At 39.6% G+C, this 72,089-nt stretch overlaps 4 protein-coding genes across 4 annotated transcripts; 3 read left to right on the top strand and 1 right to left on the bottom strand.

Annotated features, from left to right (window-relative positions):
• Positions 1–20,751: 20,751 nt before the first annotated feature.
• LOC110880861 lies at positions 20,752–21,231 on the bottom strand. The gene has a single exon (XM_022129300.1). The coding sequence runs from the start codon at positions 21,229–21,231 to the stop codon at positions 20,752–20,754; it is 480 nt and encodes a 159-aa protein (XP_021984992.1).
• A 16,937-nt stretch (positions 21,232–38,168) lies between these two features.
• LOC110884294 (pentatricopeptide repeat-containing protein At2g31400, chloroplastic) lies at positions 38,169–43,606 on the top strand. The gene is made up of 4 exons (XM_022132000.2): positions 38,169–40,139; positions 40,343–40,559; positions 40,784–40,968; positions 43,211–43,606. Exons 1-4 carry the CDS (start codon positions 38,263–38,265, stop codon positions 43,455–43,457), a joined length of 2,526 nt encoding a protein of 841 aa, XP_021987692.1. The 5' UTR covers positions 38,169–38,262; the 3' UTR covers positions 43,458–43,606.
• An 11,685-nt stretch (positions 43,607–55,291) lies between these two features.
• Positions 55,292–55,717, top strand: LOC110880860 (transcription factor UPBEAT1). The gene has a single exon (XM_022129299.1). The coding sequence runs from the start codon at positions 55,292–55,294 to the stop codon at positions 55,715–55,717; it is 426 nt and encodes a 141-aa protein (XP_021984991.1).
• A 1,539-nt stretch (positions 55,718–57,256) lies between these two features.
• LOC110880822 lies at positions 57,257–58,090 on the top strand. The gene has a single exon (XM_022129265.1). It carries the CDS (start codon positions 57,257–57,259, stop codon positions 58,088–58,090), a length of 834 nt encoding a protein of 277 aa, XP_021984957.1.
• Positions 58,091–72,089: the final 13,999 nt, after the last annotated feature.

Genomic DNA, 72,089 nt, shown 5'->3' with positions numbered 1-72,089 from the left:
AAGATCCATCTTTGTCACTTGCGATCACTCCGCATCTACAAAAATAATTAAAACAAACCGAAGTAGATTCTGTTCTACAAAAACACTTATTTTCCAAAATAATGCAATATATATAGTATAAATGCCTAAAATGCAAATAAATATGCATGCTAAAATGTGGTAAAATATGCATGCTAAAATGTGGTAAAATATGCCTAAAAATGCAACTAACAAATCTCCCCAAGCTTAAACCTTTCCTTGTCCTCAAGGAAGTCAAGAATAAGAATAAACCGAGAAGTAAACACGAAAAATAATACACATATGCATGCTTTATAAATATACATATATATATATATATGTATATATATATTTCAACCCGCTTCTTTTATTCCGGAAAATAAACTTGTAAGGAGATCATATCTAACAATATCAACTCCTATTACATTCATTCGAACCGGGAAATACTTACACGTGTAACCGCGATTGTTGATATTTTGTGTCCCTTTAAACTCAAACCCGCTTAATCACGACGAAATGCTTTCTGCTTAATAATATACAAATTTACCAACATGGTTTAATCGTCCCCACGCCCAACACCTATGGCAACATCTACCCAACCTCACGACTTTTTGAAGATATCCAAAACCACACTTGATGCGACCATGCACCTAAATCATGACACGATAGTTATTATCTTTTCTTTCGTTTTTCAAGGGGTCGGGACTTTTCTCCCTAATTTGCTCAAATATTTTTTTTTTATTTCAACTTCTTTTTTTTCAAATTTTTGGCATACATTGTGCTCTTTTACCCCTTCCTTTTTTTCTCTTTTTTTTTCTTTTTTTTTTACAAACTATAATAACCTATGAGGTCAATTTTTCACCTCTTTATTATTTTTTTCAATGAAATTACAGAGGTGTCATGATATGGGGAACATGGTGTGTGATAGAGGATATGCAACTCAACCGATTTTTGGTCGGGATCAATTTTTGACCACAAGCATCAAGATGGGAAACTAAACACATATATAATTAAGGTTATTGCATACAATATTGGCATTCCTAAGTTAGGGTCGAGCCTATCAACACATCCCGAATTATTTATGTTTTCTTCCCCAAAGTTACCATTTCATGCATAAGCTTTGACATGCTAGAAATCATATCATTTCTCACTTTTCTCAAATCATTTTCAACGGAACAAAAACGGTTTTTTTTTAATGCATGTATATACACCCTAAATGCAATGAACATGAAAAAAATGCAACTATTTACAAACTAGATAATGCATGCTAAACACCACGAGCATGGCTCGTGATATCGTGGTATGTTAAGATTTCCCAATTTACAAGGGACGTTAATAGAGGCTCCAAGGTCCAGCATGACTCGTGGTATGTTAAGATTTCCCAATTTACAAGGAACCGTGAAAACACCTGGATCCTTGCACTTTTGTGGTAGTCTTTTTTGTAAAACGGCCGATATGTTTTCACCTACCTTGACAGTTTCATTACCTTTTAGCTTTTTCTTTGATGTGCAAAGTTCCTTTAAGAATTTTGCATATCGTGGAACCTGTTTAATAGCATCAAGAAGGGGAATGTTTACCTCTACCTTCCGAAAGGTCTCCATGATTTCCTGTTCCTCTCTTTGCTTTTGTGTGCTTCTCAGTCTTGAGGGGAATGGAGGAGGAGTGGTGAACTTTATGACAACTCGTATTTCGAAACTATCTTTGTGTAACGCTATGTGATTATGTGAACTATTATGATTAATGAATGTATGTTATGTATGCGTCATTATGTATTCGAACCCAACCGCACAGCATAAACCCGATCGCACAAGCTCATTCGGGCCTTATTCTTATTACACGGATCAATGGGCAGCCCAAATGAGGGTTCGACCCACTACCCTTAAACGAAAACAAACACCCATCATTGGGATTGTTCTCTCATAACTTGCAAAGCACTTTACACTCAAACCCTAGTGCTCTTTCTCTCCCTCACGAACCCGACGGCAGCCAAACATCCTCTCCATCGAAGATCCTTCCTTGTTTCGGATCAAACCTTGTTCCTTCTCTAACCGGTTACTATTTCATGTTATGTGTTTTGTTCGGGTGATGTATTGTTATGTTGTTGGTATGTGATCGGCTATATATGTATGTGTTTTATCCGAATCCGAATGGTTTGATCTTAGTGTTCATGAAATCGGCTTGCTTATGTGTATTAGAAATTTGTACATGTTAATCGGATTTCACACTATAGAACTAGATTCGAATGCTTGTTAATCGGCTGCATGAAACCGGATTGTTATATGGTCGAGTTTAAAGTATCATGAGATGATTGAAACCCTTAGATGAGTATGTTTAGGTGTTTTGAATTATTGTTCATGATTATCGATTATCTAGGGTTCATGAGAATTCATTTGAATATGCTCGGTTTGATCGATTTTATGTTAAACGAATAGTTGGAAACTTGTTAACTGATAAATGATAAATTTGGAAACCATTGAATGATTGTAACTGACTGCATGAAATCCGGACATTTAAAACCAATCGCACAAGATCAGATCATGCAAGATCTGATCTGAACGCACAAGACTAGGCCTGATCGCACAAGGCCACTCGCACAACACGATCGCACAACAGGAATGCAAGTAGATAAGCACAGCGTACAACCAGGTTATGCATGATCGCACAACATATTGTGGATCGCACAAGCTGGCGCCGATCGCACAATATGTTGGGCTACACACACACACGAGTAAACTGTTGACCTTACTGGGCCGGACAGCCCAAGATCCCTATCGCACAAGTTTAATTGGATCGCACAAGTCCGTCCGGACCGCACAAGATCCCTAATTGTTGTTATTTGGGTCGAGTAGGCTGTTGGACTGCTTATCTAATTGGGCCGGGTTTATGAGGGATCGCACAACATGTTGTGGATCGCACAACATGTTGGGCTGGTATTATTGGGTTTCTTTGATAAATCGCACAAGTTGAAGTTGTTACATAACTATTATGTGTTTGCCATGATATATTCACGTTCGTAACCTGTAACTTATGTGTGAGCATACGTGCATTATTTGAACCTAGACCTGACTTGTATGGTAAACCTGTTAGGACGTGGTTGACCACTCTTAGTTCAAGTAACTTTTCGTGTAGTCTGCTGAGCAAACCAAGGTGAGTTCACACCCTTACCAAGGCATGGGATTCCCGGTTGGTAGGGAATGGGATTGAAGGAAAAAGGATTGACGAATTATTTGGATTTATATTGTTACTATACTATCTACCATCATCCTCGGTTGCGAAGGACCCTTACGTAAAACCTACGTAATACTTGTGCTTACCACTGTCCTCAGGATTCGAGGGACACTTACGTAAAACCTACGTAAACCCATACCTACTACTGTCCTAGGGTTATGAAGGACACTTACGTAAAACCTACGTAAACCCCCGCGTACCACTATCCTCGGGATAAGAAGGACACTTACGTAAAACCTACGTAAACCTTGTACGTACTACTGTTCTCGGGTTAAGAAGAACACTTATGGTTACAAATAGTCTAGTGTATATACAAATGTGGGAAGCCCCCACCAATAGAACATACTATCGGCCTAGTAGAGCCACATGTTACGAAATGAACTTACTATTACGAACTTACTTATTGTGAACTCGCTCAACTAGTTGTTGACTCTCGGTTACATGCCTTGCAGGACCATAGGTACTCATGGAGCTTGCACGGGAGGCGCGATCGTTGTGGGCACATGGACTGTTGAGTTCCATGTTAAACATTTACTTTATGAGAACATGATACTTATGTTGGAATTTTACTTTAATGCTTCCGCTACACAATTGATTATGTTTGGTTTTGAAAACACCTTTCGTATTGATGAATGACATTTACTATTTACACTTATGTTCACTATGATTGGTGGCTTAATCCCGGTCATGTCACGCCTCCAAGCGGTGGTACTCCGCGGGTGGATTTTGGGGGTGTGACAGATTGGTATCAGAGCCATTGGTTATAGAGAACTCGGTTTTAATAAGGGAAAAACGTTTTTATTAAAACCAGACTATAACCAGAACAGTGCTCAACGATCCACAACGACGCCTCGCTCCACGTGCAAGACTCAACATGCTAGGTAATATGGTACATGTTTTATTGCCTACCTGCTAGATTACATAGAATTTGCTCAGGGTATGCTTAAATACACATAACACTATTGCTTGAGAACACTTGTGTGCTTACTCTTTTCTGTTATCGCATTCTTCGCGAACCCCTCTCTCATTATTGTTACCTTTGCTATGAAGATCATGTCTGGACGTGTTAACATGACTCAAGCCCAGTTGACGGCTCTCATCAACGAACAAGTTGCTGCGGCACTTGCAGCCGCACATGCAGGAGGTATATCCTGCAGTCATAACTCACACTAGGATCTTTAGATCCTACACTCCTAAACCAACTCTTGTGTTTAACTTTGTCCTATTCGTACACAATAGGTCAACCCGCACAGCAACCTGTTTGCACTTTCAAGAACTTCATGGACTGTCGTCCTAGCACGTTTAGTGGTACTGAAGGAGCGGTTGGACTCCTCCATTGGTTTGAAAAGCTCGAGTCGGTATTTGAAATGTGTGAATGCCCTGAGGCTCACAGGGTGAAGTACGCCACTGGTACTCTGGAAGGAATTGCGCTAACTTGGTGGAACGCGCAAGTTCAGATTTTAGGGCTGGCAGCTGCTAACGCCACCCCTTGGAATGATTTTAAGGAGCTCATCAAACGAGAATACTGCACACGTGATGACATCTACAACTTGGAGGTGGAGCTATATCATCTATAAATGACGGGGTCGGAAATTGAAGCCTATACTAAACGGTCAAACGAGCTGGCCATCTTGTGTCCAACTATGGTGGACCCTCCAATCAAGCGCATTGAGTTGTATCTCAAGGGTCTAGCGCCAGAAATCCAAAGCCATGTGACATCGGCTAACCTTGATAATATCCAGGATATTCAACGTCTTGCTCATCGCCTCACGGATCAGGCAGTGGATCAGGACAGGCTGCCTAAGCGCATCAGTGTTACTACTACCGCTACCACTTCAGCTACTCCTGCTACTCCCAATGACAACAAGAGAAAATGGGAGGGGGATTCCAGCAAAGGTTCAGCTACGGTTCAGTCTCAGGTTCAGCAGCAAAAGACTGACCACTACCAGAGCCCTAGTTAGCAGTCTTCTGGTAGTCGCGGGCAGAGAGTTTATCGAGGAAATCACCCAAGGTGCAACAATTGTAACAGACACCACAGCGGCCAGTGCAACAAGGGACGCTGTAAGAGGTGTCTCAAGATGGGTCATGAGGCCATGGATTGTAGGAGCCCACGACCTGCGAATCAGAACCAACAACAACCACGAGCTCCCCAAAACCAGCAGAATCAGCAACAGGGCAACAAAGGATGTTTTCATTGTGGCGCGGAAGGTCACTTCAAGAGACACTGCCCCCAGCTAAACCGAAACCAGAACAACAACAACAACAATCAAGGCAACGGAAACAACAACGGAGGAATCAACAATGATGGGAACAACGACGTTAGGGGTCGTGCATTTGTGCTAGGGCAGGGTGATGCCAGGAATGATCCCAACGTAGTCATGGGTAAGTTTTTTCTCGACGACTTTTATGTTACTGTTTTGTTTGATTCGGGTGCGGATACGAGTTATATGTCTTTGAAAGTTAGCCAAATGTTAAAACGTGCACCAACTCCCTTAAACGCCAAACATGTTGTAGAATTAGCTAATGGTAAGAGTCTAGAGGCCACACACATAGTTCAGGGTTGTAATCTTATCCTCGCTGGTCAGACTTTCTCTATCGACCTCATTCCCATAGTTCTGGGTAGTTTCGACATCGTCGTTGGTATGGACTGGTTATCCCAACATCACGCGGAGATCTTGCGCAAAGAGACGATTGTCCGTATCCCTCGTTCTGGTCAAGAACCTCTCCAAGTTCAAGGCGACAAGAGTGGTGCAGTGGTTGGCATCATCTCCTTTCTAAAGGCTCAGAAGTGTTTGCGTAAGGGCCACACTGCCATTCTGGCACTTATTACTGATGCATCAACGAAAGAGAAAAGAATAGAGGATCTCCCAATTGTACGCGATTTCCCTCAAGTGTTTCCTGAAGATTTACCTGGGCTACCGCCTCATCGCCAGGTCGAATTCCAGATTGAACTAGCTCCTGGAGCAGCACCCATAGCTCGCGCACCGTATCGCTTAGCTCCAACTGAGCTGGAGGAACTGTCTAAGCAACTACAAGAACTCTTGGATAAGGGTATCATTCGTCCTAGCTCTTTGCCCTGGGGAGCTCTAGTGTTATTCGTGAAAAAGAAGGACGGTACCTTCCGCATGTGCATCGATTACCGTGAACTGAACAAGGTAACAGTGAAGAACCGTTATCCTCTTCCACGTATTGATGATTTATTCGACCAGTTGCAAGGGTCGTGCTACTACTCCAAGATAGACCTGAGGTCAGGTTACCATCAGCTGAGAGTCCGGGATGAGGACGTCTCCAAAACAGCATTCAAAACTCGCTACGGCCACTACGAGTTTCTTGTCATGCCTTTCGGATTGACAAACGCACCGGCAGTCTTCATGGATCTTATGAACAGGGTGTGTAAACCCTACCTAGACAAGTTTGTCATTGTCTTCATCGACGACATCCTGATCTATTCCAAGAGTCAGGAGGAGCACGAGCAGCACCTACGACTTATTTTGAAGCTCCTACGAACAGAACAATTGTACGGCAAGTTTTCGAAATGCGACTTCTGGCTTCGTGAAGTCCACTTTCTAGCCATGTGGTAAACAAAGATGGGATCCATGTTGATCCATCCAAGGTAGATTCGATCAGGAACTGGCTTGCACCACGTACACCAACGGAAATACGCCAATTCTTGGGTTTGGCGGGTTATTACAGACGATTCATAAAAGATTTCTCAAAGATTGCACAGCCGCTTACATTACTGACACAGAAGGGTGTCACCTACCGTTGGGGCAACACACAGGAAGCTGCTTTTCAGCACTTAAAGGATAGACTTTGCAGTGCACCTATCCTCTCTTTGCCAGAGGGCATGGACGATTTTGTGGTTTATTATGACGCATCGATACAGGGGCTTGGTTGTGTATTGATGCAACGGGATAAAGTTATTGCTTACGCTTCGCGCCAACTTAAGGTTCACGAACGGAACAACACGATGCATGATTTAGAGCTGGGAGCTGTTGTTTTCGCGCTCAAGATATGGCGACACTACCTGTACGGTACCAAGTGCGCTATCTACACCGATCACAGGAGTCTCGAGCATATCTTCAAGCAGAAGGAATTGAACATGCGTCAACGTCGATGGGTTGAACTACTTAACGATTACGAATGCGCCATCAAGTACCATCCAGGCAAAGCCAACGTTGTGGCTGACGCTCTCAGTCGAAAGGACACTCTACCTAGACACGTGCGAGCACTACAGCTTACTATTCAGTCTGGTCTTCCTGCACAGATACGAGATGCTCAGGTAGAAGCATTGAAACCAGAAAACGTAAGGGTTGAAGCCTTACGTGGCTCAAGGCAACGATTAGAACAGAAGGAAGACGGCGCCTACTATGTAACGGGGCGTATTTGGGTCCCACTATATGGCGGTTTACGAGAACTTGTGATGGATGAAGCGCACAAGTCTCGCTACTCGGTACATCCAGGTTCGGATAAAATGTACCATGATCTCAGGACTACGTATTGGTGGCCTAGCATGAAGGCCAACATTGCAACTTACGTTGGCAAGTGTCTGACTTGTGCGAGAGTCAAGGCGGAATATCAGAAACCATCAGGCCTACTTCAGCAACCCAAGATACCACAGTGGAAATGGGAGGAAATTTCCATGGATTTCGTTACTCGCCTGCCTAGATCCCAGCGTGGGAATGATACTATTTGGGTGATCGTCGATCGACTCACAAAGTCTGCTCATTTCTTGGCAATCAAAGAAACGGACAAGTTCTCCACATTAGCAGACATCTACTTGAAGGAAGTGGTCTCGAGGTACGGGGTGCCCACCTCTATCATCTCGGATCGCGATGCACGATTTACTTCAGAACTGTGGCAAGCAATGCACAAATCTTTTGGCTCTCGGTTAGACATGAGCATACCTTATCACCCTCAGACGGATGGGCAGTCTGAGCGCACTATCCAGACTCTAGAAGACATGCTTCGGGCGTGTGTTATCGATTTCGGCAGTAGCTGGGAAAAGCATCTCCCTTTAGTGGAGTTCTCGTACAATAACAGTTACCACACCAGCATCCAAGCTGCTCCATTCGAGGCATTGTACGGACGTAAATGCCGGTCACCTCTCTGTTGGGCAGAGGTGGGGGATAGTCAAATCACAGGTCCAGAAATGGTAGTTGATGCTACTGAACGGATTGCACATATACGGCAACGCATGGCGGCGGCACGTGACCGTCAGAAAAGTTACGCTGATAAGCGCAGGAAACCACTCGAGTTCCAAGTTGGGATCAAGTGCTACTCAAAGTCTCACCCTGGAAGGGTGTGGTTCGTTTTGGCAAACGAGGCAAGCTCAATCCGCGGTATGTCGGACTGTTCGAAATCATAGAAAGAATAGGCAAAGTGGCCTACAAACTAAACTTACCAGCAGAACTCGGTGCAGTTCACAACGTCTTTCACGTGTCGAATCTGAAGAAGTGTCTGTCAGATGAAACCCTCATAGTTCCTTTGAAGGAGCTCACTATCGACGAACAGTTACATTTCGTCGAGGAACCAGTTGAAATCACGGACCGGGATGTTAAGGTCCTGAAGAACACGAGAATCCCTCTTGTTCGAGTTCGTTGGAACTCCCGTCATGGCCCAGAGTTCACCTGGGAACGTGAAGATCAGATGAAAGAAAAGTATCCCCAGTTATTCGCGAACAGTACAACCACTACTGAGGCTGAAGCTACCACGGAATTTCGGGATGAAATTCCAGATCAACGGGGGGAGGATGTGACACCCCAGGAAAACCAGGAAAACCATGCAACTTAACTAGCTTCCTCAGTGAGTACGTACCAAATTTCGGGACAAAATTTCTTTTAAGTTGGGGATAATGTGATAACTCGTATTTCGAAACTATCTTTGTGTAACGCTATGTGATTATGTGAACTATTATGATTAATGAATGTATGTTATGTATGCGTTATTATGTATTCGAACCCAACCGCACAACATAAACCCGATCACACAAGCCCATTCGGGCCTTATTCTTATTACACGGATCAATGGGCAGCCCAAATGAGGGTTCGGCCCACTACCCTTAAACGAAAACAAACACCCATCATTGGGATTGTTCTCTCATAACTTGCAAAGCAGTTTGCACCCAAACCCTAGTGCTCTCTCTCTCCCCCTCACGAACCCGACGGCAGCCAAACATCCTCTCCATCGAAGATCCTTCCTTGTTTCGGATCAAACCTTGTTCCTTCTCTAACCGGTTAGTGTTTCATGTTATGTGTTTTGTTCGGGTGATGTATTGTTATGCTGTTGGTATGTGATCGGCTATATATGTATGTGTTTTATCCGAATCCGAATGGTTTGATCTTAGTGTTCATGAAATCGGCTTGCTTATGTGTATTAGAAATTTGTATATGTTAATCGGATTTCACACTATAGAACTAGATTCGAATGCTTGTTAATCGGCTGCATGAAACCGGATTGTTATATGGTCGAGTTTGAAGTATCATGAGATGATTGAAACCCTTAGATGAGTATGTTTAGGTGTTTTGAATTATTGTTCATGATTATCGATTATCTAGGGTTCATGAGAATTCATTTGAATATGCTCGGTTTGATCGATTTTATGTTAAACGAATAGTTGGAAACTTGTTAATTGATAAATGATAAATTTGGAAACCATTGAATGATTGTAACTGACTGCATGAAATCTGGACATTTAAAACCAATCGCACAAGATCAGATCATGCAAGATCTGATCTGAACGCACAAGACTAGGCCTGATCGCACAAGGCCACTCGCACAACACGATCGCACAACAGGAATGCAAGTAGATAAGCTGATGTGTGTAAAATGAAACATATAAATCACATCAATTAAGGCATAAAACTAACCCTTTTTAAGTACTAATGTTGGAAAAAGAGTGTTTTTGTCTTTCTTTTGTATTTTCAGGATGAAATGAGCTCAAAATCACAAAAGAAGCAAAAAGACAACTAATTCTAGCATAAATACAAGAAAAGGAATAAAAGTAGACTGCCCGGACCCTCAACGGCACCCCCCAAGGCAAAGAAGAGAAAACAGAAGACTGAACATGCCCCGTGTCCAGCGAACACGGGGCCGTGCCCAAGAAGCAGCAGAAAAGACAAACTAGTAGAAGCTTCCATTTCCCACCACGGGGCCGTGTCCAGCGGGCACGGGGGCGTGGTGAAAGTACAGCAGGCGCATTAATTGTAATTGCGAATTACAATTAATGAAGAGAGAGAGTGTCAGACGGGCACGGGGGCGTGTCCAGCGGACACGGGGCCGTGCCCAGCTCTCTGTTCAGCCTATAAATAGGGGTGCTTGGTTTCATTCCATCTCATCCCTTGGCACACCACCTCTCTCACACTTCATCCACCACCCACCACCACCATAACACCATCATCCACCACCATCATCCATTGTCCATCGTAGAGTGTGTGAGTCGTCTCGGGATCCAAGATTGATCGTAAGAGTTCTTGACAATCAAGGCCATGTTTGTCTAAGTCTCTTACATCACTTGGTGAAGACAAGTGTTTAGTATAATACTTTTTATTTTTAATATTTTGCACTTTTTATTTGGTTTTATATTAATGAATTTAATAACTAGTTACTTATGTTGAAGGTGATCTTTCCTTATCGTTTGTCCGTGGTGTCTTGGCGTTATTTTACTGTCTATATAAAATAAAAGATTTTCACCATTCATATCTCCACGGTCTATATGGAGGTATGTTGGCTACCTGGTCGGGGGTTAAGGGAACGGTTTGGTAAGGGTCTTGCCCTTGTTCAGCGTTTAGAGGTCCTGCTTGGGACCTGGGTCAAATTTAGTAGGATCTCCTTCAATGCCCATAGGTATTGGATGGCGGGGATCCAAACTCTTTGACCCCCTCATAAGTTAACTACTATTAATACTATAACCCGGCTATTTAGGACTGTATCCCTGCTGACTCAGACTACTTAGCCGAGGGTAACGTCACCGCCAAAAGCGGGGCCTACCACAATTTGCATTAATAACTTAATTCATTATCTTTCAATAATCCGACCCTTTAGGATTGTATCCTTGCTGACTCAAAATACTGGGTTGAGGGTAACGTCGCCTTCAAAAGAGGGGCCTACTACAATAACTAAGATAATCTCTTAAACAAGTGCAAAAGTGCGAAAATAATCAAAGGTTATACTAACACACGTGTCGGATCCAAGTGATTCATCTTGTCTATCTGTTTTTATTTTATTTTATTTTTCAGCATTTAGTTAGTTTTTATTTTTCTTAGTTTAAAACATTTTTTCTCACTTTTTGATTTGATTAGACGTTGAGGATAAACCGGTATTAAAAGCTCTTGTGTCCTTGGACGACCTCGGTATCTTACCAACACTATACTACGTCCACGATGGGTGCACTTGCCCATATGTGTGTTTAGTGTTAGTAAATATCGTGTTTTATAAATTTAAAACTTGGCTAAAAGTGTAAAAAGGGCTTAAATATACATCTAAAATATAACACACTTCACGCACATCAAGTTTTTGGCGCCGTTGCCGGGGACACAAGGATTTTAAGAAAGTTAGAAATCAACGGCCTAATCATATTTTTATTTTTCTTTAATTTTTAGGATTTTTCATAGATTTTCAGCTTCTGCAGAGCTCACCACGGGGCCGTGCCTGCTGAACACGCCCCCGTGCTCAATCATTGGAACTGGCAATCCTGTTTTAAGTCAGACAGTAAGCTGAACACGGGGCCGTGTCCACTCAACACGCCCCCGTGCCCAAGATTCTCTTACTGAAAACAGAACCGTTAGATCCCGGCGGTTGGTAATTTCTGACACAAACATGAGTGATAGTAATTCTTTTTACTTTCGGCACTCTTATGGTATGTGGTGTCGATTATGTGGAGGCGAACATGAGGAATTAAAATGTTATTTTCTCAATTATAGGCCCCACTATATAGACCCACCGATTCCTTGTAACCTTAAGAGGGGCGAAAGTAAAAATAAGCACTATCTCTCCTTCGAATGCGCCCAGCCAGATATTCTAGGAGAAATGCTCCTTGACGAGTTATTTCAACTAGAAGAGCTAATTCTCAATTGGTCAAAAGAACTTAGGAAGGATTTTATAGATCCATCCCAAGATGATGACCATGAGGAAATGTTGGAACCGCATTCCGACAACCTCATTGCTCCCGAAAATACCTTCATACCTAGAAAAGACTTGGACGATAGTCGTCCCTGTGTCGATTGTGCCATGAAGGACTCCCCATCGACTTCGTTCGATGCATACATAGACCTGAGCGATTCGGCATACACCTTCTTTAACGAGAGCCCGGAAAAGGGTTGGACTTGTCCACCTAGAATGAAAATAGGAATTACCCTCACCGATAACCTCTTGCGTTCTCGCCTTAGTATAGGACAATTAAGGTATCTTAGGCACTTTGGGGTTGTTCCAACAAATCAAGAACCACCCGATATAAATAAACTCCTTAGTAGCAACAAACTCCATGAAACAGCCTACCGACACGGGGCCGTGCCCGGTCAACACGCCCCCGTGTTCACTCAGAAGATTCTCTGCTGATTTTGTCAGAATACGGACAAAATGTGTCAGGATTTTCTCTGCACACGAGGCCGTGTCTAGCGAACACGGGGCCGTGTCCAGTGTGCTGTCGTTTTCTTTAAATGCAGCCTGATTCCTGCTCATTTTTTACCACTTCAATAAGCAGAGATTCCTGGGATCTTCACATATACCATCCTAGGTAAGTGCTAAAAGAAGGTTCCAAGGACCATCTTGTCTTTTCCACTTTTGTTCATTTCTCCTTCTTCCAAAAATTTTTCAAACATCCCCTCCATGGAAGCTTGGAAACCCCATGATTCCAATCTTCTATGTAAGGTTTGTAGGATTTTTGGCTGCGGATTCTTGTTTAAAGTTAGTTCTATAACTTTGTTTTAAATTATCTAAACTTAGAACACAGTAAAAGAATGTTAAAGTAATTTAAAACCCTAGAATCGTTAGACAAAAATCCTGCAGACAGCTGAACACGGGGCCGTGCTCACTGAGCACGGGGCCGTGTTCGAGGTACTGTTCTGCAAAAGTTTAGTTATCTTCGGTTTCTTTCACAGAAATTGGCTAGCAGAAATAGCGGATCATCCTCGAGAAATAACGGAAATGGAAGAAGGTCGTCCACGGCAGAAGATTCCCTAGTAAACTACGTTTACGCTTTGAGGGAAGCTATAGACGAAATGACGGGAGTGGAGGAAGCATTAGTGGACCGTATTAATCATCTGACGGTAGGGTTGGAGGGCTGTCTACGAGAAGTAAACCTCCTGCACCAGAGGTTAAACCTTCTCGCTTCCCCGCCTTTGGTTCCAGTAATAACCCAAAGAGCGTGGAATGTAGTACCCGAGGTCATCATTCCGGCCGAATGGCACACCATGCACCAAATGCCTCAACCAAGGGTGGTGCAAGGAGTCCCGGTGAGCATTCCTCCTCAAGACACCGAAGAGAATGAAGCTACCTTCTACCTCCCAAGGGAGATAGAAGAATGGCTTTGAACGACAACCGAGGAGCCGTCGGCTAGAGAGTGTTACTACATCGGGAAGCTATTCCCGAAATTTTCCTAAATAAGTAGAACCCTTATGATAACCTCATGAATCCCCTAGTTATTTGGCTAACTTTATGTAATATCTCTCTATGTTGCAATGATATGATGGTTTTTAAGATTGATGGTTGTTTAGCGAATAAAACACACTCATGGTGGTAATGGATGAAAAGGAGAACGAAAAAAAATGGACCCATGCACGAAGAACAGAGCAACCCGACACAAATCTCCATCACAGAAGGCTCAACACGGGTCGTGCCCAACCAACACGACCCCGTGCTGAGCCACCTGCAGAAAAACACCCAGTTCAGGTAACTGGACACGGGCCGTGTTCAGCGGACACGCCCCCGTGTCCAGGCTTCTGTTTTAATTCTTTAATTTTTGTTACTGGCACCTGACCACGGGGCCGTGCCCGGTCACCACGGGGCCGTGTCCAGGATGCCAGTAACATAAATCTTTGCTTTTTAACCTACTTTTACACATTCTAATCAACCAAAAACATTATTTTTGGACACATTGAGGACAATGTGTAATTTAAGTGTGGGGGGGATGCTAAAACCTTGAATTTTGCAAATCCTAAATACAAGCCTTACACAAAACTCTATTGGAACCGCTAAACACCCCAAATTTTTTCAAAAACTTTTTCATTTTTTTCATTTACTTGTCTTAGTTTAATTTGGGAATAACAAGTTCTAAAAAGGTTATATTTTTACAAATTTACAACCGATAGCGTCGTGATAACAAAGAACCAACATAAGAAAATTACGAAACGGCATAACAAGTCTAGTTAAAAATTCGATTATATACACTTGATCACATTAAAAACCCATTCCCACAAAAGTGAGTTTTGAGCCTTTATTGAGCATAAAAATATACATATTTAGACTAAATGCTCATTTTTCGTTTCTTGTGTGAATAGCCGCTTGGTTCTTACAACTCTAGAACTTGCCACGACAATACATTCCCGGTCCTTACCAACTTAAACCCAAGTAAGTAAGTGATGGAGGCATTAGGACTAACCATATTTTTCTTTCTAAACCATTATTTTTCATTTTTTTTACCACCTACCCAAAATCCCCCTAGATAGCCCCTTTGAGCCTAAACCTTTCATTTCATTACCCCAAACTCTTTTTACCCACCAAAAAACCCTTTTTATTTTTCACCCTTTATTTTATTAACAAGCTCGGTTTTTCGTAAACTCGCCTTTTTATGTGATGAAAAAAAAAAAAACAATGATGAAGTCAAAAACAAACAAAAGCTATATAAAAGCTTGTTTGGAGAAATACTTCAAAATAAAAAGTCACTAAAAACAAGGTATGTCACGGAAACCGACGCTTTTTACGATTTTCGCCCTTTTTTTCTGACTAACCAACCGACCACCTTTAACCCAAGCCTAACCCTTCACCCCAAAAGTCGTCTTGATATTTACAAAGGTAAAAAGTTAAAAAGGAGGAGGATTGATTGCTTGGCAAGCCTATGGAAGGCGTAAGTTCCATGCCGCTCACGAGTGATTCACTAAAAAAATTTTACACCTTCGGCCGAGTGTTGAGTGATCTCCCGCGAGGTATGTGAACTTGTATATAAATGGAATTTTAATAAGGCATGCTATGCCCGAATAAGTAATTTATCTTATGAAACGTTCAAAGTAAATCATAACGAATAGGATTGTAAATAAATAAAAATAAAACTTACAAGGACCTTGGATTCCCGACACTCTAGGACAAGCTAAAAACTTTCTCTTCTACCTATTCCATTTGGGAGTGTAAGCCACATTTAAAGAGTTTTGCTTGAGGACAGGCAAAGGTTCAAGTGTGGGGGTATTTGATGTGTGTAAAATGCAACATATAAATCACATCAATTAAGGCATAAAACTAACCCTTTTTAAGTACTAATGTTGGAAAAAGAGTGTTTTTGTCTTTCTTTTGTATTTTCAGGATGAAATGAGCTCAAAATCACAAAAGAAGCAAAAAGACAACTAATTCTAGCATAAATACAAGAAAAGGAATAAAAGTAGACTGCCCGGACCCTCAACGGCACCCCCCCCCTAAGGCAAAGAAGAGAAAACAGAAGACTGAACACGCCCCGTGTCCAGCGAACACGGGGCCGTGCCCAAGAAGCAGCAGAAAAGACAAACTAGTAGAAGCTTCCATTTCCCACCACGGGGCCGTGTCCAGCGGGCACGGGGGCGTGGTGAAAGTACAGCAGGCACATTAATTGTAATTGCGAATTACAATTAATGAAGAGAGAGAGTGTCAGACGGGCACGGGGGCGTGTCCAGCGGACACGGGGCCATGCCCAGCCCTCTGTACAGCCTATAAATAGGGGTGCTTGGTTTCATTCCATCTCATCCCTTGGCACACCACCTCTCTCACACTTCATCCACCACCCACCACCACCATAACACCATCATCCACCACCATCATCCATTGTCCATCGTAGAGTGTGTGAGTCGTCTCGGGATCCAAGATTGATCGTAAGAGTTCTTGACAATCAAGGCCATGTTTGTCTAAGTCTCTTACATCACTTGGTGAAGACAAGTGTTTAGTATAATACTTTTTATTTTTAATCTTTTGCACTTTTTATTTGGTTTTGTATTAATGACTTTAATAACTAGTTACTTATGTTGAAGGTGATCTTTCCTCATCGTTTGTCCGTGGTGTCTTGGCGTTATTTTACTGTCTATATAAAATAAAAGATTTTCACCATTCATATCTCCACGGTCTATATGGAGGTATGTTGGCTACCTGGTCGGGGGTTAAGGGAACGGTTTGGTAAGGGTCTTGCCCTTGTTCAGCGTTTAGAGGTCCTGCTTGGGACCTGGGTCAAATTTAGTAGGATCTCCTTCAATGCCCATAGGTATTGGATGGCGGGGATCCAAACTCTTTGACCCCCTCATAAGTTAACTACTATTAATACTATAACCCGGCTATTTAGGACTGTATCCCTGCTGACTCAGACTACTTAGCCGAGGGTAACGTCACCGCCAAAAGCGGGGCCTACCACAATTTGCATTAATAACTTAATTCATTATCTTTCAATAATCCGACCCTTTAGGATTGTATCCTTGCTGACTCAAACTACTGGGTTGAGGGTAACGTCGCCTTCAAAAGAGGGGCCTACTACAATAACTAAGATAATCTCTTAAACAAGTGCAAAAGTGCGAAAATAATCAAAGGTTATACTAACACACGTGTCGGATCCAAGTGATTCATCTTGTCTATCTGTTTTTATTTTATTTTATTTTTCAGCATTTAGTTAGTTTTTATTTTTCTTAGTTTAAAACATTTTTTCTCACTTTTTGATTTGATTAGACGTTGAGGATAAACCGGTATTAAAAGCTCTTGTGTCCTTGGACGACCTCGGTATCTTACCAACACTATACTACGTCCACGATGGGTGCACTTGCCCATATGTGTGTTTAGTGTTAGTAAATATCGTGTTTTATAAATTTAAAACTTGGCTAAAAGTGTAAAAAGGGCTTAAATATACATCTAAAATATAACACACTTCACGCACATCATAAGCACAGCGTACAACCAGGTTATGCATGATCGCACAACATATTGTGGATCGCACAAGCTGGTGCCGATCGCAAAATATGTTGGGCCACACACACACACGAGTAAACTGTTGATGTTACTGGGTCGGACAGCCCAAGATCCCTATCGCACAAGTTTAATTGGATCACACAAGTCCATCCGGACCGCACAAGATCCCTAATTGTTGTTATTTGGGCCGAGTAGGCTGTTGGACTGCTTATCTAATTGGGCTGGGTTTATGAGGGATCGCACAACATGTTGTAGATCGCACAACATGTTGGGCTGGTATTATTGGGTTTCTTTGATAAATCGCACAAGTTGAAGTTGTTACATAACTGTTATGTGTTTGCCATGATATATTCACGTTCGTAACCTGTAACTTATGTGTGAGCATACGTGCATTATTTGAACCTAGACCTGACTTGTATGGTAACCCTGTTAGGACGTGGTTGACCACTCTTAGTTCAAGTAACTTTTCGTGTAGTCTGCCAAGCAAACCAAGGTGAGTTCACACCCTTACCAAGGCATGGGATTCCCGGTGGGTAGGGAATGGGATTGAAGGAAAGAGGATTGACGAATTATTTGGATTTACATTGTTACTAGACTATCTACCATCGTCCTCGGTTGCGAAGGACCCTTACGTAAAACCTACGTAATACTTGTGCTTACCACTGTCCTCAGGATTCGAAGGATACTTACGTAAAACCTACGTAAACCCATACCTACTACTGTCCTAGGGTTATGAAGGACGCTTACGTAAAACCTACGTAAACCCCCGCGTACCATTGTCCTCGGGATAAGAAGGACACTTACGTAAAACCTATGTAAACCTTGTACGTACTACTGTTCTCGGGTTAAGAAGAACACTTATGGTTACAAATAGTCTAGTGTATATACAAATGTGGGAAGCCCCCACCAATAGAACATACTATCGGCCTAGTAGAGCCGCCTGTTACGAAATGAACTTACTATTACGAACTTACTTACTGTGAACTCGCTCAACTAGTTGTTGACTCTCTGTTACATGCCTTGCAGGACCATGGGTACTCATGGAGCTTGCACGGGAGGCGCGATCGTTGTGGGCACATGGACTGTTGAGTTCCATGTTAAACATTTACTTTATGAGAACATGATACTTATGTTGGAATTTTACTTTAATGCTTCCGCTACACAATTGATTATGTTTGGTTTTGAAAACACCTTTCGTATTGATGAATGACATTTACTATTTACACTTATGTTCACTATGATTGGGTGCTTAATCCCGGTCATGTCACGCCTCCAAGCGGTGGTACTCCGCGGGTGGATTTGGGGGTGTGACAAACTTTGCCTTGACTTCATCTGATTTTGGAGCCTCGGGTTTCTCTGTATCCTTCTTCTCAACAACAACCTCTTCTTCCTCTCCTTGCATTGTCGGACCATCATAACTCTTCCCGCTTCACAAGGTAACAGCACAAGCATTATGCTTAGGATTTGCCTCGGTTTGTGGAGGCAGTTTACCTTGAGACTCTATCTTACTCACCGAGGTGGCAAGTTGAGCCATTTGTTGTTCCAGATTCTTTATGCTAGCTTTAGTCTCCTGTTGGAATGTATGTGTGCTGGTTGCCAAACTTTTCACAATATCTTCCAAAGACATTCCCGAGCTACCAGTTTGTTGTTGGGCGGGTTGCTGTTGTCGAGGCTGAAAGTTTTACGGTTGTTGATTACCTTGGAAGGTTGGGCGTTGTTGATATTGTTAAGGCCTTTGCTGGAAATTCATGTTGGGAGGATGTCCCCAATTCTGATTGCCTCGGGGTTGTTCATATTGTCTTGAATTTTGCCCCGGGTAACCTCGAAGTATTTGTGCTTGTTCAACATCATCTTCCAGTGTGGGACACATATCAGTGGGGTGTCCAAATTGTAGACAAATTCCACAAGCTCGGGCTTGTGGCTCAGCACTCTTGTCCTTGGTAAGTTGCATGACTGCTTTGGTTAACTCAGCTAGCTAGGTTTCGATGTGAGGAGTGCTCACTTCCTTAACTGCTCGCGGAACGTCCGTGTACCCATCGCTCTTGCTCCGGTAACAACACATCCGTACCACTGTCTCTCAACTCCACTGTTGATGTGCTAAACAGACCTAATTCCATATATTTGGTTTGAGTTAACCAAGAATAAGTTAGAGCTTCATCATATGAATATTAGTCAAACACTTTGAAATGAGAATTGATTTGCTACAGTAATTTTGTTTGAGCTAAGCATGACCACAGTGAATTGGTTTTAAGTTATGTCTGATATCGTAATTCTGTTCCAATTGTTTGTGTATATCTTGAGTTTATTTATATTAGAGTTGCGTATCACGACTCGATTAAGGTATGTACTCTTATCTTAAAGAAAGTGAGGTACGTCACTGTGTAAGCATATTGTGGATCGAATCATGGTGCTTAATTTAGTCATTCAAAAGAAAAAGCAAAAATATAATTTTATTGGCAACCCACAATGATTATAAACCATCGTTATGACCTTATATATTAATTCCCAATCTCATCGATGGCTTATTGTTTTGATTTCAGGTTTGATATGCGGACAAAGAAACGACATGGCGAAACCGCTTTGCCGTTGCCACCCGCAAAGCGTGCAAACAAAAAGTCTTCAAGTCACGCCTCGTCTCCTAGCGGTAAAAATGAGAAAGAAAAGTCAAAAACCCTTAAAGAAAAAGAGAAGCTGGCGATTCTCAAGGAGCGGGATTTATGTAACACCAAGTTCGCACATGAAGAATCACTGAAAGATCTTGGTGTACTCGAAGGTGTGAAGACATTGTTTAACAACATCGGTTGGGTAAAGTTACTGGAATGGTTTGATGTTGGCTACGCACCCACAACCGTTGAATTTCTGAGTTCTCTTCGTCTCGAGGAGGAGGAACTACATTTTCATTTGTTTAAAAAGGTTGGCACCCTTTCAATGAATACTATTTCCCGGATGATAGATGCTACCACCGCGGAAACCTTCAGGCCTAATGATCCAACTCATGTTGACTATCAGGCTAAGGCATTTTGGAGATCTATCACGAAAGAGGAAAAGTATGACACCGGTAAACTAAAGGCCACGCACATCATTCATCCAGTGTTATGGGTGACGCACAGACTGTTATCAAACATCATTCATCATTGCATTTAGGGTGTATATACATGCATTAAAAAAATGCAACTATATGCAACTATTTACAAACTAGATAATGCATGCTAAGATGAAAACATAAAATTACCTCTAATCTCCCCAAGCTTAAGATGTAGCATCGTCCTCGAGGCTCGGAGAAATATGTGGAAGGCATCTACAAACACGGCGGAGGTGGCGGAGATCCAAGTCGCTCTATGTGGTCACGGAGAGAGACGAGAGTGCGGCCCATCTCATGCTGATGAGCATACATGAGCGTGTTTAATTTTTGTAATCCACGTATTCCAACTCCACCGTGGAATCATGTTCGTGTTGGAATGCCTCGTAAAAAACTTTCAAGCGATGTCCATTCACCTTGAATGTTTTTCTTGTTTTTTCACTTGTAATCTCTACTGCACCATGAGGAAAAACATTAGTAACCACAAACGGCCCGACCCAACGGGACCGTAGTTTACCAGGAAATAGTTTGAGTTTAGAAGAGAATAGCAATACCTTTTGACCCACAATAAAAGTTTTTCGTGTATTTACCTTGTCATGGAAAGCTTTTGTCTTTTCTTTATAAATTCGAGTATTCTTGTAAGCCTCGTTACGAATTTCTTCCAACTCTTGAATTTGTAGTTTACGATGAACACCAGCTTCGTCAATCTTCAAGTTGAATTGCTTAATGGCCCAAAAAGCCTTATGCTCTAATTCAACAGGAAGATGACAAGCTTTCCCAAATACGAGACGAAAAGGTGACATACCTATCGGTGTTTTGTAGGCGGTGCGATATGCCCACAATGCATCATCCAATCGTCAACTCCAATCTTTCCGGTTTGGGTTAACTGTCTTTTCAAGGATTGACTTTATTTCCCGGTTGGAAATCTCAGCTTGTCCATTCGTTTGTGGGTGGTATGCCGTCGATACTCGATGTGCAACACCGTATTTCTTGAAAAGTGCTTCGATTGTTCTATTGCAAAAGTGCGACCCTCTGTCGCTTATGAATGCCTTTGGTGTTCCAAATCTGCTAAAGATATTAGCCTTTATAAACCCTGACACAACTTTAGAATCATTGTAACACCCCAAAAGTCGTATATGAAAATATGACGAAATAAGTAATTATAATGTAATTGTCGTTAGAATGGTAAGTAGAATTATGAACATTGTTAAAGGGGTAAATAGGATTTTAACCTAAAGGAATGCATTTTGGCCATAATAATATAAACATCCAAACATGAGGGCATAAATTGTAATGAATGGAAAGATTAAATGTAACACCCCAATTTCTAAGTCTTGACGTGCTGCATTAGGTTCCGGATTAAATCATGACAAAAATAAAATGGCTTATTTATTAGAGAAGTGTTTGTCAAAAGTGTGAATGCACATTTAAAGAGACTCGTACAAAACATCTCAAGAAACGCTCGTTTTATGCGAATCTGGAAGTTTCGGGTTGAAAATGTGTAGGATCGGAATCTGACTCGAACGAGTCAATCAGAGGAGTTTGATCAGATACAGGTGCGGAAAACAAGTACCTGACGTAGAAACAGCTAGATATCTCTTTAATTCTCTTTTCTCATTAATTTGACACCTTTTACAATCGATTCTCACACCGGCAGCACCTCGGTATGGAATTTCGGAAGTTACAATTGTGGACCTCTCATATGGTATATATAGGAATTGTGGACCGCTTATACGGACGTGACGAATAAGCGGTCCAAGAATGTCCGTATAAGGGGTCCAGGAAGTTGTGAGGTGGACCTCTTATTCGGCATGTCCGAATAAGCGGTCCAAGACTATAAAACGCCTAAACTCTCCAGTTTTCTCGTAAACTCGCCCTAATCTATACAATACAATTAAAGACTCGATCTAAGACGAAATCAACAGATGTAGTGCACCAACAGACTCCCCCTCAGATGTTGATGGAGTCGACTATCGAGTCACAACAATGCTGTGTCTTCACATCTTCAGTCTTGATCAATCTCTGGGCTTTCTTTCACTCTATCTTCAGACTCCCCCTCTCGATTTACTGGCATTCCTTTGTTCTTCAGTAACATCTTCAGAATCGACGCCTAGCTTTCCTGTATAAACTCTACCTCAAAATAAATTTCTTTCACATATAAAATTCAAACATATAATCCTGCACCAATTCACACTCTCTATTCAAACAAACACAGATTGTGATGAACCACTTGAAAAAGGTTAGATTATGAAAACATTTTAATTTTACACACACACTCCCTCTTAAGAATTGCTCATCATGTTTAGCACTCGGAATTTTGAAAATCAGCTATTCAACATCAGTTGTCGAAAATCTTTTTGACTTTTTCAAAATTTATGCTAAAACACACTTAAAATCTTTTTGAATTTTTCTGAAAGAAAATAAAATGCAGAAATAAACTATTTACAAACAATATTTTTTGTGAGCTCGTGCAAGAGTATCATATCAGTTTTGAGACAAATCACCAACACCATTAAGCTTTAAACATTCTCAGTTCTAAACAATTTACCTAGATTGTCAGTATATTTGTCCACTTAAATTTTCAACACAAATTTCAATCGATTCGAGATACGATATTAATGTTTTAGAGACTTAAACTTAATTGTGTATCACTCCACTTGAATGTACTCCTGTATCCAGATCCCAAATATTCAGTCTTACAAGTGAGTATACCACAGATGATATCTGTAAAGGGGTTAAATGCGAAACCGTGAGAGCTCAGGTCAGAACTTCCGTTCAGCAGAGAGATGACGGCTCGACTTTTGGTGGGTCCCCTTTAGAGGATCTTTTTGCATTTCAACAGCAGCGACTATCAATTTTATTGTTTCATCAGCATGCTGAGGGCGGCGCTTTTTCAAGCATTTGCAGAAAGTATTATCCGGGGACTAGGTCAGTACTTCCATACAGCAGAAGTCCCGGGATAATACCCCAGATATCACTGAGTATAAAGACCTAGTATCTCAGAATACGGGACCTTTCAAACAAGATTTCGGGGGTTACCCATATATCCAAGAATAGTTACCCACGAATCAAGCAAGTTTGATTTAGGTTTATATCTCGTTTCAATTTACTAAATGTGCGAAAATCTACTGACACATCCGCAGTAAGATCGTTTATCACATTTAAACTTTCCAATTCTTTAGCGTGCTGTGATAGTCCACTGATGTACTATCATTTCCTCTTTTATGCAACAAAAACTCATTTTTGATTTTATCATGTTTTTGACTTTTTCAAATTTTCTGATGTTTTTGGATTTTCTCTAAAAATTCTTACTCCCCCTAAAATTCAAATACATCTAATGAAAATTGAAAACAAACTATACAGAACATGACAACTGATATCGAATCTCCTCAATTCTCCATTCACTAGGCATAAACAATCAGAACTCCCCCTATCAACAAACTATTTTCCCATTTAGATTTCAAAACACTTAAGTTTGTTTTAATCAAAATGGTTTTTCTGGAAAATAAGTTTGATTGATTTTACCAATTGTAGATTATCATTTGTAGAAATATCCAACAAATGTTCGGGGTTGTGGTTCATCATCTTGTCTTTCGACCAATGTAGGAAAATACAAGTACAACTTAATGTCCTTGATTTACCATTTGCATTTCAGAAACCTCCGTACCAATTGTAAAACATTCACAAACAAACCTCTTTACCGTTTATATGATTGACGTTACCGAATAAAATTCTGAGAAAGATGCCGATTCATGCTCCACGCTTACCAACCTGGGAGCTCCGGCAAGTCCTGAGACTTACTGTTCAAAATATGTACCATCCCAGTCACAAACCAGGGATGGTTCAACCTTTTCTTTCTTTGTTTTCTTCTCATAAAATTCCTTAACCCCTTTGACTTTTCGATCAATCATTTTGCCAAAGATATGTTTTACCCTGGGGTTAAAGACCTTCTCAGCATCAAATTCCTGTTCATCATGATAAAATTGGTTAGAAATTTCAACTTTACCAATTTTCTTTTTATAATTTTCAGCACTAAGTGATGGAAACTCATCATCACTAACACTCGGAACTGAGTTCTCAACTTTTTCATCAGCTTCACATTTTGATACAACCTGTGGCTCAACTGACTTTGTGGAATCAGTTTCATCGCCTGAAGATAGCTCCTCTGATTTTGATCTATCAGAATCATCGTAGAGCTTTCACTACCCTTCTTCACAACCCATTTCTGGTTTTTAGATTTGGCTCTCTTCTTGTAAAACCTATTTGAACTCTCACCAATTTCAAAAATAGAATCTTTGAACAATTTTGTTCTATCAAGTGGTGATTCGAACGCAAACACTTTTTCTGAGATTTTGCGAAAAACTCCCTGTTTTGATTGTATCGCCTGAGAACAATCTTTGGCAATATGTCCAACGTTGTTGCACTTGAAACAAGTTCTCGAGTCTTTCTTTAGTTCAGCTTGTTTCTTCTTCCAAAATTCACTGTTCTTTTCCCTCCAGAAACTTGTCTTTTCTTCTTCATCAGTTGATGTACCTGAAACAAAGAACATTTTGGATTTAAAATCACGAACATATTTTTCATTTTTCTGTTTTTCTGTAGGAGTAAAACCTAATCCTTTCTTTTTGAAATTACCACTATGGTTTGATCTCTTTTGGAAATCTGAACCACAACCGTAATTCTTTTTCTTGTTTAATCTCTGTTGTACTCTTGAGGTGTATTTTTTAGGTTTTTCAGTAAAACATAAGTCTTTAATTTCAGAAATATTAATTTCTGTGATTTTGAAAACTTTGTTTATCAATTCAGTTTTGACACCCCTTAATGGAAATTCCTCATCAGAATATAATTTGTCCGAATTCTTCAAAGTATAAGCAACTTTAAACAATCCATCATCCAAATTAGATTTTGATAGCAGGAATTTTCTATCATAAACCAATTTTCCCTGTTTTTCTGTTTGACTCGGCGCTTTTGACTCAGATTTCGACTCTGACGCTGACTCCGACTTTGACTCTTCACTGTCATCACTATCTAACACATGATCCACGACTTTCTTCATCAATTGAGACTGTTGATCAGTGTCAGATGATGTGAACACAACATCAATACTTTCTGGAAGATTAACCGACGACTCTGACTCCCACTGTAAATTTGTAGCCTTTTTGACTCTTTCATCGTTAGGATGTCTAGGCAAATATCCGTTTTCCAGTGGAGGTGGACATCTGTTATAACTAACACCTTTCTTCTTACCAGATGAAGCCTTTTCAGTATCCTTTTTCTTGTCACTCTTCCTCTTGTCAGCAATCTTTTCTTCAATACTGACTTCAGCTGCTTTTTCTTCAGTTACCTCATCCTCTTCCCAGACCTTCATGCTCTCAACAGTCGGATAAATCCTATCAATCACATAGGAAGTACATGAGTAACTTTTCAATAAACGATTTACTCTTTCAGTTTCTATTCGTTGCAGCTCAAGCTTCTGTTCTAAAGCAGCACATTTTTCAATGTAATTGTTTACAACTTTTTGTTTTGTCATAAATGCTCCCTGAAGAGTCTTCATTGCTACAACTTGCTCTTCACTAGTTTGATTATACTGATTCATTGCCTTGTTCAGCACATCATAAGACTCCTTCAGTCTGTTTAAGTTGTTAATCAACGTGCTGTTCTGCTTTTTCACAATCTCACAATTTTCACACTTTACCGGAACTTCTTTTGCATCAAGTTGTTCTTCAACTTTAAACTTAGGCACTTCTGTCATCTTTTGCCTTCTTACCACCGGCACCTCTTCATCATCACTACTCACCGGTGTCTTAATCTTTTTCTTTTTCTTTTCCTTCTTGACTTTTTCGTCTTCGCTATCACTCTCAGCAAGCAGCTTCATATCTTCTCTGTATTTTCTCGCCCAATACTCTGTATCATCATCACTATCATCTACAATCTTTGCTGTAAATGCAGTGTAAGCTGTAGTTTGATCAGGAACATAATCATCCCAAGTAAACTTTCCCCAGCTAAAATCTTCTGGTAATCTCTCATCATCTTGATAAATTATCAAAGCACTACCATCTTTTCTTTTTCCACAATCATAACTGCTTACACAAGCTCTTTTTCCGGTATCTTCAATCACATCTCTTCCGTGTGCAGTCTGAGCTTGATGTTTCTGTTGTTGAGATGATTGACCAACTTGGTGATAGATGGCTTTGCGATAATAATCGTTGTTGTTGTTGAACGGATTTTGAGCTCCACTTGCTTCTCGGTTTGTGCACTCCCTCTTGAAGTGTCCTTTTTCCCTGCACCGAAAACAAGTGACTTTAGATTTATCAAAACCTAAAGTAGAAACGTTCGTATCACGAAGATCATCTCTCCCCGTGATTTGTTTGAACTTCTCAGCTCTCCGTAAAACACTAGCCAGACACCACTTTATGTCCATCAGCTCCATCTCTTCAGCATCTATCTGGTCGTAGTCTTCTTTGGTTAGCATTGGATTGCCGATACGACCTGCAACAAAACAAGTGTAAGATTCCAAAACCATTCCTAATAAAGACATTTGGTTTTTGGCAATTTCTTCAGAATAATCTTGATCATTCTCAAGATTCAATACAATGTTGCACTGTAACTTTCTCCCATTTTTAGTTGCAGAGATGTTCGGATCAAATGATGGAAATGAAGTAAAACTGGTCTTGCTGCTTGATCCAGATGATGGACTTTCAGATAAGCTCTTGGCACTCATACCAGTAACAATCTTTGGGGATGAATTCGACGATTTCTCATTTACCCCAGCTTTATAATATAACCCGATATCTTGTTCACCATCGAAATCTTTCATTCTAATCATTTTCCGTTGTTCCATCTCTTGAGCTTCGATCTTTTCGATGAACTTACTGAGCGTCAGATTGCTAAAACCTTTCTTGTTTCTGAGCATCATCAGGTATGTGCCCCAAACTCTCATATGGCAACGCATCAGCAAGTTTGTCAATTAACTCTTCATTACTTTTCTCAATACTTAACCTTTTCATATTCGCAAGCAGGTTACAGTATCGTTCAATAATCTCTCTCGTACTCTCATTTTTCAACCCTCGGAATAAATCAAACTCTTTCTTCAGAAGTGACTTCTTGCTTTTAACCATCTCTTCACTTCCCCTAAACTTCGAACGTAACGCTTTCCAGATTGAGTAAGACGTTCCATTGTGTTGTAGAAGAACCATGATGTCTTCCTTCACTGCCTGCTGTAGAAGACTAAGCATCATTTTCTCATTTTTATACTTTTTCCTCTCATCATCTTTAAGATCTTTAATTGGAACTGGTTCTTCATCATCGTTCAATGGTCTAATATACTTTGTTTCTACGCATTCCCAAGCGTCAAGATAATTCGCTTGCACCCAATTCTCAAACCGACCTTCCCAACCTTTGTATTCTTCGATGTTCATTAACTTGGGAGGTTTTTGCATCGTTCCGGTTTCGTTTTCGAGCATTGTGGTTTGAACAGCAGTGATTGGGGTACTCGGAGTAGCGAATGCGTTGTAAAAATCAGAATCCATGCTTCAAGAATCAGATGATATTTCGGGAAATACCTGACGACATACAAACAAAAAACACAATCAGTTTAAAGATTTATCAAATAATGGAAACGAACTGGTACTCGAACTGATGATCAATTCTGTGCGGATTGAGGGTTGACACACAGAGCGGACAGCAATGACTCGGATCAAATACAGATGACTTGACACTTTTTCGTACAAACTGACGAACTTTCAAATGAACTGAGCCTTTTGAGACTTTTGAACTCCAAACTTTCAAATGAACTCGAAATTTTTCCACACGATTTCACGCGATCAAAACACACTTGACGAATTGGAACAAGCCTTTAAGCCGACAAGACCTGGTTCACAAAACACAACTTGGATTTCCAAACACCGTATGCGAACAAGTAACACCTTCAAACACAACTGATACATATGAATTTTTCAACCTGACGTACACATAAAAGAAATGAAACTCATAAACTGACTAACTATTGGCTGACAATTTTTTATGAGTAAAAAAATACACACTATTTGACAAATGGGCTAATTTTATATCGGGCTATTTGGGCGGCAAGTATACCATAATTGGACCAAACATCAAAAGTAAATGGCTGCACACTTTTAAAAACTGTAATAATTTGTTTTTAGTTTTTTTTTTATAAGATTGGTTAATGGGGGCGGCACTTGGTAATCGGTGCAAAAAGAAGTGTCATATGAGCGATCCCAAGTTTTATAATGAGCGGTCCTGTTGTTACCCAATGAGCGGTTCAAGATGATATATAAGCGGTTCAAAGAGTTTCCTTATGAGCGGTTCATAAAGGTTCCTTATAAGCGATCCAAGTGTTTTGACTAATGAGCGGTTCAATATGTGACCATAAAAGCGATCCAATTATGTTCAAATAAGCGACCTAAGCAACTAATTTGGAGCGGTTCACATATGTCCAAATAAGCGACCCACACTTTTTGACGAAAAACCGAACCGAAAATCTTAGATTTCTCCTAAACGGCTAGGAGTTTCGAGCTGAAACTTGGTAGGGTTTTACATCAGGTATACGCGCACAACATATCCAAAAATCAGCCAAAACGGACCGTGAAATCTTGGTCTGACGTAAGAAAGAAGGTGTAGAAGAAGAAAATGTGACGAAATCCAGCAAATTTCAATAGAACTCCTCCTCCTGAAGCTCTGATACCACTTGTAGGATCGGAATCTGACTCGAACGAGTCAATCAGAGGAGTTTGATCAGATACAGGTGCGGAAAACAAGTACCTGACGTAGAAACAGCTAGATATCTCTTTAATTCTCTTTTCTCATTAATTTGACACCTTTTACAATCGATTCTCACACCGGCAGCACCTCGGTATGGAATTTCGGAAGTTACAATTGTGGACCTCTCATATGGTATATATAGGAATTGTGGACCGCTTATACGGACGTGACGAATAAGCGGTCCAAGAATGTCCGTATAAGGGGTCCAGGAAGTTGTGAGGTGGACCTCTTATTCGGCATGTCCGAATAAGCGGTCCAAGACTATAAAACGCCTAAACTCTCCAGTTTTCTCGTAAACTCGCCCTAATCTATACAATACAATTAAAGACTCGATCTAAGACGAAATCAACAGATGTAGTGCACCAACAAAATGTCAAAACTATTGAACTAAGAGGGACCAAGGGTGATAAGTGGCAAACTTTAATACCCTAAAACATGTTAGGGCCGCCTCCATCTCCCTCACATTGATAATTTTCGGTTTTGGGAGCTAAGGAAGAGAGAGAAGGGAGAAATCCCGTTTTTGAGGTTTATAGCAGCAAAGATCAGATGATTCCCGAAGATCTAACCGTTGGATCGAGCTCAACTTTGGATCGATTCTTCTACACATATATACGAAGATTTTGACCGTTTGGATCGTCATTTAGAGGCTTGGAGGTCGGATATTTACTGCCCTGAACAGAACAGCTTGCTGGAAGGGTTTCAGGCGGTTGTTTGGTCTTTCCGGCAACAATAGCGACTGTTTCTATCACAGCTCCCGATCCCTAGCTCACGGCCTTTATCCAATTTGGCAGCGGAAATTTTCATCAGGACCGTAGTTAGGAAATATTTAATCAGAGTAAACCACCATGTTTTGTAACATTAAACATATGGGTAAAACCCAAGTTTTCAATACACACATTTCATAGGAGTAAATCCTATTTATTTAATAAAAACATCCATTTTATTCTTAGGTAACTTTATTGCCACTTTTCCAAGCCTTCAGTGCTGTCCAGCTGGCTTCTATTTGGCTTTCACATATTGTTACCTGAAACGCGTTTTAAAAACATTTTGTCAGTGGGAAATACTGGTGAGTGAATCCCATTTTAATGAAATTTAAATAAAACCATTTTCACAGTGTACAGTTTTGAGGGCGCATCCGCAATTACATTTGTTTACAGGTAATACCAATTAACATCCATGGTACTGTCATCTGACTTATGGTCATGTTACTCCTCTCCCCAGGTGGTAACAAATTTTGTACACAAAACCCCAAATATACCATCATAATTGTACCCTTACAAATACTCAATAACTGTCTTTCACATGAAGAAATATTTAAGGTTTTGTAAAAACAGTTAACAAAAAGATTTACAAAATGTGGATCAACTCACAAAAAGGTTTACACAAAAAGAAGGATCACTCACATTGCTGTCTTAGGTTATTCTTTAGGGTTTCCTGGTGAATATCTATAATTTACACAAATGCACGTGTGTTAGTATAATAACCCATTTTAACATTAGTAATACCCTCCCCGAGACGGCATTCCAACGACTACGTCGGGCAGAACCACGACAGCCGTTACGGAACCCTAGATCAATCGGGCAGCGTATCTAATACGTCTCCAGGGGTTATAATACTTACATCGTAGCAGAACCTCGCTATTTTAGGGGGTATAATGCCCGGGTATAGTAACGCCACTACAGAAAATTAAGAAAGAAAGAAAGGAAATGAACGACAGACTGAAGGCCCGTTGCCTTCTATTTATAGGGCTGATATCGCGTCTTCACGCGGCCCGCGTGGGATATGGGCAGGGCTTACGCGGCCCGCATTGACTCCGGTCAACTGCGTAGCTTAGCTGAGTCGTTCACTAGCTTGTCCGGGTGTTGGGCCACGTGGCGGCCCAGGGCTGCGCCACAATTTAGGACACTCGCGGCCCGCATGGACTTAAGCGATCTTGTACGCGGCCCGCATCAACTAACGGTTTAAACGAAGTCCAATTACATCCTAATGCGGCCCGCATGAGCTTGAGGTGAGGTGCTACGCGGCCCGCCTCAGCTTAGTAATTATTGTTTTTAATTTATTCTATATGTTATATTGTATTTTGGGCTCGGTTTTCACATACGGGTGCATATAAAGACATATTGATACTTTTAAAGATATATTAGGGTGTCAGAACTATTATGAGGGTGTCGGTTTTACCGAGGGTTGTTATATCCTCCCCACCTTGTTTTAGAGCTCGTCCTCGAGATCTACTGGAACAAGTGTGGATATTTCTTTTGCATTTCTGATTCAAGCTCCCATGTGTATTCAGGTCCTCTTTTGGAGTCCCACTTTACTTTGACCAGAACTAATCTCTTATGCTTGAGATTCTTAATTTTTCTATGTTCAATTTGTAGAGGTCTCTCTACAAATTTGAGTTGTTCACTTACTTCTATATCCTTGAGAGGTACAACGAGTGATTCATCAGCTAGGCACTTTTTGAGATTAGATACATGAAATACATCATGTATTCCTGCCATTTCCTCTGGCAGTCGTAGCTGATAGGCTACAGGTCCTATTCTTTTAAGAATTTTGAAAGGTCCAATATACCTGGGACTTAGCTTTCCTCTTTTGATGAATCTTACCACTCCTTTCCAAGGAGAGACTTTTAATAATACTCTATCTCCTACTTGAAATTCTAATGGTTTGCGTCTATTATCAGCGTAACTCTTTTGTCGATCACGTGCTGCTTTCAGTCGTTCCTTGACTTGAATGATTTTGTCAGTTGTTTCTTGTACTATTTCAGGTCCAGATAATTGTTTTTCCCCAATTTCTGCCCAACAGACTGGGGTTCTGCACTTTCGTCCATAAAGTGCTTCGAATGGTGCAGCATTGATACTTGTGTGATAACTATTATTATAAGAAAATTCTATCAAAGGTAAGTGTTCGTCCCAATTACCTCCAAAATCAATTACACAAGCTCTAAGCATGTCTTCCATCGTCTGGATTGTCCTTTCACTTTGTCCGTCTGTTTGAAGATGATAAGCTGTGCTTAAGTTCAACTTAGTTCCCATTGCTTTTTGGAAACTTGACCAAAAATGAGAAGTAAAACGGCTATCTCTATCAGAAACAATTGATAAAGGAATTCCATGTAATGAAACAATTTCATTCACATATAATTTGGCTAATTGTTCCATACTAATGGTTTCCTTCATTGGTAAGAAATGAGCTGATTTGGTTAGCCTATCTACAATCACCCAGATTGTATCATTACCTTTTCTTGTTTTGGGTAATTTGGTAACAAAATCCATTGTTATCAATTCCCATTTCCAAACTGGCATTTCTAATTGTTGTAACAAACCTGAGGGTTTCTGATGTTCAGCTTTAACTTGTGAGCAAGTTAAACATTTAGAAACATAAGCTGCTATGTCCTTTTTCATTCCTATCCACCAGAAATTTTTCCTTAAATCCTGGTACATTTTATCACTTCCTGGATGCATCGTATATTTAGACTTATGAGCTTCTTCTAATATACGGTGACGTAAATTTCCTAATTTAGGTATCCACATTCTCTTTTTATGGAATCTCCAAATTCCATCTGTTCCTTGTTCTAATTCTTTAATCATTCCTTTTAATTTTTCAGTATCTTCCTTGATTACTGATTCTTGAACTTTCCTAATCTGATCATTTAAATCTACTTGAAGATTTAATTTAAGAGAACGTACCCTTTTTGGCTTCTCATGATACTTTCGACTTAAAGCATCTGCCACTACATTTGCTTTTCCTGCATGATACTGGATATCACAATCATAATCACTAAGTAATTCCATCCAGCGTCTTTGTCTCATATTCAACTCTTTTTGCCCAAAAACATACCTTAAACTCTTATGATCTGTGAATATGGTAAACTTACTACCATAAAGATAATGTCTCCAAATTTTAAGGGCAAAAATTATAGCTCCTAATCCAAATCATGGGTTGAATAATTTTCTTCATGACTCTTAAGTTTTCTGGAGGCATAAGCTATAACCTTTTGACGTTGCATTAATACACATCCATATCCTAACTTAGAAGCGTCACAAAAGACTACAAAGTCTTCATTTCCTTCTGGTAACGCTAGTATGGGTGTATGGGTTAATCTTTGCTTAAGGATTTTAAAGGCTTCTTCTTGTTTTGGTCCCCATTCAAACTTAACAGATTTACAGGTTAACTTGGTTAAAGGAATGGCTATTCTAGAAAAATCTCGGATAAATCTTCTATAATAACCGGCCAATCCTAAGAAACTTCTAACCTCAGTTGGTGACTCTGGGGTTTTCCATTGGGTAATTGCCTCTATCTTTGTTGGATCTACATGAATTCCTTCATGGTTAACTAAATGTCCGAGGAATTGCACCTGTTCTAACCAAAATTCGCACTTTGAAAACTTAGCATAAAGTTTCTCCTTTCTCAATAAACTTAAAAGCAAGTGCAAGTGCTTTGCATGCTCTTCTTTACTTTTAGAGTAAATTAGAATATCATCTATGAAGACAATTATGAATTTATCCAAATATGGCTTACATATTCGGTTCATCATGTCCATAAATGCGGCTGGGGCATTGGTTAAACCAAATGGCATGACAGTAAATTCATAATGACCATACCTCGTTCTGAATGCGGTTTTAGGAATGTCCTCTTCCTGTACCTTTAATTGATGATACCCTGATCTTAAATCGATTTTAGTTAAAAAAACATATTAATCTACTATCTAGACGCAGATAAAAATAAAAAGAAAATGTTTATGGTTATAGTACTAGTAAACGTGTATATATGTTTTGAGTAACCGGACTAGATTTAATACCATACTTGTCTCATACACGCAATTATTAAAACTAATCTTGTACATCGTTCATACCCGGATACTCATCCGATTACCTTTCCTGAATCTTTTGGGTTTACCCATCAAATTTAGGTTCGCTTCTTAACATAGCATAAGATATATTAACCCAAACGAAATAAATCAATATGAAGAGGTTGACACATGTGAACTAAAAAAACAAGAAAAACCAAAAGTAAAATGTGTTGTGACAGAACCGACTTTAAAAATTAATATTAAGTATAATCTATACTATATAATAAAAGAAACCTGTTTTGGGACACTTGTCATTCTCTCATTTAATTGATTAAAATTATTAATAATACTAATAATAATATATTTAATCTAATCTAATACAAATAATAATAATAATAATATTTAATCTAATCTAATACAAATTCTTATTATTAATTCAATAACTAAAACTTCAATAGAATCTTAAATCCTAGCTAAACAAATTTCGAAATTCATAATAATATACTAATAATAATAATATTTAATCTAATCTAATACAAATAATAGTAATATTTAATCTAATCTAATACAAATTCTTATTATTAATTCAATAACTAAAACTTCAATAGAATCTTAAATCCTAGCTAAACAAGTTTCGAAATTCATAATAATATTAATATGTTAGACTAAATATATTCAGGGGCGGACCTACATGTGAGGTTGGGTGGGCGGGCGCGCTAAAATCCGAATCGCACCCCTTAAACGTTTGCAATCGCACCCCTTAAACGTTTGCAATCGCACCCCTTAATTACAAAAACTGATATGTGACCGGAATTTTTTCTCCGGAAAGTGACGCCGGCCGTCGGGAGTAGCTGCAAATGAAATGAAGAAGAAGACCATCTTTGAAACTTGAATGGGTTTTCCTTTTAAAAGTTATGATTTTTTATTGTTTCTTTTGTTGCTTTTCTCAGGTTTGCAGCAAAAGCCTGCAACCTTCATAGGTTAGACCTCACCTATCCTTATTTAGTTATCTTTTTTTTGAACGGCAGCTCACCGGGTTTCTCACCACGGGTATTGCGACACGGCCCGAGTTCGAGACGGCGCCACACGCCTACAACGGACATACCTACCAGGTGGCCAGGGTTAACCCAGGGCTGCCAGGAATCGAACTCGCGACCTGAGGATGGGAACCACGCTGGCATGTAAACCCACCCCCACCTCACTTGCAGCGAGTGGGGATCGAACCGGAGTCTCTATAGAGAACTCAAGTCCTTTCCACCACTAGACCACAAGGTCATTGACGCTTATTTAGTTATCTAAAAGATAAATACACAAAACTATGAATTAATTCTGTTTAACTATCTATTTTTAAATTTTTGTGGACTCTTTATTTGTTTAGTATACTTCGGTCTGTTATATATTAGATATAAATATAACATATAATACATATATGGTTATAAATTAGTTACATTCTTTGTATTTTAAAAAGAACAAATATATAAATAAAATATAAAAAATTGTAGTATATATGCATAGGTGTATCGTATTTAGAAAGAGATTTTTATTGTGATCAATTTGACATACTTGAACTGTTGAACTGACTTGAACATTTCTATATTGGATTCTATGAAATTGAGGTATCTAAAAATAGTGACTCTATTGGAATAAATTACTGGATCTGCCCCTATCGGAGGTATTTTTAGCAACGTTGAAGAGCTATGCAAATAGATTTTCCCGACCCGACCCGACCCGAACCAGACCAAAGAAGTATTATATAGTGATAGACAAAAGACCCCTTTAAAATTCCGCACTCCATGAAAAAAATTTCTGGGTCCGCCACTGAATATATTACTGATATATATATATATATATATATATATATATATATATATATATATATATATATATATATATATATATATATAGGGTAATGCTAGACAAAAAACCCTAAAATTCTTAGAAAACTCTGGAAACCCAAATCTCCCCCCATTTTTACCCAACCTCCCGACATTTTTTTTTTGAAAAAAATTACACATGTAATATACATGTTTTAGAGTGTTTTGGGCCAAAAAAAAAACAAAAAAGCGCCGAAGGGATTTTTTTTAAAAAAATAAACAAAATTCAGTGCCTAACATGTGTTAGACAAAAATGCTGAAAGTTGCTGAAATTTTTTTTTTTAATTATCCCTTCGGCGCTTTTTTTGATTTTTTGGCCCAAAACTCTTAAAAACATGTATATTACATGTGTTATTTTTTTCAAAAAAAAATGTCGGGAGGTTGGGTTTTCTCAAATTTTTAGGGTTTTCTATCTAGCATTGTCCTATATATATATATATATATATAAAATATATTATTGATATATATAACTAAAATTATTATCAATAATATTAATAATAGGTTTAGAATCAAATACAAATATTCAAAAAATAAGAAGTCGTACAAAGGGTATCAAATAAACTCTGATTGACCTCATTCAACCGACATTAGAGCCGTCTTATCGAACTCTACAACATTAATTAATATGTACGAGTTGATGGGTTACATTTATATTAACTCATTTATGTCAATATGGTATGTAAATGTCTATGTCTATGTCTTTGTTTTGCATTTACAGAAAATATCTATACTATATAGTTTAAATTGTTCAACCCGTGTAACACACGGGGAACTAACCTAGTATAATATAATATTAAGTATAATATAATTTTTAACTATATGCTAAGTATTTATTAATTGGATAACGATTATACACAATACTAACCATATACATTCGTATTATGTATATATATATAAATAATAGATAAATCAGGGCCGGCTAACCTATGTTATCGCTCGAGACCCAAATTTTCAGAGGGCCTGAAAAGTTTTTATAAACTTTTATATATATAATATATGTATACATTTTTTTACATAAAATGTTGTTGTGGATTGGAAATTTTTACATAAAATGTTGTTGTGGATTGGAAAAAAAAACTTTATCAGGATAATATCAAAGTCTTAAGTTTAAGGCTTAGAGGGTTGGGGTGGTCACTAGTGATAGAATTCCATCACTCACAAGCACCCAATCAAGTTTCGCCATGTCATCAACCATTTTTCCATCACGCACAACCTTTTTTAGTGGCATTGGTCATCACTCACCACCACACCCAACAATTTCCCCCCAACCAACAATTGCTCACACAAAATCAATTCATCACGCGTTATTTTTGTCACGCGTTATACTTTTCAACCAACATCCACGCGTGATAGAAGTATGGTGGCGGTGGGATTTCTTTGTTTATCACGCGTTATAAAATCATCTCGTGTTATACTTTTACTCCATCCTGCCTCCCCTTAGCTCCACCACCAAAGTCTTATTTTTTTAATTAATTTCTCTTTATCATAATTTTGGGCCCAATTTTTTATTTTACCCGGAGCCTAAATTATTTTGAGAGTTCTCAGAGACGGCTCTGAGATTAATGTTATTTGTTATTTTATTAAAATGTATAAAGTGTAGGAAACACGTTAATTTAGTTTCAAACATGATTGTCGAAATCGCTAGTCGCTAGTCGGCCGGTGGGGTGAGGACTAGCGATTAATCGGGATTAATCGGATATATCGCGATTAATTGTAATTAATCGAAAATTAATCATAATTAATCGGTGATTAATTGAAGATTAATCGACGGCTAGTCGGGATTTTTACAACCATGGTTTCAAATCTTTCTACAACACGTTTTAAAAAGAGATGATAGATGTTATTTTATTTTACATACACAAAAAAATAGTTATATCATATGATATGACACAATCTTTAAACTTAGCTTATGACATAGTAAAATTTTTAATAACCACTCAAATCATAACAATTACGCAAATCCAATATCGATATTCAACATAATGACATATCAATATAGAGTCCAAAAAAAATGCTAGGTTACAAATATCATAACCACGTTTGAATACAGATGGCCTGTTAAAAAGTCCTTCAATTGATCTAAGAACAATATTCTTAAAATATATTAAAAAGTCCTTCAATTGATCTAAGAACAATATTCTTTAAATATATAATTTCTTATTTTTATAAAAAAAAAGACATTAATTTTTTATAGAAAAAAAAAAACTCAAAGTAAATATTTTGCGTGCTCCAAAATGGCAAACCTAATTCAAGAGGGTAAAAACTAAAAACAAGCCAACCAAAAAAACAAAAAAAGTGAAGTGGTTGACTTGTTAAACAACTAACCTCACCTACCATCACTTCACCTCTTCTTCTATCTTCTCATCTCCCCCATCATCAAACCCTATCCACCACCAATGGCCTCCTCCACCCCACCCACTTTATCCACCGCTAAACCCTACCAGAACCACCACATCCACCACCCCCACCCCCACCGCCGCACCCACAACGGCCACACCTCCCTCCACCCTCCTCCACCAAGAAACCCCACCACCACCAAGCCCCCCAACCCCATCCCCACCACCGTCGCAGCTGCCCCCCACCACCGTAACCCTAATTTCACCCCTCTTTCCTCTTCCAAATCCGAACTTGCTGCCGATTTCTCCGGTCGCCGCTCAACCCGGTTCGTTTCCAAGATGCATTTCGGCCGCCCGAAAGCCGGCGGCTCCGTTCGCCACTCGGTCTCAGCCGAAGAAGCTCTCCAGCAGCTGATTCGGGCTAGCGGTGATGATCGGTTGGTTGAAAATGTGTTACATAGTTTTCAATTGAAATTATGTGGGTCTGATGATTATAACTTCTTGTTACGAGAATTGGGTAATCGAAACGAGTGGTCTATGGCGATCCAGTGCTTCGAATTCGCGGTTAACCGCGAAAGAAGGCGAACCGAGCAAGGTAAATTAGCTAGCTCTGTTATTAGTGTGCTTGGTAGATTGGGGAAAGTTGAATTAGCTAAAAAGGTGTTTGAAACTGCTGTTAGTGAAGGGTATGGGAACACTGTTTATGCTTATTCTGCTTTGATTAGTGCTTATGCGAAAAGCGGGCTGTGTGATGATGCGATTAAGTTGTTTGAGACGATGAAGTTGTCGGGTTTGAAGCCGAATCTTGTTACGTATAATGCGTTGATTGATGCGTGTGGGAAAGGGGGTGCGGATTTTAAACGGGCTTCGGACATTTTCGATGATATGTTGAGTAACGGGTTTCAGCCGGATAGGATTACTTACAATTCGCTTTTAGCGGTTTGTAGTGGTGGCGGGTTGTGGGAGACCGCCATGAATTTGTTTAACGAAATGTGTTATCGAGGGATCGAGCCGGATATTTATACGTATAATACGCTTTTGGATGCTGCTTCTAGTGGTGGACATATGGATTCTGCTTTTCAAATAATGGCGGAAATGACAGCGAAGAATGTTATGCCCAATGAGGTTACGTATAGTACGGTGATTCGTGGGTGTGCGAAGTCAGGGAGGTTAGATCAAGCACTAAGTTTGGTTAGTGAGATGAAGTATGCAAATATTCGTCTTGATCGCGTTTCTTACAATAATCTTTTGGCTATATATGCAAGTTTAGGACGATTTGATGAGGCTCTTAACGTCGTGAAAGAAATGGAAAACACGGGTTTTAGAAAAGATGTTGTGACTTATAACGCACTTCTTGACGGGTTCGGAAAACAGGGGAGATACGATAAGGTTAAAGAATTGTTTAATAGGATGAAAAACGAACGGGTGCCTCCTAATTTACTGACTTATTCGACTCTAATAAGTGTTTATTTAAAAGGCGGGTTGTACCAAGAAGCTACCGAGATGTACAAGGAGTTTAAGCATGAAGGTTTGAAAGCCGATGTTGTTTTCTATAGCGAAATAATCGATACCTTATGTAAGAAAGGGTTCGTAGAATCTTCCGCTTTGTTACTTGATGAGATGACTAAAAAAGGGATTCAACCGAATGTTGTAACATATAATTCGATCATAAATGCTTTCGGGCAGTCGGGCGAAACTAGTTTATCAGTTGATGATAAACGCGAAATTGTGCGTTTGGGAAATGGTGATAAAAAGGTTGATAATAGAAACGAAGATCGGATAATAAAGGTTTTTGAGCAGTTAGCTTCTGGACATTTGAATATCGGCGAAAAGGGTAGCAAGGAGATTATATGTGTTTTAGGTGTTTTCCGGAAGATGCATGAGCTGGAAATTAAACCGAATGTGGTGACGTTTTCAGCTATTTTGAATGCTTGCAGGTCTGTACTTAACCCTGATTGTTTGAAATTTAATATTTATCTAGACAAATGCAGCTTTTGGTTATACATAAATCTTATTTGGTTGTGAAGCTCGCACTTTTGGACTTAAAAGCCTCGGAAGGCGTTGCAGATTTTTAAACCATCATATTCTTTAATTTTAAACACAAATAAGAAATTGTTACAATTTATATATATTTTTGCAGCCGTTGCAGTTCGTTTGAAGAAGCTTCATTGTTATTGGAAGAACTCCGTTTATTTGATAACCAAGTTTATGGTGTGGCCCATGGGCTTTTGATGGGCCATAGAGAAAACGTCTGGGTCCATGCTCTTTCTCTTTTCGACGAGGTCAAACGTATGGATTCTGCAACTGCATCTGCCTTTTATAATGCTTTGACCGACATGTTATGGCATTTTGGACAGGTAAATCAGCTTCACTCATTATTTTAAAATCAGGGGTGGTTTGGTAATTTCACACTTATCCTCAACAATGAGTTTCTTTGCAGATAGATAATAAGTTTTTTTCGAGTATTGGGCGGATTTTGATTATTTAGGATGTATTTACATGTAAAATGACCCCTAAATAATTCGATTATCGGAATCACACGAAATTTTGGTAATTTTACGCGATTCTGTAAAATTTTCAGAAACGTGGGGCCCAGATGGTGGTGCTTGAAGGGAAACGTAGACAAGTGTGGGAAAATACATGGTCTGACTCTTGTCTAGATTTACACCTCATGTCTTCTGGTGCTGCACGAGCCATGGTTCATGCATGGTTGCTAAATATATGTTCGATTGTTTATGAAGGCCATGAGTTGCCTGGTTTATTGAGGTATGTTATTTATTTATTTATTTATTTATTTATTATTATTATTATTATTATTATTATTATTATTATTGTTGTTGTTGTTGTTGTTGTTGTTGTTGTTATTATTATTATTATCAAATTGTTTAGAGGTGCACTGAGCCCAGGTTCATTTGGGCCAAAAAAGCCCGGTCTTGAGTCTTCACTCATAAACTAGCCTTAATTTGGGTCCAAACGGGCACATCAAGGGCAGCGTGGGAACATTTTTCATGTGATAAAAGTAGAATTGATTGTAACTTTTAGTATAAAATTTTAAATTGGTCTGAAACTACTTAGATAAGATATAAATTCAATAAAAGTTATAATATGAGATTATAACTTTACGTAATTTAAATTAATAATATAAAATATATACAATCAAAGAGTGTTTTTTTTTTCTTTTTTTCTGAACACACTCCAAATCTATACATATAATAAAGTAAACCAATGTGTGACACGTGTCATTCATTGGAGGCGTCTATTTTTTGGTTTTCCCGCCTTTATTTCATATTTATCTTCTAACAATTTATCTTTTAATTTGTAGATAATATCAAATAGAAAAATATTTTAATAATTGTAAATAATATATTAAATAGAAAAATGTTTATCTGATAACTATAACCCTTTTATTGAAGTTTTAAAGGATTTCACGCTTTTTTGCACCTGGTCTTTTATGTTTTAAATTCTAGGATTTGGCTAAAACACACTTTGCCATTAATAACATAATTTTTTTGGATTTATTAAAAATTCATGACTATATTATATACTTATAAGCTTGAATATATATGTCAAACTTAAAAATTATTCTTCAAAAATTCAGTAACATCTATACTCAATATATAGTGACACGTGTCATTTATTGAAGACACATATTTTTTAAGTTTTCTCGCTTTTCTTTCATATATATCTTCTAATAATTGTAAATAATACTAAATAGAAAAATGTTAATTGAATACAAAAAATATAGGATAACATCAAATGTATATCGATTACTTAAATGAGTATACACATGTATGAGATTTTTTTACTACTATTATTATTAGTTTCATTATTTATCAATTATATATAAGTGTTTCCGTCTTTGATTTGCATTTACAAGAAATATTTATTATACAAGGTCGGCTTAACCATTTTAGAGGCCTAAAGCAAGTTTCAAAATCGGGGCCCTTCTTGCCTATTTTTTTCTTATCCAAAAAGAATAAACGACGGTTGATCGGCCTAAAGGAGATTCAAACCCACCCCCTTAAGGTACACAGATGACATGCGCGCCAACTGGGCTACAACCTTTTAATAACAAGGCTCATACCCATATAGTATATAATTTTTTTTTAATCTTGAGGCCCTATACATTTGGTGGCCTGAGGCCCAAGCCTCAAAATACTTGGGCTTGGGCCGACCCTGTTATTATACAGTTTAAATTGTTCAACCCGTGTAACACACGGGGAACTAACCTAGTAAGCTTATAAACGATAATTATACTTGGATAAATATTAGCTGTTTCGGGTTTTCCAAAAAAAAGAACCATGTGAAATTGGGCCTAAAAAATTGGGATAGTTCGGGCTTTGATGCGATGGGCATTAAGTTTTTATAAACGTACACCACCAATAAGCTTTTAAAGTAAGTTACACGAATGGCCCCAAGCTTTCTAAAAACGTACACCACCAGTAAGCTTTTAGAGTAAATTACACGAACGGCCCCTGTGGCTTAAGCCAGCTTCACTCTCATCAAAAGACGACATGATGGTGGAGGATGCCGGACCATCTGTTGGTGGACGTAGTGATGGCAGTTGGTCAACCAAATTACTCTCCTGTGTGTTGCACATAACAAACACTAACAGGCCTTAAGATGCCCATCCACTCCAGGGACTATCCTTGCAACAACTTCTTAAAGTAGGGACCATTGACGTAATTTGTGGCTTAAGGACCAAACTAGTAATTTCATATACATCAATTGGACCATCTGAGTAATTTACTATTGAATGATAACTTTATTAAGACAACTAACGTTTGGGTTTTTTAGACCAGACTCCAAAGTCACCAGACCTAAAGGGCCGGGCTTTGCGTAAAAAAAAGTTTAGTACGTATTGGGCTTTCAGGCCCACCCAAGCCCGGACCAAGACCTTTTAGACAACACTTTCGTTGAGCTGGGATTCGGTCTCCAACGTGCTGAGTTTCGTTTTGTAAACATTATTAAACTTTTGACGCATTTCTGGTTACCATTGTTGATGCAGCATTTTAACAGGATGGGGTAAGCACAGCAAAGTTGTAGGTGATTGTGCGCTTAAACGAGCCATTGAAGCCCTTTTGGGTAGCATGGGGTCGCCATTTAGGGTTGCTACATCTAATATCGGTAGGTTCATATCACCGGGGCCCATGGTGACTGCATGGATGAGAGATTCAAACACCCCAAAATTGCTTGTTCTTGAAGATGATAGAGCCTACCCTCAAACCTCCAAGTTGCAACCGATTATATTGTAGTTTTGTGTATTTGTACCCCCTTTCCACCTTTTAGTTGGTAATTTTGCTTGTGTTAATAAGGGGGAATTGACTGTTGTTAGGTTGGTAACAATTATACCAACCATGTAAATTATATTATAACTTAAAACAGTAAATTTGTGTTAACAATCTGGTCTCATTTTTCACTATTTTAACCATAGGAAAACTGGTGGGTCCTATCATTCTGCCAAATACTATTTTAACCATGTGGGGGTGTTAATGAGAACTTGGTTAGGGAAAATTAAGTCGCAGTAGTGGGTCATTATATCACGGCAAAAGAGGCTATAGCGTCGCCCAACACCACTACGGCGGGCGTTATGGGGTCTTCAAATCCAGTCCCAGCGAAGATGATAGCGCTGCACAATGATTCCCTCCACTCACACACACATATATATATACATACATATGTATGTATAATTGAAGGGGTTATGTAAACCCCTTACCGCTACACCCTCTTGTGATATAAAGCTCCATAAAGCCCTTCTCTTACGCATTTCGCCACTTGTCGCATAACGCCCCCAAAGGGGCTTTATGACTACACATGGTCTTACGCCTAAAGAAAAGGTTCCACATCCTTTTCTTCCTTTCATGCCGTTATCCTACTCCTACCAACTCCCACCACCTTAACCCCGGGTTTAACACCCCATTGGGCAGTGTTACACGCCCCCTAAAGCTGAAAAGTTGCCACCTCACCAGGGGCGTGAGGTGGTAACGCATAACCTAGTAAGCTTTACTTATATACAAAACTGGATAAAGATTCCAAACCGTCGGAATAATTGTGTTTATGGGGCAGAACCAGAGGAGGGTCAAGAGGATCCGCTGACTCTCTGGCCATGAGAATTTGTAGGAATTTTATATATAAAATCCAAGATTTTCCTAAAAAAAACATAATTTAGAGTCTCTACTCGTGCCGGTAGAGATTAAAGCCCTATAATGGCCCCCGGATAAAGAAATCATAGTTCCGCTACAGATTGTTTCATCTACATAGAAAACTTATATCGTGTAGTATATAGTGTGTAGTATAGTATTATGTTATATAATACAAGTATACAACACATGTGAAATACAAATAAAACAAATCTCAACTCGTTCAGAGGCTCATGCTGGCACTAGAAAAAGAATAGGCATATGTGGATGTAATCAGCCACTTTATAAGTCCATAACCTATTGGGCCACCCACTCTCATAAATGTAGAACCAAAACCATCAGTTTGCACGTTCAAAAAGGCTATAGTTCATGTGGTCATATTTAATGTATGTTATTACTTAATTATCCTTTTGTAGAAACAATTATTGATTTTAAAACCAACGTCCATATTATATTATATATTATATACTATATATTTTGCAACATTTTGTTGCATTAAAGCTTGTATATCAAGCTTTGTAGATGTATTATGCATCTTATGGTTGTACCCAATGTGGGTTTACAACTTTGAGCCACAAGAGAGTACATCAAGCTTTGTAGCAAGCATAAGACCATGTGTAGTGGGGTTTGAACTTCAAGCTCCTCCCTTGGACAATATCCGACATGTGGCTCATAATATAGATTTAATTTATAACACTTGTATGCATTAAGCTATTGCATATCATCTTTTATAAGTTAACCTCAATATTTTTTTACTTTCAACTTTGGTCCTCTATACTTTTCATTTTTCGCAAAATTTTCGCTTTACGTTCCGTTCTAAATTTTACGAGAGTTGACACGGCAACGTGCGTGTGTGGTTAAACATTTTTATTTTTTCTATTTTTTTCCCGTTTGACAGGTTCATCGTAACGCGTGGGTTCTAGAACGACTTAGTTATTCTTTTATATGTTTTACGTTTCGGTTTAATTTGTTCGCATTAACACGCCGCAACTTTAGTGTTGGTGGTCGTTACTCGTTTGAAAGAAAAAGAAAAAGAAAGTTACACTGTATATTACATGTAAAAAACAAGTAATAAATACCATAAAACAATAGTATATTGCTCCGCCAGAGGACACTTAGTAAATAGGTTTACTAATGGCCATGAAATGAAATTGAATTGTATACATAATTTTTTTACACGAAACAAATAAGATATCTATATACGGTAAAGATTAGAAACATATAATATCTACATGTATAAAAATTACCCTTTTCGTATTGCCTACTGAAGAATTAATATATCTTTTTTGGGAGGTTTTAATGAAAAAAAAATCTTTAATCCATCTTACTAATGTGTTATACATGTATAAAAATCACCCTTTTTGGGAGATTTCCGACCGAGGAATCAAAAACGTATATACCTAAAAAACTCTATACGAAAATTACATACCGGGCATAGGGGTGTTCACGAGCCGATCTAATCCGAGCGAGGGTCTGCTCGTGCTCGGATTGAATTACAACCGAGCAGATCGGATCGGTTCGGATCGATTTTGCAAAACTGAGCACAAAAGCGATGCTCATGCTCGGTTCGAATTTTAATCAAGCGGATCGTTTTCGCTCGGTTTTTTCTCAACACCTTAATTAAAACATGTGCAGCAATACACAAAAAAAAAAAAAAAAAATAAAGAGTGAATTTCAAGTTTTGTCCTTTATCTTTAGGCCACTTTGCAAGTTTTGTCCTTTATGTTTAAATTTGACGAGTTTTGTCCTTTATGTTTAAAAATCAAGCACGTTTTGTCCTTTATGCTTGATTTTTAAGGACAAAACGTGCTTGATTTTTTAAACATAAAGGACAAAACGTGTTTGATTTTTAAACATAAAGGGTAAAACGTGCTTGATTTTTAAACATAAAAGACAAAACTCGTCAAATTTAAACATAAAGGACAAAACTTGCAAAGTGGCCTAAAGATAAAGGACAAAACTTGAAATTCACTCAAAAATAAATAAATAAAATAAATAAAATCAAGCCTATTACAAAGCTGCATTCAATAAAAACAAATCCCAACTTCATTGAAACATGTCCAACACCTTATTAGGCTGCATTAAACAATAACAAAATCAATACATAACTAATATTATGATCCTAAAAATGTTCTTAACAATATCAAATCTGAAGCACAAAAAAAACTGCAAAATACAAATTGTCATTTACTTCAAAAGCCATAAACATCTTCTTAAAGCCTAATCATCTCCATCCACAAAATTCCACTTCAAATCAACATATATAGCCTGTTAACACAAGCATTAAACAAAACCATTAAGTTCTACACATTACATATAAGTTTTTATGGTTTCTTATAATTAAAAAATACCTTTCATTTATTATCATACTCGTCTAGAGTCAACACATCGATTTCCTATTTTTCTTCATTTCATGCAGCTTGCTACACATTAAAAATAAAATACAAATGTTAATGCATAAACTACAAAAGTAAAAATAGACTATAAGGTAGCGTTTGGTATGCAGGAATAAGAGGTGGAATGAAATGGATGATTACGAGGGAATGAAGAAAAAATGTGTTTGGTTGGTCAATGGAATGGAATCACCCATTCCAAAATACATTCCATTCCCTCAAAAGCATTCCTTCCACCCCCATGTTTTTTTTCCATTCCATCCCCTCTTGCACCATTCATCAACAACACCACAACCCATCATCTTCGCCACAACCCACCACCACCACCACCCACCATCGACACCATCGCCGCCAACCGCCACCACCTCACCCCGACAGCCACCGTCGCCGCCGCCGCCACCCGCTCGCCACCGTTATCACCCACAACTGCGACCAACCGCTAACGACACTCGCCGTCGCCGCCCACCACCATCGTCGACGACACCACCACCAACCGCCGCCGCCACCACCACCACCAACCGCCTCCGCCACCACCAACTGCCACCCACCATCAACGACCACCTTGCCACCACCACCACTCGTCGTCGCCGCCGCACAGCCACTCACCGCCACCACCACCACCCATCGCCGCCGTCGACACCCACCACCGCCACCTATAACCACCCACAATCACTACCACCGACCACCATCACCACCACCACTCACCGCTGATTTTATTACTCTGTTTTTCTTGCCTACTGAACAATACACAATAATAACTCATTCCATTCACACATGGTAACCAAAAAAGATGTGGAATGGTAATGATCCATTCATTCCCTCGTCCATTCCATTAACTCGTCCATTCCGTTCCTTCGCCCATTCCATTACCCCATACCAAACAGACCCTAAATGTAATAAAAGTTTAATGTTTTTAAGGTTGTTTTTGAGCTGGCCTTTAAACAAATCACTTCCACAAACAAAAAGTTCCACCATATCCATTGAAAAAGAGCTCCGATAATCATCCAATATACGCCCCCAACGATAAAGGCTTATTCGGAAGCCACGATAGTGATTGGGATGCCAAAAATGTCTTTAGCCATCTTACTCAAAACCGGAAACTTGCCACAATGTTGACTCCACCATTTGAACACATCAAATTTTGGATCCATACATTTTAGGTTCGGCTCATACAAATACTCCTCAAGTTCAGATTTTCTTTCAATCGAAACGGTTCTTGAATTGAGGCAAGGAAAAATATCATGCGTGTGTACACTTGATTCACTATAAGATGTTGAGCTACTCATGGTAGCATCAGATGTCTTATATGCATTAAAATACTTGTTAAAAAGAGATTTTAACTGACTTTTCACATCCTGAACCATGATCTTACATTCATCTTCTATATACAACCTCTGAGTACCTTTCAAAAGTCCACTCAACCCCATTTTAAAACGGGAATCTAAAATTGATGCAATAGACATAAGGATCCCAATTTCCCCTCAATATTTCTCAAATTTCACATAAATCGGTTTACTCATGTTCTTCAAGAAAGTATCATCGGATAAATATGCACTACGTATCCCTTCCTCACTTCATATATTTCAATAAGAAACTAGTTTGAAGTTGGATACGATGTGAAGTTGGACTGTCCGGACACTACTAAGCAAAAAGTTCAAAGGTCCCCACACACTATCCTTACAGAAGAATTAATTTATCATTTTTTTCGGAAGGTTTCAATGAAAAAAATCTTTAATCAATCTTACTCAACGTGTTAAAGCAATAAAGCCAATGTTGTAAAGCTTCATCAAATAATACCATAAAAGTGGGCCTAACATCATTTTCCATGCGCTAATCAAAACAAAACCAACGGAATTAGGTGTTATTTGTTGATATGCTATACATTACATGGTCTCAAATGCGATCATAGTGAGATGCATGAAATTTTGAGAAAACAAGAATCTAAATTTGGATTTACTTAAAATTAGGTTCAAGTCAGTTTTACGTAAAACCTCCAAACCCATTAGATAAACAAGGTAAGTGCAGGTAGTGGTGCACAAAAAAAACAAACCCGGGTATTAGAAAAACTGGGTTTTTTTAAACCCGAACCCGACCCTTCCGTAGGGTAGGGATCGGGTATGCGTATTCATGTTCAATACCCGAACCCGGGTTTTTTGTACCCGGTTTGTACCCGGGATTCCATAAAACCCGTACCCGAGTTTTCGTATTACCCGGATCCATTGTGTACAAAAACATTTTTTAAACGTTTAGAGTTTGTGTGAGTCTTTTTTGAGCAGATTTCAAGACATACAATATGTATAAATAAATGTTTCCATTATATTTCTATGTTTTATGCCAAAAAAACAAAAGAGCCCGATCTATACACGAACCCGACCCGTGTATGGCCAATACCCAAAAAGTCAAAACCCGGTCATATATGGATCCGGATATATACCTGAACCCAAGTATTAAAAAATCCTGGCTTGTGCACCTCTAAGTGCAGGTCAAGTTAGTGGGTTCGTGGATTGATCCGTTTAACCCGTCTTTCTTTCTCTAACAGAAAAATATACATAACTAAATGGAAATAATCAAACATGTCATGTACGAAAAAGGCAAAAAAAATTATATTTGAAAAATACTGAATTTATTTTATAACAAAAGAGTAAACTGCCATTTTGGTCCCTGTGGTTTGGCCAGTTTTGCCACTTTAGTCCAAATCTCAAACTTATTACATCTGGGTCCCCGTGGTTTGCATTTTGTTGCCATTTTAGTCCAAAAGTGAAATTTGACCAAATTACCCACTTTTGACCCTGCTATTTTGTCTTCACCCTCAGGGGCATTTTGGGCATTTTAGGTTTATTATAACCTAATATTAATTAACCCCATTAATATATAAACCCCACCCCACCATCACTGAAGATCATCTTCTCAAACAATGACCACCACCACCGTCACCCTCACCTCACCGCCTCCACCATCACCGCCGCCACCCCGACACCCTCACCTCCTCCACCTTCACCTCCCCCGGAATCGGATTTACTGTTCTTGTGAATCACCTCCATCAATCACCACCACCACCGTCGCCCTCACCTCACCGCCTCCACCATCACCGCCACCACCCCCGACACCCTCACCTCCTCCACCTTCACCTCCTCCTGAATCGGATTTGAATCACCTCCGTCAATCACCACCACCACTAAAGATCCACCACCACCACCGTCGCCCTCACCGCCTCCACCATCACCGCCGCCACCCCCGACACCCTCACCTCCTCCACCTTCACATCCTCCTGAATCGGAATCAGGTCCATTTTCTGAAAGGGAAATCATGGGGTGTCCTAGTTGAAACCCTAGATTGAAGCAGGTGAAATTGAGGGGGGACACATGGGGATTTCTTCGCTGTGTTGATTGACAAGCTGTTCGGAGGTGCAATGGTGGTGGTTGCAGGGGTGATTTTAACAGTGTGTTTGGACGGTGTGTGGTGGAGGTTGTAGTAGGGAAGAAGCTATTATTAGAGTTTTTGTTAATTGATTGAGTTGTATGTATTTGATTCTTTTCTTAAGACGTTACACATAATGAAGTTGATTTTGAATGAATTGGAATTTGATAACTGTGGTGGTGGTTGAGGTTGGGTAGTAGTAGGTGGTCGTGGCGGGGGTCGGTGGTGGCAGAGGTATGGAGTTGACACAGGGGTGGGGAGAGGGTGGTGATGGTCGCAGTGGTGAGAAGGGGGAGGAGGTGGCGGTGCTTGTGGCGGCAGAGTGCTGGTGGTGGCGTTGCAGATCCGGTGGTGGGGGTGGTGGTGAGAAGGGGGAGGAGGTGGCGGTGCTTGTTGATGTTGTTCTGGCAGTGCATTATTGTTGTTGTTCTGGCAATGGCATTATTATTTATTAATTTGAGTTATAATAATTACAAATGCCCAAAATGCCCCTGAGGGTGAAGACAAAATAGCAGGGTCAAAAGTGGGTAATCTGGTCAAATTTCACTTTTGGACTAAAATGGCAACAAAATGCAAACCACAGGGACCCAGATGTAATAAGTTTGAGATTTGGACTAAAGTGGCAAAACTGACCAAACCACAAGGACCAAAATGGCAGTTTACTCGTAACAAAAAAATTGAAGACTTGACAGGGAGGTTAGCTAGGCCCTAGGGCCTAGGGTGAGTTATATGTCGTGCGCTGATTGGACTATATGGGCCGTTAGGCCCACTAACCACACAGGACAACCAAACAAAGTTTGTATCTTGTATCTGCCACGTGAAAGCAGCCCATCTACCACATTTAATTATATGTTTATTATTATTTAATAAATATAAATATTATATTTCAATTATACTTGTTCACACATATAACCAAAAATGGTTGAAACGAATCGACCCATCGTTCACAAACCTAACCCTACAACTAGACTTGTTGCACTATTGTCTTCGAGCATGTGTGTATATGTATGTGAAGACAAAATACTTTATTGCGATATTTCCTTAGATGGACATCGAGTGATATTTCTAAAATGTTTAGAAGTCACAATCAGTGAAATAAATGTATGAATTTCATCTTTTATGACTTGTATTTATAAAGCCTTCGCTATTCACACACGTCTGTTGGCTTTTTACACACATCGACGCGCTGTGTTTTGGCTAAACGCAACGCTTAGATGTGTAGTCAACAGACAAGGACTAAACCAGTCAGATCTTGTCTGTTGACCTTGTACCTACGCGCTGCGTTTTGGCCAAAGTGCCGCGCTTAGGTGGGTCTGTTTGTTTTTGGGTACAAAAGTGGGGTTTTTTGAAAAAAAGGGGTGTTAGTTTGTTGTATGATTGTATTTGGTTGTGTTTTTTTTTTTTTTTGTTGAAAAGTTGTAGATTTGTGTTTTATTTTTATAAAACATATATAATTTAAAGTTGATTTTTTACGGTCATTTAACGTGAGTGTGCCAGTTATAGTTGATTTATAACCGTCGTTTATAAGATACGTTTCTTTATGCCATTGTTTTTATAAATGTTAACCGATTTTATTTTGTTAAATTACACGAATATGTTTAATTAAAACACTGTACAATAAATTGCGAAAGAGACGTATGAAATAAGCACAAACAATCCAAACAAACATCGTGTAAATAAAAGATAGACTGCATAAATATATATAAAATCAGTTTGTGCATACAAAACAAAAGTACAACTGAATGTCTAATAAAAAAGTACAACTGAATGTCTATAAAAAATAAAAACTAAAGCTACTGATCCTCTGGCGGTGGGGACGGTGGCAGTGGATGGGGCGGCAATCCCACATGAGCCCGGAGCTCCATGAGCGTCTCTGTGATCCACATCTGGTATCGCTCAGAACGTGGGTACTGCGGCGGGTGCGGAGGTGGCGGGATCTCGGCGTCAATGAAATGTATAAAATGTATTACAAATAATTTTTTATCCGTTTCGTAAGTAATTTGTCGGGATTATCGACACTCTTCCTACGGATATTAATAAATAATAAAACTTTATATTTTAATATCATTAATTTTATTTATTATGAATATTTTTTTTTGATAAATTGGAATCTTACGCATTTCCTACTAATCGTTAAAATGAAAACGAATTCCGTCTGAATTCCGTGGGAAATTTTTGACATTTCTCTTACGCATACCAATTCCTACAAATTTCCGACAAATTGTTAAAACGAAAACGAATTCCATCGGAAATACGTGGGAAATTTCCGACACATTTCCTACGCATAACAATTTATGGCTGTTTTATCGCTTTTTTGTCATAAAACTAAGACGCTTTCTTGTTCATAGGAATTTCGTGGGAAAAGTGTCAGCATTTTCGTTTGTAAGAAATGCGTAAAAAATTTTGGTAGGAATAATAACAGTTTTCTAGTAATGCTTGTATTTATATATTAAGATTATTGATCGTATTAGTGATTAGTAGATTAATATCTTTTAGATGTGTACATATAAAAATGCTGTGAACTTTTGATTTTTTTTTTTTTTTTTTTTTGTTTTGTATTAAGGTCATGTGAGCGACTCAACATCTAACGTGTGCATTTGATAATTTCAATCAAACCATATCAATGCCGATCGATCAAAACCCGCTACGTAGCTTGGGTATTTTTCTAGCTTCTTACATTGGTCAAATTCAAAATTTTATAAAGTAGCATTTTTTTGGAAAAATAATTAGACCATCTTATTTTGGACAAATTTACGTGTAACAAGTCGTTATTTTAAATATATATATATATATATATATATATATATATATATATATATATATATATATATATATATATAGGGGCTGCTAGAATGAGAACCACCCCTGTATATATATATATATATTTAAATACATAGATTCTGCGTAGCTTAGTAACTTTAATATAGCAAACCATTGTTTTATATGATATTAACCCAAATATTAATTACATAATTGTTCCACTTGGACCCACCGTAAACGGTAATCACATATTCAGATTGAAATTTAGAAGGCACTTAATTTGACAGCTCAAACCTACATGCACCCATGTTCGTGAAAGTGGCTCGAACACTACGTGTAGTTAGCTTCATCATAGATTTAGATCCAATAGAACCCATTGAGTATGATTCAAGTTAAATATTACTTGCTGTCTAATTAATCAACCACAAATTTATGACACATGGCGGAGCATATAATCTTCGATGATATAATAGTTTAGAGACGGCAAGCTCGATCTATTTAAATATGCCACACAAAATAAAGTAAATGGTTACGGTTCAAACATCATAAAACACATAGAACTTGTCTTTATTTTTGTTTTAACGAAACCAATATGTTTTGACGTGCTAGCTGATAGATGGTTCTGGTCAAGGGCGGAACCAGAAAAGGGTCAAGATGGTCCATCGATCTCCGGTCACCATAACTTGTTAAATTTTTATATATAAAACTTGAGGGTTTTTTTAGTAAAAACATGAATTCAACCCCTAGTTGTAACAATGAGAACCTTTAAAAAGTTATGGTTCTGCTCCGAAGTTTAGAGTAGGGCCGGGTTAGGTCAGGTCGGGTTGGGTCGAGTAAGAGCCATTTGGATCTCCAATAATTTAGATGAATCACATTTAACAATTTCAAATACTTTAAGTTTGACTATATATAGGGATTGAACATGCCTAATGCTATATATGCATATGCATGCATGTTTATTGGAGATGGTAGCATGGATATTGCAGTATTCGTGGCATGAGATTAACCACACAACAACGTTAGCAGACAGAAACTGAACATGTTAGAACATACAACCTAGACACGATATCTTTATCATATTATTATATAAGAAGAGGTTAAGGTTCATGTTTGGGAATATGGGAGCTAGCTAACCCTAACCGCCGTGTGCATATGATGAATCCAGCTGGATTTAGGGATGAAAAAAGTCTTAGAAAGTATACAATATTGTTTTCAGATTTTAAATGTGCATTGAATTTGGGAAGTTATGAGGAATAATCCAGAGTGTTTTGATGAGAATGAAACATAAGTTTCTTTTTTTCTGGTGGTTGTTTTTAATAAATAGAACAATCATTGGATTCCATGTGGCATTATTCTCCACTTCAGAACATGCCTCCCAATACAACCCTAAATCATCTAGGATCCGTACATTCGTTTTAGGTTAATTTCAATAAGAGGTGATATGGACCTCTTATAAGTTTAATTTACGTTTTGTTTTGTTGTTTTTTTTAATTATTGTTTACATTTCATCTTGTATAGGATCCGAGCCGTGTATAAGATTATAACTCTTGTAGCTAGAGTTCCTTATAGTTGAACTACATATAATAGATTTCAATCGCATCTATAAACGAAGGTTAATCACATCAATCAATTAACCATGTTAATAGCTTGATCGTTTCTTGTTTTTCATTTACGTTATCGCGTTGCTTGTCGAAGAACAAGCGCATCTATAAACGAAGGTTAATCACATCAATCAATTAACCATGTTAATAGCTTGATCGTTTCTTGTTTTTCATTTACGTTATCACGTTGCTTGTCGAAGAAAGCCGATCAATTTAGACGATCCACATTTTCTTCTAATAAATATTAAATTTCGTTCTAACGCATATCAATATCTCCATAGGAATTGATGCCTCTTATTTGGAAAACCAAAAACACTTTAAGATGAAATTGTTGTGAATTTCTGATACATGCATTTCAAAGTTAAACTTATATATAGTTATGATAAAATTAATTGTGTTCTACGATATTTTTATAAATGTTTTCGATTTTTTAATTTCAAATTTAATGATATAGACCAATTATATATAAAGAAAACATAAAATATTCCCATCCTTAGGTCTTTAATGATATAGACCAATTATATATAAAGAAAACATAAAATATTCCCATCCTTAGGTCTAGGCAGGTACACGTATCACCTCCAAAAGCTTAATATAACATATATTATCCATAAAATAAATAGTAATTAACCCACCTCAGAAAACATATATAAAAAGCCCTCAATGCCACCACTATATTCCATCCATAATTGAGTTGATTAGTTACAATAACAAAAGCTCAAACTCTATCCACTTTCTAAACAATCAAAAACTCTTTGAAGGTCAAGTTCTACAAGCCATGGGTGATCAAGATCTGCATCAAACACTTGGTGATTTATTAGAAATCAAAAGCAAATGCAACAACAATTCTTCAAGAAATCTATTCTGGAAGAAACTTCTGGAAGCTCAAGCTAAGATGGCAGAAAAAGGAGGTCAAAAACATCATTCACACTCAGCCACAAAGAAGACTAGAAGAACTCCCACAAGGAATAACACTCTAAAGATGATAAAAAGGAGGCGGGCTCGAAGGGCTGGTCAAGGTGGTTCTAGAAGGTCTACAATGATCGAAAAGAAGGTTCGAACCTTGAAGAAATTGATCCCAAATGGAAACTCATCGGTTGGTTTGGATGGGCTTTTTAGTGATACTGCTGAATATATATCGAACTTACAAATGAGAGTGAGTATTATGCAAGCTGTGGTAAATGCATTGTCAAATCCTGAGTGAGTTTGGTTGTTTATTAACCCATCTGATTTATAAAATCATAATGAAGATGGTGTATGATAAGAGTGATTATATGGTTTAATGTAGTTGATTAAAGATTTATATTATTGTCATGGTAATATATTTAATCTATTCGTTTACTTGCATTTTAATCCTAATCATGACATATAATCATGATTAATGTCTTTTAGTTTCTATCTTCAATTATTGTTTCTTTTAACGATACAAGTTTATTAAAAGATAAGTGGCTCAACATAAGCGAACCATAACCATCGTTGTACACGCGTTGAACGGCTTAAAGCTAGCTAGTCGTATCCAACGTTGGGCATAAGCTAGGCTTGATGAAGGTTTCGTCATGTAGATTGAGACTCATTGAGCTAGCGGGGGCCTCTAGATTACTAATATTCACATTATTTGTTGGGTGTGCATAACAAGGAAAACTTTTACTTTGGATTCACAAGTTTTTGGAAATATTTAGGAATATGCTAATATTAACCTCTTTTATTCATAATTTTACCAAGGGTGGTGGGGGACCCAACGTGATCGACACCCAGATTCACGAGGATAGATAGGGAATATCGCCGCAACCACCACGGGTTCACTATTCGGCTTCACTTTTGGGTTTATAAAACCGGGCTAGATGTATAGTGCATTAAATAGAGATTCGACACAATATTATTGGATGGAAGGGTTAAAATGAGCAATGAGTTCAACTAGATGGTAGCCCCTCCTTTAAAGTTGATTTGGGTTAAGTGGTGATCAGATGTAACAAAGACTTGAGGAATTTAGGGTTTTTTAATATTCAGGTGCTCAAGAAATTACAAGTACAAAACAATTTTTATATAGAGACTAATCTAGAGTTAGAAAACTTAATTCCCAAGTAATTAGACCCAAGCCCAGAGAGAGATAACTAGGGTTTCTTTATTAAAAAATAATCTGAGGTTCTAGAATATTTTAACAAGTGGATTTAAATGAGATGACATGATCTTATTCTTTGAAGTATTGGTTAGGTTAATCAAGTGGGTTTCAAAATGGATGCATTTCCACCCTAAAATCACTAAAAGTTTTTTTTAAATACATAATCCAATATGGTTTCACTACTATGAGGGAAAAGGCCGTTTCAAATTATGCCTAGTGTTTTTTTTTTCCTTAAGAATAAGGGTAGGCGGGGCGGTAGAAAAAAGTTCCATGATGAAAAGTATCACGCGTGAAAACACCACCGCCACCATCGACTATCACTCGTCGATTTTGTAATGCGTGAGAATTATCTATTAGCCGAGATTTATGTCACGGATTACGGTTTCCATATTTTAGAGATTACAATTGTATTTATGTATTGATTATTGTTTCCATGTATAGTGCTAGGGTTATCCCCTATATAAAGGGATCATATGTAATTGTTTCAATTCATTCAGAAAATAAGACAGCAAGCACTTTTATGGTATCAGAGCTTCGGCTCTTCTACCTTCGATCCTTTCCTGCTTTTCCTTTGTTCTCACAGTAGCTTCGGCTACCCTTTTTTTCAAAACCCTAACACAACCTATGGCCGACGACAACAAGAAAGAAGTCCAGACGCCTTCGTCTGATAAACCTTCCAAACCCTTGCACCCTGCGTACTCGGTTACAACCCTTGACGGTACTAAGGTCACCTATACCTCTTGGGTTAAGCTTTTCCGTTTACATGGCGTCGCCTATCAAGTGCTCGATCATATTGATGAGACACCACCACCTGCTGAAACAAACCCTGAGTTTCAGTCCTGGAAAGAACTAGATGCTTTAGTTCTTCAATGGATACTCAGCACCGTATCCGATAACCTGCTGCCCCGTGTGATGGATAACACGACCACTACTCGACACGCATGGCTAAAACTGGAGAAGATCTACCTGAGTAATAAGAAAGCAAGGGCTGGGGCGCTTGAAACTAAGTTCTTTAATCTGACCTTGGCCGCTTGCTCATCCTTAGACAACTACTGCGAGCGACTCAAAGACCTTGTGAATCAGTTAGAAGATGTGGATCACTCGGTCACTGAAGAAAGACTGGTCCTGCATCTGGTTCGAGGACTATCCGCGAAGTTTGACACGACTGCTTCCCTGATAAACGCTAACAATGCTGATTGGGATCTTGCTAGGAGCATGTTGGAAGATGAGGTTATTAGACAGGAAGCCCGACAAAAGACTTCACAATCGGTCCTTGTTGCCACCACCCCACAACAAAACTCGCAAACCCAACCCCCACTACACCCTTCAACCGGTTACAACCAACAAACACCACAACAGCCCTACTATAACCGACCCCGTGGCCGTGGACGTGGCCGGGGACGTGAGAACCGGGGCCGCGGTTCAGGCCGTGGTACCCCTAACCCATCACTCGGTTAGACCCCCAATAACCTCTCCTACCCACAACGGGCTTGGTGGAACACACCACCTTGCCCATACCCCACTCAACCTGTGACAACCTGTAATTCGAGGTAAAAACCGTTCGTTTTGCTTTTGACAATTAATTATATACTTATTCAATTTATATTGTGCAAACGATTATTCGTAATCAGATCCATATCGTGTTGAATCGACCCAAACCATTTGAACTAATGTGTCTCGCTTGTTGATCCAACTCGCTCGCGTAACTCGAAACTCGTGAGGTCCAAACCATAGCATAAATATTATAGATGTATATTTGTTGGTTGTGTTAAAATAATACTAAAAATTATAATAAATAGAATAAGAAAATGTTGTAGATGTATAATTAGTGTGCAGCCATAATTGCATCTTTTGCAACTCGACTTGCAGCCCAAACCACCCAGCCCAAACCCCACTCACGTTCTCGGTTCATTATAAACCCAAACCGCCCACCCATGTTCCCTCTTTATGTATTATACGTAAATAATACAAAACACATTTAATTCATCACAAACCTTAGTTCCTCTCACCCTTCCACTACACCTCGACGGCAGTTCATGTGCGACGAACCCGATCCTCTCGAAGCTTTCTCGCACACTCTCTACTCTCCGGTTAGTTTACTGATTCTAGTTTAGAGATGGTTATTCTTGTGAATCTTGGTTGCGTAATACTTGTTAGTGTTGCCATGCTATGTATATGAAAATAAATAATGATACAGAATCTTGATTATATGTTAACATGGATACTAGTAAACCGATTTGAGTTAATAATTAGTGATTTGTGATGTATTGATGATATTACTGATTAGTGTACGATTAGTGGGTATAGTTTTATAATAATCTTGTTCAATGTATTGATGTACGTATTCGGCCCATAATCACGATGATTAGGGGCTGCGAGTGGGCCACAAAACAGGGAAAACATGATTCGATGATGAACAATATTTAGTAATATGACTGGTACTTGACTTGTGTGACAATGTGTTTGCTAGTTGATTAACTGTTATTGCTTAGAATGTAAATGCATAATGAAAAGTATGTTGAAGTTATTTAGCTTGTTTGTGCCGAATGTGATACATAAAGATTTGAGGGTTGTTGGTATGTAAATCCATGATGGTTATAACACCTGATTTACTAGGGACAATAAATTATATGATAATGGACATAAGTTAATTAACGATCTAGGCTCGATTTTAATTAAGGTTCAAGTGATAAAACAAGTGAATGAGAACTCATTGGAATTGTATTGAATGATCAAGTTTTATAGGAATTGAAGTGAAAACTGTTTGAGTTGGAATTGTGTAACTGATTGTCGTTAATTTTGTAACAAAACGGAACAATGATAGTGGTGAACAAAAGTCAAAGAAACAAAAGCTAATTGATCTTACACCTTCTTGATCACACTCACACGCACACCGGTTAAAAACCTCATTGTGTTGACACACTTCCATCAGGCCGAGCCATATATGGGCTCTGACTTGCTGATGGGTTAAAGACTAAACGGTTGGGCCGGGTAGCGTGGGTTGGGCCGAACAAGAAGAATGGGTTGCACATGGTGGTTTCGGCCGCACATTTAGTTAAAGGTCACATGAAATTGTTGTGTGTTGGGCCACATGAGACAAATCGGGTATTGGGCCGTACCTATGTGTCATAGCCCCCGATCCCAAATCCCCGGGAACGGGCGGCTGCGAGCCAGTTTCGGTGGTATCACGTTATTGTCTAATTTGGCAGCAGAAATTTTCATCAGGACCGTAGTTAGGAAATATTTTATCAGAGTAAACCACCACATTTTATAATATTAAACACATGGGTAAAGCCTAAGTTTTCAGTACACATAATTTCATAGGGATACACCCTATTTTATTTAAGAAAAACATCTATTTCTTTTTATGTTACTTTATTGCCACTTTTCCAAGCCTTCAGTGCTGTCCAGCTGGCTTCTATTTGGCTTTCACATTTTGTTACCTGAAACGCGTTTTAAAAACATTTTGTCAGTGGGAAATACTGGTGAGTGAATCCCAGTTTAATCAAGTTGAAATACCAATCATTTTACAGTATTGAGGGCGCATCCGCAATTACATTTGTTTACAAGATATAACAATTAACATCAGTGGTACTGTCATACTCAACTTGTGGAATGTTACTACGCCAATAACAAATTTTGTATACAAAACCCCAACATACCTACTATAATTGTATTCTTACAAATATTCAATAACTGCTTCGTATATATATTAAATTAAGTGAGGTTTTGTAAAAACGTTTAACAAAAAGAGAATTACTCACATTGTTGTTTTAGATTATCCTTTAGGGTTTCCTGGTGATAATCTATAAATTACACAAATGCACGTGTGTTAGTATAATAACCCATTTTAACATTAGTAATACCCTCCCCGAGACGGCATTCCAACGACTACGTTGGGCAAAACCACGACAGCCGTTACGGAACCCTAGATCAATCGGGCAGAGTATCTAATACGTCTCCAGGGGTTATAATACTTACATCGTAGCAGAATCAAGCTATTTAGGGGGTATAATACCCGGGAATTATGCCTACTATGAGAGATTTTCGAGATACAGAAAAGAAAATGAACGATTTGCTATTGAAGCCTGAGGCCTCCTTATATAGTGCCTGATTCTGATCCTCTCGCGGCCCGCGTAAATGTACGCAAGGGCTTACGCGGCCCGCGTACTAGCCTGGGTAGGGCATAGGGTGTCCGGGTCATGGGGTAGGTCCAACACGCACACACACACATGGCCGCACCGGGGCTCGCCTGATCATCAAGTTGTCGCGGCCCGCGTAGACCTTAAGGGTCCTTTACGCGGCCCGCCTAAACTTAAATTTTCAATTCTTTATTTATTTTAAATGCTATTTTATGTATTTGAGGCCCGTTTTCGCGTATGGGGTGTTTTTAAAGACATATTAAGATATTTTAAAATATTTTAGGATGTCGGAAAAATTATGAGGGTGTCAGTTTTCTTGAGGATTGTTACATCCTCCCCACCTTGTTTTAGAGCTCGTCCTCGAGATCTACTGGAATAGGTGTGGATATTTCGTTTGCATTTCATATTCAAGCTCCCATGTGTATTCAGGTCCTCTTTTGGAGTCCCACTTCACTTTGACCAGAACTAATCTCTTGTGCTTAAGATACTTGATTTTCCTATCTTCAATGTGTAGAGGCCTCTCTACAAACTTAAGTTGTTCATTTACCTCTATGTCCTTAAGAGGCACTACGAGTGATTCATCAGCTAGGCACTTTTTGAGATTAGATACATGAAATACATCATGTATTCCTGCCATTTCCTCTGACAGTTGTAGCTGATAGGCAACAAGTCCTATTCTTTTAATAATCTTAAAAGGTCCAATATACCTAGGACTTAGCTTTCCTCTTTTGATGAATCTTACCACTCCTTTCCAAGGAGAGACTTTTAACAACACCTTGTCACCTACCTGGAATTCTAACGGCTTATGTCTGTTATCAGCGTAGCTCTTCTGTCGATCACGTGCTGCTTTCAGTCATTCCTTGATTTGAATGATCTTATCGGTTGTTTCCTGCACTATCTCAGGTCCAGATAGTTGCTTTTCCCCAATTTCTGCCCAACAAATCGGGGTTCTGCACTTTCGTCCATAAAGTGCTTCGAATGGTGCAGCATTGATACTTGTGTGATAATTGTTATAATAAGAAAATTCTAAGTTATCGTCCCAATTACCTCCGAAATCAATTACACAAGCTCTAAGCATGTCTTCCATTGTCTGAATTGTCCTTTCACTTTGTCCGTCCGTTTGAGGATGGTAATGTGACACTCCGTTGAAACACGCTAGCTTGATAGTGGCTGCCTTAACTTTCGGGACGAAAGTTCTTAAAACTTGGGGATAATGTGACACTCTAGGTTTTTCCGAACAAACATCTTGTACTATCATTGTATATATATATATATATATATATATATATATATTATTAAATGGAAACGTGACCTTTGTGCATAATATGTGTTGTATGTATGTATTATATATTTTTTTATGCGAATATACTAGCGAGTCGAGACCACGACTCGAGACCACTCGGTCTCGAGTGGGCCTCTTGAGCCGAAACCGTTTGGGCCGAAACCCCCAAGCCCAACTCGAGATCCCTTGTATATAAATCCCAACTTCCCCTCATTCTTCCTTCATTAGTTACCAACACACACACACCTTTCTCTCTCACTAGAAACCCCAAACAACACCCCATTCTCTTCCAACTCTCGGTTCAAGCTCGGATCTCACAAGAAACACGGTCAAGATCATCATCACTCGGACACTTCATTTTTCTCGGTTCCTTTCCTTTGTTTCGGCACCTTCTTCACAACCGGTTAGTAATGTAAAATGTGTAGATCATATGTGCTTGATGAACTAAAAGAATAATAGTTAGAAATCTTTTGCATGATTTGTATGAATTGTGAATGGTTGTGGGTGTATGAACCTTTCCATGTTGATGTCTTGCAAAATGATCAAAATAAATAAAAGAATGATATTTTAGGAATGTTTAAACCAAATCAAGTCATGTTTAGAGTTACAAAATGTACGTTTCTTTGTTCTTGCATGATGATCTTGTTAAAATATGTGATTTTGGTTCATAAAAATGTATGATCATGTTAAAGTGAAAACCCTAAAATGATGAACTTGTTATGAACATGATTGAATGATAGTTGAATATGTGAAAACCCTTATGATTTGATCCATAATTGATTAATAGATAGTTTGGGTAAGTTGTTAGTTAAACCCTATTGGTTGTTTCCTGATTTGGGCCTGATGCTTAGTACCATTAGGCTGACTATATCTGAATCTGCACGTGAACAAGACAAGGACAGCATTGCGACTCGAGACCACAACGGTTGCGACTCGAGACCACAATGGTTGCGACTCGAGACCACAGCGTGACAACTCGAGACCGCAACGGTTGCGACTCGAGACCAGACTCGGAACCTCTGAGGTTGCGAGTCAAGGCTGCACCACTCGAAACCAGCCAGCACAAGCCGAGACCTCCTGGTTGCGACTCGAGACCACCTTGTTGCGACTGGGCTGTCCACTTTGGTTATTGGGCCATAATGTGTTTAATATGGGCTACCTGTTGACTGGACTATGTGTTGCTGTTTGATTGTGTAAATATTAGGGCCGACCCAATAACCCCATGTCTGTTTGTATGCATGCTACGTGTTAGTTATGTGTAGATTATACGTGAATGCTTGTATACCAAACCTGACCTACTGGTGACCATGCTAGGACGTGGTGACCAGCGTGTTTGACAAAGTAACCTAATCTGCCGAGCAACCCAAGGTGAGTTCACACACTAAAAGCATGCGTCCCACGGAGGGACACGGACAAACTACCAACTTTGGGAAAAACACTTTTGAACCATTACTTCCGGGGGAAACCAGAATGGGTAATTACTATCTCCGGGGGAGATACGTTTGGATATTATTTATAAATCACAACTAGCCATGCTAAACAAAACTCTATCACCTTAAGTCCCTGCTTACAGTACCGATTAATCGCCGGGGGCGAATGGGTTATTAGTTGATAGCGCTATTAGGTTTGACAACCTCACACCGTGACCGGGGGAGATCGGGCGTGAACTAGTAGACCTTGCATCATGGTCAATGACGATAGACATTGACTCGGGGCACAACAACTTTCCGTCAACAGTTTCGGTATCTACAGTTTAGTGAGCTTACAGATGGGGTAGCTCCCCACGACGTGATTATAAATGCTTTATCTAAACAACTTAAGATTTTGGTAAACTAAAACTGGACAACTAGTGAACTCACTCAGCATTATTGTTGATCCCCTCACTGCATGCTTTGCAGGTAACCAGTGACTGAGGAGCTGCTGCTTGGGGACGTGTAGTGTTTGTCAAAACCCGTGTGTTGGGTTTAATTATCTTGAACTAAGAACTATCTTTAAAACTATTTGGTTTATGCTTCCGCTGTTTTGTAAAACTAATTATCGAACTTAAACTACGATGTTGCTAACTACTTTGGGTAGCAAATATTTCTACTATTAATCAATGCTCAGTATAATTGGTGGCTGGATCCTGGTCGGTCACGCCTCCAAGCGGTGGTGTTCCGCATGTGGTTTTTGGGGGTGTGACAGATTGGTATCAGAGCCATTGGTTATAGTGAACTTGGTTTTAAAAAGGGGGAAAATCTTTTTGGAAAAAACCAGACTATAACCTGTGACTCGCGACGACACTACACTCCAAGTGCAAGGCTCAACACATTAGACCTCATAGCTCGGACTAGTGTTTACTTGTTTGCTTACCTTATGTTTCCTGTTTTGCTATACGCACTAGTGTGCCTAAATTAGATGGATACACCTCTCTCTTCTATCTCATTCTCGCTACATTACAACATCACACTCATGCTATGTTTTCTGATTATGAAGACAATGAGTGGACGCGGAAGAGGAAACATCAACATGACTCAGGCTCAATTCACTAACCTGCTTAACACGGTGGCTGCAGCTTTCGCAGCTCACCCTGGAGGTAAACTCGTTATCCTAGGATGTTTAGATCCTACCGCCACATCGCCTTTTGTCCCTAAATCTATACGCTTCGCTTCTCACAAACAGGTCAGCATGCACCTGCGCAACCACCCGTGTGTACTTTCAAAACTTTCATGGATTGCAAGCCTCTCCCTTTCAATGGCACTGAGGGTGCCATAGGTCTTCTGCACTGGATTGAGAAAGTTGAAGCTGTCTTTGCTGTCTGTGAGTGTCCCCCTGCGAATTGGGTGAAGTTTGCTACTGCTACGCTTGAAGGAAACGCGCTTTCCTGGTGGAAGGCGCAAATTCAGATGTTTGGATTAGAAACTGCTAATGCTACTACGTGGGAGGATTTCAAGGACATGATTAAGGAGGAGTACTGTCACCGGGATGACATCCACAAACTTGAGAACGAGTACTATGCGCTTAAGATGGTTGGGTCAGAGATTGAAACCTACACCAAGCTGTCCAATGACTATGCTGCCCTTTGCCCAAACATGTCTCGTCCTATGTATCGAAGAATCGAATTGTACGTCAAGGGTTTGGCTCCAGAAATTCGAAGCCATGTGACTGCAGCCAACCTCACTACCATTCAGCCGATCGTTCGACTTGCTCACAAACTTACTGACCAGGCCGTAGAAGAGGGCAGGTTGCCCAAAAGGATCAGTGCTACTGTCGGAACTTCTAGTGACAACAAGCGTAAGTGGGAAGGAAATCAAAGCAAGGATGCTAACCCCACTCAAGCCCCAGCACAGCAAAGGAAAACTGAAAACAACAAGGGCACTCAACAACAGGGTGGCTATCGCGATAACCACCCCAAGTGCAATAAGTGCAATCGACATCACAGTGGGCCTTGTGGGAAAAGTCAGTGTCAGCGATGTAACAAGATGGGGCATGAGGCCAAGGACTGTAGGAGTCCACGTCCCGTGGGGCAGAACCAGCAGCAGCAGCATCACGGGAACGCTAAGGGTTGTTTCCAGTGTGGAGCTGAGGGGCACTTTAAGAAGAATTGCCCTGAACTGAACCAGAACCGCAACAACAATCAGGGAGCTGGAAACAATGATCAGAACAACAACGCTGGGAATGGTGCAAGGGGAAGGGCTTTTGTGATTGGAGCCGGAGAAGCGAGGAATGACCCCAATGTCGTGGCGGGTAAGTTCCTACTCGATGATCGTTATGTTTCTGTATTATTTGATTCTGGAGCCGATGCTAGTTATGTGTCCCTACGTATTAGTAAGAAGCTTAAGCGTCCGCTTTCGTTACTAAGTTCACATCATATCGTCGAGTTAGCTAATGGTAGAAACATCGAGGCCTCACATGTTATCAAAGGCTGCAAATTAGAACTGTCTGGTCAGACGTTTAGCATCGATCTTTTCCCTGTTACGCTTGGAAGCTTCGACGTCGTCATCGGTATGGATTGGTTATCCAAGCATCGCGCGGAAATCCTCTGTCAAGAGAAGATGGTTCGCATTCCCCGCCGTTCTGGCAAACCCCTCATTGTACAAGGTGGCAAAGGCGGAGAAATCTCCGGCGTTATCTCATTCTTGAAGGCCCAGAAGTGTTTACGAAAAGGGCACACCGCTATCTTAGCACTTGTCACCAACACGCAGGAAAAGGGACAGAGGATTGAAGATTTTCCAGTGGTGCGTGACTACCCCGAGGTTTTTCCTGAAGAACTACCTGGACTCCCTCCCCACCGTCAGGTCGAATTTCAAATCGAGCTAGCTCCCGGAGCAGCGCCCATAGCTCGTGCGCCTTATCGACTAGCCCCCGCAGAATTGAAGGAACTCTCTACTCAACTACAGGAACTATTGGATAAAGGGTTTATCCGCCCTAGTTCATCACCCTGGGGAGCACCGGTACTCTTTGTTAAGAAGAAGGATGGCACGTTCCGAATGTGCATCGACTACCGTGAACTGAACAAGGTTACCATCAAGAATCGTTACCCTCTCCCGCGAATCGACGACCTATTCGATCAGTTGCAAGGATCGAGCTACTACTCTAAGATCGACTTACGATCGGGCTATCATCAGCTAAGAGTCCGTAATGAAGACATCTCCAAAACTGCATTCAGAACTCGTTATGGTCACTATGAATTCCTTGTCATGCCCTTTGGAATGACCAACGCGCCCGCGGTATTCATGGATCTCATGAACCGAGTATGCAAACCTTACCTCGACAAATTCGTGATTGTGTTTATCGACGACATCCTGATCTACTCGAAAAGTCAAGAAGAGCATGAACAGCACCTACGCCTTATCCTCGAACTCCTTCGCAATGAGCAACTGTATGCCAAGTTCTCGAAATGCGACTTCTGGCTTCGAGAAGTCCATTTCCTTGGGCACGTGGTTAACAAGGATGGAATTCACGTCGACCCAGCTAAGATCGACTCAATAAAGAATTGGCCTACCCCTAAGACTCCGACCGAAGTCCGCCAATTCTTGGGACTAGCGGGATACTATCGAAGATTTATCATGGGATTCTCAAAGATCGCTCAGCCTCTCACGGCTCTTACTCAGAAGGGTATGGTTTATAAATGGGGTGAAGCTCAGGAAACCGCGTTTCAGAAACTAAAGGATAACCTCTGTAGTGCTCCTATTCTCTCGTTGCCTGAAGGCACTGACGACTTTGTGGTTTACTGCGATGCGTCCATCCATGGGCTCGGTTGTGTGTTAATGCAATGCGACAAAGTTATTGCTTACGCCTCTCGACAACTTAAGACGCACGAAAGGAACTACACTACGCACGACTTGGAACTAGGAGCAGTGATCTTTGCGCTTAAGATATGGAGACATTACCTGTACGGTACCAAGTGCACCATTTACACCGATCACAGGAGTCTCGAGCATATCTTCAAGCAAAAGGAATTAAACATGCGACAACGTCGATGGGTCGAGCTCCTGAATGATTATGAATGCGCCATCAAGTACCATCCGGGCAAGGCCAATGTTGTGGCAGACGCCCTCAGCCGAAAAGACACTACGCCCAAGCGCGTGCGAGCGTTACAACTTACCATCCAGTCTAACCTCCCCACCCAGATTCGAAATGCTCAGACTGAAGCTCTGAAACCGGGAAACATCAGGGCTGAGTCCCTGCGAGGATCGAGGCAACGACTAGAACAAAAAGAAGACGGCGCTTACTATGTGGCAGGGCGCATTTGGGTCCCACTCTACGGAGATCTACGAGAGCTCGTGATGGACGAAGCCCATAAGTCCCGTTATTCAGTACATCCTGGTTCAGATAAGATGTACCACGACTTAAGGACCACTTACTGGTGGCCTGGCATGAAAGCCCACATAGCAGCATACGTTAGCAAATGTTTGACCTGCGCAAGAGTCAAGACTGAGTATCAGAAACCACCAGGCCTACTCCAGCAACCCGAAATACCGAAGTGGAAATGGGAACAAATTTCCATGGATTTTGTTACGGGACTACCTAGGTCCCAACGCGGAAATGATACTATTTGGGTGATAGTAGACCGATTGACTAAGTCTGCACACTTTCTGGCCATTAAGGAAACAGACAAGTTTTCTACCTTGGCAGAAATCTATTTAAAGGAAGTAGTCTCGAGACACGGGGTGCCAACTTCCATTATTTCCGACCGAGACGCTCGTTTTACTTCCGAGTTGTGGCAAGCTATGCACAAATCCTTTGGCTCACGTTTGGACATGAGCACCGCTTATCACTCACAAACGGATGGGCAGTCTGAACGCACCATTCAAACCCTGGAAGACATGCTTAGAGCATGTGTGATCGATTTTGGCAAGAATTGGGAGAAGCATCTACCGCTGGTGGAATTCTCCTACAATAACAGCTACCACACTAGCATTCAGGCGGCACCTTTTGAGGCATTGTACGGTCGTAAATGCCGATCACCTCTTTGCTGGGCGGAAGTCGGTGACAGTCAAATCACAGGCCCAGAACTGGTGGTAGATACGACGGAAAAGATTGCCCAGATCAGGCAACGCATGGCGGCAGCTCGTGACCGTCAGAAAAGCTACGCTGATAAGCGTAGGAAACCGCTAGAATTCCAGGTCGGAGACCGGGTTCTACTTAAAGTCTCACCCTAGAAGGGTGTGGTTCGTTTCGGTAAACGGGGCAAGCTGAACCCGCGATATGTTGGACCATTCGAAATTACCGAGAAAATCGGTAAGGTTGCTTATAGATTGAACCTGCCTGCAGAGCTGAGTGCAGTGCACAATGTTTTTCACGTGTCTAATCTGAAGAAGTGTCTGTCAGATGAAACACCCATAATTCCCTTCAAGGAACTCACTATTGATGAACAGCTACACTTTACTGAGGAACCGATTGAGATCACGGATAGAGAGATCAAAACCCTCAAACGTAGCCAAATACCTCTCGTGCGAGTTCGTTGGAACTCACGACGTGGCCCAGAGTTTACCTGGGAGCGGGAAGACCAGATAAAGTGCAAGTATCCCCAGTTGTTCCCAAACGAAACCCCCAGCACTGAAGCTACAACCGAATTTCGGGACGAAATTCCAAACTAACAGGGGGATGATGTGACACTCCGTTGAAACACGCTAGCTTGATAGTGGCTGCCTTAACTTTCGGGACGAAAGTTCTTAAAACTTGGGGATAATGTGACACTCTAGGTTTTTCCGAACAAACATATTGTACTATCATTGTATATATATATATATATATATATATATATATATATATATATATATATATATATTATTAAATGGAAACGTGACCTTTGTGCATAATATGTGTTGTATGTATGTATTATATATTTTTTTTATGCGAATATACTAGTGAGTCGAGACCACGACTCGAGACCACTCGGTCTCGAGTGGGCCTCTTGAGCCGAAACCGTTTGGGCCGAAACCCCCAAGCCCAACTCGAGATCCCTTGTATATAAATCCCAACTTCCCCTCATTCTTCCTTCATTAGTTACCAACACACACACACCTTTCTCTCTCACTAGAAACCCCAAACAACACCCCATTCTCTTCCAACTCTCGGTTCAAGCTCGGATCTCACAAGAAACACGGTCAAGATCATCATCACTCGGACACTTCATTTTTCTCGGTTCCTTTCCTTTGTTTCGGCACCTTCTTCACAACCGGTTAGTAATGTAAAATGTGTAGATCATATGTGTTTGATGAACTAAAAGAATAATAGTTAGAAATCTTTTGCATGATTTGTATGAATTGTGAATGGTTGTGGGTGTATGAACCTTTCCATGTTGATGTCTTGCAAAATGATCAAAATAAATAAAAGAATGATATTTTAGGAATGTTTAAACCAAATCAAGTCATGTTTAGAGTTACAAAATGTACGTTTCTTTGTTCTTGCATGATGATCTTGTTAAAATATGTGATTTTGGTTCATAAAAATGTATGATCATGTTAAAGTGAAAACCCTAAAATGATGAACTTGTTATGAACATGATTGAATGATAGTTGAATATGTGAAAACCCTTATGATTTGATCCATAATTGATTAATAGATAGTTTGGGTAAGTTGTTAGTTAAACCCTATTGGTTGTTTCCTGATTTGGGCCTGATGCTTAGTACCATTAGGCTGACTATATCTGAATCTGCACGTGAACAAGACAAGGACAGCATTGCGACTTGAGACCACAACGGTTGCGACTCGAGACCACAACGGTTGCGACTCGAGACCACAGCGTGACAACTCGAGACCGCAACGGTTGTGACTCGAGACCAGACTCGGAACCTCTGAGGTTGCGAGTCAAGGCTGCACCACTCGAAACCAGCCAGCACAAGCCGAGACCTCCTAGTTGCGACTCGAGACCACCTTGTTGCGACTGGGCTGTCCACTTTGGTTATTGGGCCATAATGTGTTTAATATGGGCTACCTGTTGACTGGACTATGTGTTGCTGTTTGATTGTGTAAATATTAGGGCCGGCCCAATAACCCCATGTCTGTTTGTATGCATGCTAAGTGTTAGTTATGTGTAGATTATACGTGAATGCTTGTATACCAAACCTGACCTACTGGTGACCATGCTAGGACGTGGTGACCAGCGTGTTTGACAAAGTAACCTAATCTGCCGAGCAACCCAAGGTGAGTTCACACACTAAAAGCATGCGTCCCGCGGAGGGACACGGACAAACTACCAACTTTGGGAAAAACACTTTTGAACCATTACTTCCGGGGGAAACCAGAATGGGTAATTACTATCTCCGGGGGAGATACGTTTGGATATTATTTATAAATCACAACTAGCCATGCTAAACAAAACTCTATCACCTTAAGTCCCTGCTTACAGTACCGATTAATCACCGGGGGCGAACGGGTTATTAGTTGATAGCGCTATTAGGTTTGACAACCTCACACCGTGACCGGGGGAGATCGGGCGTGAACTAGTAGACCTTGCATCATGGTCAATGACGATAGACATTGACTCGGGGCACAACAACTTTCCGTCAACAGTTTCGGTATCTACAGTTTAGTGAGCTTACAGATGGGGTGGCTCCCCACGACGTGATTATAAATGCTTTATCTAAACAACTTAAGATTTTGGTAAACTAAAACTGGACAACTAGTGAACTCACTCAGCATTATTGTTGATCCCCTCACTGCATGCTTTGCAGGTAACCAGTGACTGAGGAGCTGCTGCTTGGGGACGTGTAGTGTTTGTCAAAACCCGTGTGTTGGGTTTAATTATCTTGAACTAAGAACTATCTTTAAAACTATTTGGTGTATGCTTCCGCTGTTTTGTAAAACTAATTATCGAACTTAAACTACGATGTTGCTAACTACTTTGGGTAGCAAATATTTCTACTATTAATCAATGCTCAGTATAATTGGTGGCTGGATCCTGGTCGGTCACGCCTCCAAGCGGTGGTGTTCCGCATGTGGTTTTTGGGGGTGTGACAGGTAAGCTGTGCTTAGATTCAGTTTGGTTCCCATTGCTTTTTGGAAACTTGCCCAAAAATGAGAAGTAAAACGGCTATCGCTATCAGAAACAATTGATAAAGGTATTCCATGTAATGAAACGATTTCATTTACATATAATTTGGCTAATTGTTCCATACTAAAAGTTTCCTTCTTTGGTAAGAAATGAGCTGACTTGGTTAGCCTATCTACAATCACCCAGATTGTATCATTACCTTTTCTTGTTTTGGGTAACTTGGTAACAAAATCCATTGTTATCAATTCCCATTTCCACACTGACATTTCTAACTGTTGAAACAATCCTGAGGGTTTCTGGTGTTCAACTTTAACTTGTGAACAAGTTAAACACTTAGAAACATAAGCTGTTATATCCTTTTTCATTCCTATCCACCATAAATTTTTCCTTAAATCTTGATACATTTTATCACTTCCTGGATGTATCGTATATTTAGACTTATGGGCTTCTTCTAATATACGATGGCGTAGGTTTCCTAATTTAGGTATCCACATTCTCTTTTTATGGAATCTCCAAATTCCATCTGTTCCTTGTTCTAGTTCTTTAATCATT

Source organism: Helianthus annuus, chromosome 10 (genome assembly GCF_002127325.2).
Source record: "Helianthus annuus cultivar XRQ/B chromosome 10, HanXRQr2.0-SUNRISE, whole genome shotgun sequence".
NCBI classification, from domain to species: domain Eukaryota; kingdom Viridiplantae; phylum Streptophyta; class Magnoliopsida; order Asterales; family Asteraceae; genus Helianthus; species Helianthus annuus.
This window is presented reverse-complemented; position numbering and strand designations above follow the sequence as displayed.

Coding starts and splice junctions, on each gene's coding strand:
- LOC110880861 (XM_022129300.1), bottom strand. CDS start 21,231: ATGTCACCTTTTCGTCTCGTATTTGGGAAAGCTTGTCATCTTCCTGTT.
- LOC110884294 (XM_022132000.2), top strand. CDS start 38,263: ATGGCCTCCTCCACCCCACCCACTTTATCCACCGCTAAACCCTACCAG. Junction 40,140..40,342: donor GCTATTTTGAATGCTTGCAG/GTCTGTACTTAA, acceptor ATATTTTTGCAG/CCGTTGCAGTTCGTTTGAAG. Junction 40,969..43,210: donor GAGTTGCCTGGTTTATTGAG/GTATGTTATTTA, acceptor TTGTTGATGCAG/CATTTTAACAGGATGGGGTA.
- LOC110880860 (XM_022129299.1), top strand. CDS start 55,292: ATGGGTGATCAAGATCTGCATCAAACACTTGGTGATTTATTAGAAATC.
- LOC110880822 (XM_022129265.1), top strand. CDS start 57,257: ATGGCCGACGACAACAAGAAAGAAGTCCAGACGCCTTCGTCTGATAAA.